This window comes from Engraulis encrasicolus, chromosome 18 (genome assembly GCF_034702125.1).
Source record: "Engraulis encrasicolus isolate BLACKSEA-1 chromosome 18, IST_EnEncr_1.0, whole genome shotgun sequence".
NCBI classification, from domain to species: Eukaryota; Metazoa; Chordata; class Actinopteri; order Clupeiformes; family Engraulidae; genus Engraulis; species Engraulis encrasicolus.
Window position 1 is genome coordinate 25119847 of NC_085874.1, and position 66037 is coordinate 25185883.

At 41.6% G+C, this 66037-nt stretch overlaps 5 protein-coding genes across 7 annotated transcripts; all 5 read right to left on the reverse strand.

Annotated features, from left to right (window-relative positions):
• Positions 1-13258: 13258 nt before the first annotated feature.
• On the reverse strand, positions 13259-21721 carry LOC134469195 (alpha-1-antitrypsin homolog). 2 transcript variants are annotated; one of them, XM_063223316.1, is made up of 6 exons: positions 21625-21721; positions 20395-20703; positions 18840-19182; positions 17468-17738; positions 15748-15895; positions 13259-13865 (listed from the first exon to the last, which is right to left on the reverse strand). In XM_063223316.1, the coding sequence occupies exons 2-6, from the start codon at positions 20689-20691 to the stop codon at positions 13677-13679; spliced, it is 1248 nt and encodes a 415-aa protein (XP_063079386.1). In that variant the 5' UTR covers positions 20692-20703; positions 21625-21721; the 3' UTR covers positions 13259-13676. The 2 variants fall into 2 exon arrangements, with proteins under 2 accessions (XP_063079386.1, XP_063079387.1); XM_063223317.1 differs by lacking the exons at positions 20395-20703; positions 21625-21721 and adding an exon at positions 20238-20318.
• A 6195-nt stretch (positions 21722-27916) lies between these two features.
• LOC134469194 (alpha-1-antitrypsin homolog) lies at positions 27917-33940 on the reverse strand. The gene is made up of 5 exons (XM_063223315.1): positions 33876-33940; positions 31014-31703; positions 29878-30148; positions 29298-29442; positions 27917-28642 (listed from the first exon to the last, which is right to left on the reverse strand). Exons 2-5 carry the CDS (start codon positions 31693-31695, stop codon positions 28442-28444), a joined length of 1299 nt encoding a protein of 432 aa, XP_063079385.1. The 5' UTR covers positions 31696-31703; positions 33876-33940; the 3' UTR covers positions 27917-28441.
• Positions 33941-41225: 7285 nt separating this feature from the next.
• On the reverse strand, positions 41226-45595 carry LOC134469197 (alpha-1-antitrypsin homolog). Of its 2 annotated transcripts, none has more exons than XM_063223320.1 (5): positions 45521-45595; positions 43827-44468; positions 43432-43702; positions 41968-42112; positions 41226-41511 (listed from the first exon to the last, which is right to left on the reverse strand). In XM_063223320.1, exons 2-5 carry the CDS (start codon positions 44458-44460, stop codon positions 41314-41316), a joined length of 1248 nt encoding a protein of 415 aa, XP_063079390.1. In that variant the 5' UTR covers positions 44461-44468; positions 45521-45595; the 3' UTR covers positions 41226-41313. The 2 variants fall into 2 exon arrangements, with proteins under 2 accessions (XP_063079390.1, XP_063079389.1); XM_063223319.1 differs by lacking the exon at positions 45521-45595 and adding an exon at positions 44623-44689.
• Positions 45596-52312: 6717 nt separating this feature from the next.
• Positions 52313-57492, reverse strand: LOC134469196 (alpha-1-antitrypsin homolog). The gene is made up of 5 exons (XM_063223318.1): positions 57391-57492; positions 54905-55594; positions 54530-54794; positions 54180-54324; positions 52313-52653 (listed from the first exon to the last, which is right to left on the reverse strand). Exons 2-5 carry the CDS (start codon positions 55584-55586, stop codon positions 52450-52452), a joined length of 1296 nt encoding a protein of 431 aa, XP_063079388.1. The 5' UTR covers positions 55587-55594; positions 57391-57492; the 3' UTR covers positions 52313-52449.
• A 4076-nt stretch (positions 57493-61568) lies between these two features.
• On the reverse strand, positions 61569-66030 carry LOC134468524 (uncharacterized). The gene is made up of 3 exons (XM_063222442.1): positions 66009-66030; positions 62917-65492; positions 61569-62466 (listed from the first exon to the last, which is right to left on the reverse strand). The coding sequence occupies exons 2-3, from the start codon at positions 65271-65273 to the stop codon at positions 62316-62318; spliced, it is 2508 nt and encodes an 835-aa protein (XP_063078512.1). The 5' UTR covers positions 65274-65492; positions 66009-66030; the 3' UTR covers positions 61569-62315.
• Between the last annotated feature and the right edge of the window lie 7 nt (positions 66031-66037).

The following is a 66037-nucleotide window of genomic DNA, read 5'->3' on the forward strand; positions in this document are numbered from 1 at the left end:
CTCTCTCTTTCTCTCTCTTTTCTATCTACGCTCTCTCAACCCTCTCACGGTCAAAATTGATTTGTCTGGAGCAAAATTATGACATTATGATATATCACTTCATAAACTCATTTAAGAGCCAGCTGCGTTGACCTCGTGTATTGCCGGCGTCGCTCTGAAAGCCTGATTACCGGGGAAGTGTGTACGAATGTTAATAAATGTGCGCGGGACCCGGGAATGTCAACTGATCGAGTGAAGGAAAGCTCGTGATTTCCATTACGCCCGCCACAGAAGGTCAAAGCGCCACTGTGGTGATTGATCACCTTCTTGAATGTAATGTGGGGGCCTCTTTAACAAGGGGGGAGATGATGAATGCAGAATGCCGACTGCGGATCAGATGAAGGCAGAAAGGACTGCAGATGGAAACTGGATTGCTTCATAATAAAGGCGTGTGTGTGAAGCGATATTCAAACATTTTTTTTTTAAGGAAAAAATAAACAGTGGATATTATAGAGAAAATCACAAAAACTAAAAAAATTAAGATTTTTGTCTGTGTGTGGGGTGCCGCTGACAGCTTTTGCTGGGCCCAGGACAAAGTCATCTGAAAGGGCCCCCCACCCAATACATACAGTGTATTCTGGGCCCCCTGTCTCCCTGGGCCCGTTACAACATACCCCTTTGTCCCCCCCTGTCGGCGGGCCTGTGTGTGTGTTTGCCTTCCATTTCTTCTCCCATTGGAATATTACAGCAACAATAAGCATTCACTGACTGCCACTGGAAACTGCCTTCATTTTTTCTTTTTTTTTAATTAACCTGAGGGACTTCTACAATGCACAATAATTAGAACTACTTTGACTCTTTTATGTGTACTGAACACGTTTATCTTGACTTTTTGTGTGTACACAGTAAAAAATTACAAGGATTTCAGAGTAATTTACTGTGAAATCTCACAGTTAATTACTCTGATGTTCTGGTACACTATGCTACTGTGATGGTCACACGGCACACAGCAAATTACTCTGAAATCATTGTATCACTTGCCATTTCTCACCTAACTTGCATATCACAGTATTTTACTGTGATCTTCAAAGATTACCAAAGTGCCAAAGTGATGAACTAGGAAACATCACAGTAAACTACTGTGTGGGCGGAGTATCTATTGAATTATTAGTGCATCGGGGCACAACTTCAGTCATAGACAGTTTGGGCTCTTCATTACAATCACACCTTTCATTGACATTTTCAGCAAATTATTTAATTCTTAATGTCTTGTGGTATACATGTATACCCATCATTAGTTATCTACTTTTTCCCCACTCTCTGTCAAGTAATAGAAGAATGAGCTTATATATATTGGGAGATATACATGACCATCTTAATGACGGTGGGAATATGGTCATTTTTCTTGTGTACCACTTTAAATAGTACAACCCCTACAATAAACACAGAATATAACAAGGAGTAATATTTTGAAGCACACTTAAGATATTCCTTCTAGATAAATGGCTCTCCATAAGTGCATTGCATGATGGGACACGATCTGAAGCCCGTATGTCCTAAGCCCCTCCCCCTCAGGTTGTACATATTGACATGAGGAAGTGAGAAAAAAGGAGATGACCAAGCATGGGAAGACATGTAGCAAACAAGAAGTTGATGACTAAATAGTTTGCTGTAAATGTCGATGAACTGTCTGAAGGCCCAGGTTGTGCTATGTGGCAGCCTTGGCCTAATGGTTAGGGAGGTGGACTTAAGTTCAGTGAGTTGCAGGTTCAAATCCCTCCAAACCCTACATTGCCCTAGGGACAGCAACCAATATTGTATATTTGTGTATCACTTTGAGTAAAGGCGTCAGCCCTCAACCCAACTGACATGCCTTCCCATTGAACTTTCGCCCACTTCAAGTGTGTAACAATATCTTACTGTGAACTCACAGGGAATTACTGGCTACTAATTGCATTCATTTCACAGTAACATACTGTGAATTCGTCGTATCACAGTTAACTACTGTAAAGGCGTCAGCCTTCAACCCAACTGACATGCCTTCCCATTGAACTTTCGCCCACTTCAAGTGTGTAACAATATCTTACTGTGGGTTCAGTAGAAAATACTGTGAACTCACAATGAGTTACTGGCTACTAATTGCATTCATTTCACAGTAACATACTGTGACATTCTGCCATAATTTGTTACTGTGAAATCCAGAGAGACTTTTCGTCATATCACAGTTAACTACTGTGCTGTTATAAGAAGGTGTTTCGTGGCTCTAGGCCATGATTGGGTGCACTATGTGGCTGCCTTGGCCTAATGGTTAGGGAGGTGGACTTAGGTTCAGAGACTTGCAGGTTCTAATCCCTCCTAACCCGGCATTACCCTAGGGACAGTAACCAATGTTGCATATCTGTATGTCACTTTGGGTTGCTCCTGGCCATGATTGATTGTAATTACTAATTGTCAGGCCTAATTAGAAGAAGGTCTATGATTGGAAATGTTGCTGGTTCTGCTTCCAATAAATTAAGTTGCAACCAATGTGCTACACAAACACTTTCTTAAGTTGGCACCTGCTAATGCCTTTGTCTTGGATGTGCACGCCAAAACTCCAGCATCCAATTTTAAATCAGAATATTGCCACCTAGTAAAACAAATTAGGCTATCTTGTGAAGTGCCATTGCACAATTGAAAGTCAAATGCTGCATGACATGATTGGCATTGCCTACCATCAACCAGGAACAATATTAGTGCCCAATCAATCTGTCAATTAGTACCTGACCTCACTTGAGTACATAGGACTGTTACAAGTTCATTGAATTACTACCTGCAGCTGCCACATGCCTGATTACTCTGGTCACATGGTTAACTTTCACCTCTATATAAACTCAGACTGTCACAATGCTTGAGTTGCTTGCCTAAATGACTGGTTCGCTGGCTCTCTGTCCGGCTTGTTGGTTAGTGAGCTAACTGACCGACCAACTGACTGTTTGTTGGCCAGCTGGTTGGCTGGCTAACTGACTCTTTTGGTTGACTGGATGGCTGTTTTTTTTAGCTGGCTAGCCATACAACTGACTTGTTTGTTGGTTAGCTGGCTGACTACAGAGTGTTAGTTGGTTAGCCGGCTCTTTGGCTGGCTAGCTGACAACTGACTCTTTTGGTTGGCTGGTGGACTGGTTTGTTGGCTGGCTAGCTATTTAGTTGGTAGTGAGTATTATGGTAGCAGGTATCCTTTTTGGTGTGTTGCTTACTTGATTAAGAAATTTCAGGTTTGTCTAATTATGCTCAACCAGAGTATTCTATGCACACTGGTTAATGTACTATCATCCAGGAGACTATAATTATCAAATGGTAATATTGCACATATTGCAGATACTTGAGTTTCTCTATGATTATGGATATTTCTGTTTATCAATTCATTAGAGCAGTGTGATGGACTGGTTCCATGCCACAGTTGTCTCAGTCATGGTGGGGAATGGGAGGTGCCACAATAACATGGTAGCTACCTCTTTTGTGGTGATGAATGGAGGGGCGGGATCATGGTAGTGTGGGTAGGGTGACAGTAACTTACTGTGGTGTGGCCACAGTAAACTACTGTGAGAAGATCACAGTAAACTGTGAGGATGGCCACGGTAAACTACTGTGAAATGAATGCAATTAGTAGCCAGTAAGTTCCTGTGACATCACGGGAATATTTTTTACTGTGTATGTATTCAACATGATGCCTTACAAGGACCTTGTGTGTGTGTGTGTGCGTGTGCGTGTGTGTGTGTGTGTGTGTGTGTGTGTGTGTGTGTGTGTGTGTGTGTGTGTGTGTGTGTGTGTGTGTGTGTGTGTGTGTGTGTGTGTGTGGTGTGTGTGAGACAATATGTGTGTTTTGGGGGGGAAGGGGTGAGAGAGAGAGAGAGAGAGAGAGAGAGAGAGAGAGAGAGAGAGAGAGAGAGAGAGAGAGAGAGGATGTGTGTATGTGAGAGAGAGAGAGAGAGAGAGAGAGAGAGAGAGAGAGAGAGAGAGAGAGAGAGAGAGAGAGAGAGAGAGAGAGAGAGAGAGAGAGCGTGTGTGGCGATATACTTTTACTGTAATGTGCATTTATGTGTATAAGTTCTTTGTGTATGTTTGGATTTGTGTATTTATGTAAGCTGACAGACACCTTAATTTCCTTCGGGATTAATAAAAGTACTCTACTCTACTCTACTACTCTACTCTACTCTACTCTACTACTCTACTGGACCTGTGCAAGTCTATAACGTCATCTCTATAACTTTTTCTATAGCAACCTCAAAGACGGTCTGTTCTCTTCAATCTGGACTTTCTTTATTCTTTACGGGGCATCTGCTTCGCAAAGCACTTACTTACAGTACCTACACCATGGCCCCTCCATCATTATTCCCCCCACATTCCTTTATACCACTGGCTGCAACTCAGGTGTCACGCACACACTGCTCTGCTGAGTGCAATAATACGTCTCCGTTGCCGGGATCTCGGATATGCACCTTTTGCCTTTTTGGATTCCGTTGTGATGTGTGGGTGTGCATTAAGGCAGAGTACATTAAGGGGGTGTATTTTTCACTTTGTCAACTTTTATTTTGGAGGGGTGGGGGGGTGGGGGGGGGGTCTTGGACGTTGATGCGGACACACTTGAAAGTACTGCAGCAGAAGTGGCACCCGGCTTTGGCTGGGCCCGGGAAAAAGTCATCTGAAAGCCCCCCACTCCTCTCAATAGCCTGCATCTATTGTAATAAGGACTCAGTTCTTGGGACCTCCACCCACCCCCTCCCCTATCTCCCTGGGCCCGGGGCAACTGACCCCATCCCCACCACACCCCCCTGTCAGTTTCCCTGAGCAGGAGCAGGAGGAAGAGAGGGAGATGGATGGTGCCATTACTGGAACAGGCATAGGGGCCGCTCGCTGGCACACCGCCGTGTGTGTGTGTCTCTCTCTCTCTGTGTGTGTGTGTGTGTGTGTGTGTGTGTGTGTGTGTGTGTGTGTGTGTGTGTGTGTGTGTGTGTGTGTGTGTGTGTGTGTGTGTGTGTGTGTGTGTGTGTGTGTGTGTGTGTGTGTGTGTGTGTGTGTGTGTGTGTGTGTGTGAGTGTGTGAATCCATCATGTCAGGATTAGAGCAGCTGAAGGGGGGGAGGGGGGGGGGGGGGGGGTGGATTTACAGGAAGTGTCATGGCTAGTGTTCTCTGTTTGGCTTGAGGTGCGCAAGCAAGGAATCTGACAGGGTTGGGGACAAAGGGATCAGTTGTCCTGGGCCCAGGAAGAGGGGGGGGGGAGCAGATGGGTCCTTTTTACATTGTATTGGGTGGGGTGAGGCTTTCAGATGACTTTGTCCCAGGCCCACCCAAAGCTGTCAGCTGCCCTGTATGCAAGCTTACTTACATCAACGTCGCTCGAAGCCACTAGAGCTCATTTTAGAAGAAACCCCTCTTCCCTCCACGAATTTGTACTTTATTCGTTGGCATAATAATAATAATATTTTAAGGTTTAAAAATACACATTTTCAACTCATGAAAGTATTTCGAACAATAACAAAGAAACTAGTTTTGTCCACTGTTTTCCCTCCCAAATGCCCACTTGTCCCTCTCAAATGCCACATCCCTTTAAAAGAAAAAAAAGGAAAAAAAAACATGAATTTATGACCGTTACCAAATATAATTAGATCCAATGCACTGGTCTGGGAACAGGCTGAGCCGATGATTTCCAGAGTGCTTTTAAGAATAAAGGGCTGGGGAACACGATAAATAACGTATCGATCGGCCATAGGGAAGCATGCTACTCTTCCCAGCAAAGGGGCTCTCTGTGTAATTGGTCTGAGAGCCAGCATTTGTCTTGATTACAGTCTATTTAAACCCATAAAGATGATCACCGCATTGTCTCTTGGCTGTCCATGCCTGTGCCATTCAGAATCTCCGTAAAGACAGATCCGACTGTGAAGCGTCACTCACTATAATTTAGACCCAGCTGGTGCCCTTTCTAGCACGGGGTGTATTTTTCCATTGACAAAGCAATGCATTATTCAAATCAAATAACAAACAATAGTGAGAGAGCCATTTTGGAAATTAGATGTCGGCGCGCTGTGAGTGAGAGAGAGAGGCTGAGGCAGACACTGAGGTTTTGAAAGAGCACTCAAAACACTTTATTTACAAAATGTGTGTTGCTGGGTGAGAGCTAGAGAGATGTCAATCTCTGGCCCATATCCAGATTTGTTTTCTCCCCCCCACCCCCATTTAGTAGGCTCAACTATGTAGGCCTTTCTATCAGTAAATAACTCAAATTGCGCAACCGTAAAATGTGTTGAGTGTCATAATATTGTCTTAGTCATCAGTGCTTCAATTCACAAAATATTTGCTTTTCCCACCCGTGTGAGTAAATAGCAGCCATTACTAATGGACTCATATTTGGCCTCACAATACAGGATTCACATGCTGTTTAATGCCCAAAGACTATAAATGTAATGTTGGTTATTATCGGTTATAAATGAACAGAGCACCTGGTAATGGATTCACCTGGCAATGTCACAGTCCACAGTGACCTTTCCTTTGTCAAAATGTACTGCCAATATGAAACGGAAGTTTGACTGCACATACTGTACACCTGAACTCTGAGATATGTGTACTGTATACACCAGAACAGATGAAGCAATATCCATCACTTCGCTTGTTATTTCAGACTGTTTTTCAGGCTTCAGTTATGTAAAACGCGGCACAACAGTGAACAGCCAATGCTCAATTCTTGGTTGGGTTTCTTATAAGCCTCCCCCAATGGGCCAGGATCAAGTGTCCATTACCAAATGTTGATTTGACGAGACGTGTCAGCACAGGCCAATTTGGACCCAGCACAGGCCAATTTGCAAGAGGGATTTTTCTCCATCCCTCCCGAATGTCCATTAATTTGCACTGTAATTAATAATTTAATCTACTTAGGGGGGAAAAAACATTATTTTTTCCCTTTTGAAAAGCTTCACATTGTTCCTTGAAAGAGGGGAGACAGACTAGTGTCCTAAACAGGCCGAATTAACAAACAAGCTAGATATGGCTGCAGCCTTGGGGGGGCCCATCTGCCAAGGGGCCCCCAGTTGGCCAAGGGGGACAAAATCAACATACTTGGACAAATGACAAGGTGTGGTTTTAATGATAACGTAGTCTGCCGTGTCAGGTACAGTTTTCAATCTTATAAATACTCCTCTTGACTCAACACTTTAGATTTTCTTTTGCCTTAAGACATGTAAAAGTTTTGACATGTTTCGACGATATTATTTCCGTCTATGTCTATACCAAAAATATGTCTGTCTGCATGGGAAAATAAGACACGTAATTTCAATTCTTTGTACGACCAGTGCATGTAAGAAGAAATTGACAATAAAGCCGACTTGAAAAGAAAAAAAGAAAAAGTTAGCACAGTAACCCTGAATTTGCTAACACGTTTTTAGATGCGTCCTAGCATCTCTACAAGAGGTTATGTCCGTCGGTCGGTTGGTCCGTTGGTCAGTCCGTCTGAAACGCATTCTTTCAATTGTCATCCCCGCCTGTGTCCACAAGGCGGCAGTGCATAGACAGACGCATCTTTGTTCGCCTGTCGGACTTGTTTCTGCATAGCCTATTGTACGACATGTGCAACAAGCAGACGCACACATGTACCAAGAGGGGTAGGCAGGCACACTGCTGGGGGTGTGTGGTGAAATGTAAGAATAATAACAAATGTATGGGCCATAGGCACTTTGGGACAGAGGAGGTGTAGGAGCCAAAATGTATGGTGTCTTTTGGGTGTTATGTTTTTTGTTTTCCACTGGGTGGCGCATGTTCATTACTTTCTGTCAGGTATACAGGTAGGAACTGTTGTGTTGTTGGTCAGGTGTCCTACCTGGAAGGGCAAAGGGTTTTGACCGCTAAGGCAACGCTAGCGGCCTCTGACTTCTGTACCTGCTGCTGTATTGGACTCGTTGAAATGAATGGATCACCTTGATTCAACTTGAAGACCGTTTACAGGCGTTTTGTTTAGGTTCACAGTAAGTCAACAGTGCAGCTTAGCCACAAACCTTTGGTAACATCTAGCGCGTCAGCCATAGCCACCACCAGCGTTTGGGCATCTCAGTAGTTCCGTATCAGTACGGAACTCCTTTAACAGGAGGAGATATAGGGCATGAGTGAGGAGGCACTCATGGTGTGACAAAATGGCTAAGGGGGTATGCAAAGCATACAGTTTGGGAGACACTGTTTTACATTAGCCTATAGGGAGATTTGTATTGCTTTCCACTGCATAGGAAGATTCCTTTAATCTCACTTACAGAAAGTAGACCTACTCATGAAGCCTATATTGCCGTAAATACACAACTAACAATGCATTTGTTGTCTTTTTTCTTCAAAACTCTGTGCATATTAGCATATGTCATAAACATTAACCTCCCAGACTTTTGAAGTGTTCTTTGTCAGTTAACTTTTGAAATATGTACACAAGCAGCATCTGCTGAGGGTAGATCTACTGGTTAAATATAGAAATAGCTAAATAAATGTTTGAAGTACAAAAAAAATCAAAGAGTACAATGAAAACATGTTAGCGTAGAAATTGCACTCTGTGCTGATGTGTTTAATTTTGCAGCTCCTCTGAAAAATATTTTTTTTTTGCTACTATGGCCGACACTAAATATCAGAGTTAAGTCTAATGTAATTAAGAGCCTTAAGCACTTCAGATAATTATTTTGTTGGCTTTTGAGGCTGATGTGTAATTATTGGAAGAGCACGGTTAGGGTGTTAAGATACAGTGAGTATGTTATCCACATCCCAAGCTCAAGTTCAAGTCTACAGGGTCCATTTTGACGCATGCCTCAAAGATCCTTTTTCAATTTTCATAAACTTCATACTTAACTTTGGCTGAGCACGGACAACTGAAAATGCGAAAATCCAATAAAAATAAAGAGGTTTCCTTGAAGATGAAGGGTGTGTGTGTGTGTGTGTGTGTGTGTGTGTGTGTGTGTGTGTGTGTGTGTGTGTGTGTGTGTGTGTGTGTGTGTGTGTGTGTGTGGAGTGGGGGTGGAGCTGGGGTTGCTGTACGGTTAATTAAGTAAGTGAAGCGAATCATATTAACATAACCCACCTACAACCTACGGCTCATCCCCAAATTACTGCTGAGTCTAATGCCCCTCTCATTGTTTCCTGATTCAAGGACCCATTATTACCATTATTCTGGAGGGCAATGAGAGGCCCCTTCTCTGTCAGAGCTCAAAGTCTGTCCTCTCTGTGCCTGCACAAAAATGACTCGCTGCATTTCCTCCCCTTTTCTCTGGCAGCTTGAAATGTATGCTAATGTTATGGCCACTCTGCGGTCATCAGATTACTTGCGTATTCACTGTGAGGGTAGACGTGAATGTGTGTGTGTGTGTGTGTGTGTGTGTGTGTGTGTGTGTGTGTGTGTGTGTGTGTGTGTGTGTGTGTGTGTGTGTGTGTGTGTGTGTGTGTGTGTGTGTGTGTGTGTGTGTGTGTGTGTGTGTGTGTGTGTGTGTGTACCATGCAAGCATCTAATTAAAAATGAATGCCTGGAGCCACCTTTCCTACTACAGGCATGCTGTACTCATGCCCTGTCACTCTACGCAACCTCACAAGCCCAACGCCTCGCAATAGGCTAGTCCCTGGGATCGCACACACACACACACACACACACACACACACACACACACACACACACACACACACACACACACACACACACACACACACACACACACACACACAGACACGCACACACACACACACACACACACACACACACACACACACACACACACACACACACACACACACACACACACACACACACACACACACACACACACACAAACACATTCAAAGACAGACAACCTTACATATTTTTTTTCCTCGCTCATCAGTCTGTGCTATACCTGGCTTTTTACCGCAGCGTGATACCTAATAGCTGGAGAGGTGTTGATGAGACGGGCTATGGTATTAGATGTTAACTGTCTGGCTGAGGTGGAGGCAAGTGGGATTATTTCACCGACTTCGGTGGAGAGAAATGAAGAGAACAGCTGCTGCATCAGGACAGAAGTTGTGTGTGTGTGTGTGTTCAGGGTGAGGTCTCTGTGTGTGTGTGTGTGTGTGTGTGTGTGTGTGTGTGTGTGTGTGTGTGTGTGTGTGTGTGTGTGTGTGTGTGTGTGTGTGTGTGTGTGTGTGTGTGTGTGTGTGTGTGTGTGTGTGTGTGTGTGTGTGTGTGTGTGTGCACGTGTGTGTGTGCATGAGTGTGTGTGTGTTGGTTGCTGGGAAGGTTGTGGTGAGCGGTCCAGTGGAGATTCATGGCTCAACAGTGCCACCTTATGGAGGCAGGCAAGGGAAGCTCAGAATACAGATTCAGAGTTTTCAATTTGCCTGAATTTAATATCACACGGAACTTTTCCACACTGTTTTTATGAGTAGAGCTTTTCCCATATGAAGGTTTTTTAGTTAGTTGTTTTTTTTTTTCAAATTTGTGCTACAATTAAAAAAATAATTAATGAGGGGGTAGAAAAAAAACAATGATTTCATAACACACTTCACAGCCCAGTAGGCCTAATACTGGACTTTTCCTTGGTCTAGACATTCTCTAATTTAATGAAAGGCACTGTCCAAATATGGATGTCCCCTATTTTATACAGTCATTGTGTTGACATGTCGTCATTACCCTAAAGAAAGTAAGATTACACATGCTGAATCTCACCTCTGGACAGGGCCGTAACCAAACATTTTCAAATACCAAGTTCCAATACTGCGTACATTTACTGTACTGTACTTTACTGTACACTTAGAATGCTTCATACACTTCAGTCAAGCTCTTAAGTTTGTTTTCATTCATCACTGCCTTAAAGATAAATGGGGGTGGCGTACGCAGACTGAATGTATCATTGTTATCGATCGATTTTCATCATTAATACATTTTACATTACTGGAAAAGAAAATGCAGAGGACATGACCTCTGTATCCTCAATGGTAGTTACGGCCATTCCTCTGAGGTCTTGTCCCCTTAGCCGAAAAGTAATGAGGTTGTTGTTGTGCAAGAGCTAAGCAGAGGTCGAGGTTTTCAGTTCTTAGGAAAGCCGTGAACTTTAACCTTTGACTGCCATAGGTCAGATTCCTGTAAACATGGTCTCCCGAGGAGGACACTTTAAAAATCAATCAAACATACAAAAAGGACACTAGTGTGTGTGTGTGTGGGTGGGTGTGTGGGGGGGGGGGGGATGTTATGTTTGTGTGGGTGGGGGTCTTACAATACAGTGCAAAAAGCAAGGTTGTATGTACTTTGTACATATGTGCTTTCCAAATGTTATGACCTACAAGAAAATAGTCTTTGTTCATCTGTTGTGCAACGCCACAAGGAAATATTGAGTGAAATAAGTGAAATGACAATGTGTTTTCAAGCTCAACTAAGAATAAAATAGATCCTGATGTATTGTCATGCACATGATGAGCTTAGTTGTGGGATTGTTGCTTGCACAAATACAGTTAAGATTCAATAACTTTATTTCCATGTCAACATTACATTACATTACATTATGTTACATTACATTACATTACACTTAGCAGACTCTTTTATCCAAAGTGACAAACAGTTATTTAGGTAAAGAGTATTAGTTACATAGTTGATAGGAGTTTGTTTTGGAACATTTCCAACATCAAAGGTGAGGTTTTCAAGCTCTATATATCTCCTACCTGATGGGAGGAGATTAAAAATATGGTGTGTGGGGTAGGAGGGTTCGCCAATGATTTTTTTAGCCTTTCAAATAATTTATGATGAAAACAGAGAAGAAAGTGAGGGGAGGTTGGCGCCTATGATTTTAGATGCTTTGCATACAACCCTTTTCAGTTATTTCCCTGACAACGCGCACACACGCGCGCGCAGGGACAGACACACATCCACACACACACGCGCACGCACGCACGCACGCACGCACACACACACACACACACACACACACACGCACACACGCACGCAGGGACACACACACACACACACACACGCACACACGCACGCAGGCACACACACACACTGGGAATACTGTAGAATAATAATATTAATAATAATAATAATGACAATAATAATAATAATAATACAATTTAATAAAAATATAATTTCATTTTTATGGTACTTTTTTGCCAAGAAGCAAATGCAAGATTAGCAATGCAAAGTTCTGTGGATTAAAATTTTTATGAATAAAATGAGGTGTGTGTGTGTGTGTGTGTGTGTGTGTGTGTGTGTGTGTGTGTGTGTGTGTGTGTGTGTGTGTGTGTGTGTGTGTGTGTGTGTGTGTGTGTGTGTGTGTGTGTGTGTGTGTGTGTGTGCGTGCGTGCGTGCGTGCGTGCGTGCGTGTGTGTGAGTGTGTGTGTCCNATATCTTCACCTGGCCATGTTTCTGGAGAGCAGGTTTAAGCGCATGACCTTCTAGTATGGTGGGCACTGTCTGTGAGTACAAATGTATTGATCGCGGCAGGGCAGCCGTGCTAAACCAGTGTCTATTGACCAAGCAAAGGTCATAGTGGAATGGACTCCAGGTTAGCTCCTGACCTCTGGGATACATTAACCCGGGAGCACTGTTTGCTCATCTTCACTAGACATGGAACTCTGTTTTCAGATTGCCTGATGAAGTTGGAATTAACTTCATTAAAACCCTTTGAGGGTTTTCCCCCAGGTTCTTCTGAAATTTTACTCGAACACTCCACAGCTCCCATAAAAGTCTGTGTTAAAAATCTCGGAAACTCCTTATGACATCATAATGAGAACTCAAAGTTTTGGCAGAATTCTATTCACATATTTGTAATTGTTCTCCTCAAAGGGTTAAATTTATACATCTATCTGGCACCCTTCGAAATATTGTATAATGAAAGGAGGTGAATCACCGTGGGAGCTAAAATCATTTCCGAATGTCAGCCATGAGCATATAACCGTTGTCGCCAAACCAGTGCCTTACGCTGCCTTATCAAGAACTGTCATTTATACATAAAATTACATCATATACACAAAAAAGGTATGAATTGGCTGCAACAACTCCTTTACACTAATTCCATCAAACTGGTCATTGGTCAATTAATTGCCTTTCACTGCCGCTACAGAAATAGGTCTTGGTCCATAGCCAATTTACCAGTTTGCCATAGTGACACAACAAATTTTGAACTGGGTAGATTTTTATGTGCATGTGTTTTTATGTAGTTATTCTTTTCTTTGTTAGCTTGTGATCATGTGTACATTAGGCTTTAAAACTGTTGTTTGGGGTTAAAACTGATGATTTTGATTATATACACCTCTACACACAAATGGTATTGTAAACATCTTGGCATTCTTTATTTTATTCGCAAAAACACTGGTCAAGAAAGATTACATCAACCAAGAGGGAGAAACACTGCATCAGTAGCTTATGAACAAGAACATGAAAACTGAAGGAAACCACAGAAGTAGATCTATATACACACAGACCTACTCTCTCACACACAAACACATACACAAAACAAATATACACTCACAACACACACACACACACAGACATACACACACGGACACACATCCACTCGTTTGACACTTTTTGTGACTTCTGCACGACACGGCTAGTTGTCAGCAGAGTTGGACAGGGGGAGAAATAGGGTCCGGGGCACTTCTGAAAATAGGGGCCAATGAGGGCGCGGGGCCCACCGGGAAATGCCCGCTAAGCCAGATGGTCAGTCCAGCCCTGGTTGTCAGTCTAGGCGGTTGGGTTGGTAATTTTGCCCATGAAGAGGATGCTCTTTGTGCTGTCCTCCACGATGAAGAGCAGGAAGGGGCGGTCCATCCTGATGCTGCTCGGCAGAGACATGGGCATCAGCTCAATGGTGGTGGCTGCAGCCGCCTCAGTGCCTTTCTCGTCAACACTCAACACTGCCTTGTGAGACACCTGATGGGAGAGACAAGCATAACTCGTTAACCCCTTTGTGCAGAGCCTATGTTATAACCGCCCTTACTGACAGCAACATTGTACCCACCAAAGTCTTAATCTGTTACTTAACACTCTCTGTAATGTCATATCTATGTTGTTATGATGTAGTTCAGTAGTTTTTATCAATGAGTGAATGGGCAGCTGCACAAAGAAGCTGCATAATGGCTTAATAAGGAAGCCGTGGCCTAACGATTGGAAAAGAATAGAAATTAGAAAAGAATAAGAATCTTTTATTTGTCATTTTAGCACGTACAACAAAATTGAGCATTCATGGTTGATTGAAGCAATAAATATTTTTTTTTAAATGATGCAAAAAGATTGAAAAAGAGTACCTTATAGATATAAAAACTATGCTTTGGTATCAGGATTTAGTGCTGTAATGGCCGCTGGGTAGGTTAGTGAGGTCAGGTGGTCTAAGGATCAGAAGGTTGCAGCCAAGATCTTTAATATGTAGGTAGACCAAGATAAGTCATGTAACGAAGTGGGATCAACTCTGCTCTCCTAAACGGCTATGACTTCCCCATTGAACTCTGATGATCCTCCTAGTCTCCTCCTGGAATACACTCCTTATGACTTGGCTCTCAACCATCTCAATTATCTCTGGTTGCAGTTTCAAATAACCACCGTTACCTGTCCCTACACCTCCATCCATGGCTGAAGAGCACTTGAGCAATCTGACAACATTTCAAGTGTTTGGTATCAAACAGTGGTCTAATTCAAATGTACAGATTTACATAAAAGGTGTCCAGTTACGAGATGAGAATTATGTGCACATACTCAAAAACAATCAGGAATTAGCAACCTAGTTTGAGATGTGTACATTGAATTACATGATTAGCATGAAGATTTCAAGATTTCATTAGACTTTTTTATTCTCCGACATCCAGAGGTCTACCGTGTTTGGTAATTGATCATTGGACAAGGCTTTTGGTAATGACACATACTGCCACATACACTCTTTTGGCTCTTACTTTCTGCTAGATGCTACAAAGTAAAATGTGGTGTCAGTATTTCATAGCACGCTTATACAAATCCAGACAGATTATTCAAAACATTGTGGAGAGTCAAATTAATCAATCAAAAGTCAGTGTAAAACTTTGCAGGTGACCAGTGTAATTTCAAATCTACAGCTCTTCAGAGTTTTAACACTGGTATCTTGTGTAGCAACATGATCTCCAAAAATTCCGTGCTCCTGGACACGGATGTTAAGGACACAAAATCTGTGTCCAGGAGCACGGATTTTGCCAAAATTCTGTGCTCCTGGACACAGAATTATTTTCCGTGATGGACACACAGAAGTGCTCTCTCTATACTCCCACAGCTCTGTTTCCACAGTCTTGTGTTTTCTCAGGATTTTTCTAATTTCAAATATTTTTTTCTCAAAAAAACATTTCTTACTGACAGGTTAGGGTTAGGGATTGTTTTGGTCTGGGCACAGCTATTTTTTTTTTTCATTCATTATATGAATTTGATAGCCTAGCAACCAACTGGAAAAGGTATTTCTCAAAAATATGTCTTTAATGACAGGTTAAGGTTAGGGAATGTTTTGGTCAGGGCACAACTTAAATAACTATAGCATTATTTTGTTTAGGATTAGCATTTGGTATGTATTTTCTAATGACAGAGTTAACACAGTGTTGTGGTAATAGCCTTTAGAAAGCACTTCCGGGTGCCCATCACGGAAAACTATTCCGTGTCCAGGAGCACAGAACTTTGGCAAAATCCGTGCTCCTGGACACGGATTTCGTGTCCTTAACATCCGTGTCCAGGAGCACAGAATTTTTGGAGATCAGGCTGTGTGTACAGTAGGTGATCTTTCACCTCTTACTCACACTCTTACCTTTGATACTTTCATCTTGGCCTTCTCTGAAATGCCAGAAAAGTCTGCAGTATCTGAGAACGCTCTGGTCATTCCCATCTCAGTCAAGACGTCTTTGAGTGGATAGTTGGCCGAGATGGAGAACTTTGGCAGGAACACATCGACAGAGCTACGGCACAAAGAAAGACAGACAACAATGATTAGACTTTACATTTTCCTGACGGACATTTCTTTCAAGCTTTTATCTCATAATCACAATTATTGTCTAAAAGGAAAACAAAGACACCGGCAACTGTCAAGAAAGACATGGTGGTGCAAAAGCAAATGGACACATGTACAAAGAGTCCAAAGAGGCTGCATTAAAGGTAAATCATTTCTATCTGCTATATGAAAGCACTTTTCTTTGCTTACTAGGCAATAAAAAAGGTGTACATAGTGCATCAATAAAATAAAAAAAATAAAGCACGCAAAAGAAATTAGGGCACCTTGCCCCCACCCAAACATGCACACATGCACACACACACACACACACACACACACACACACACACACACACACACACACACACACACACACACACACACACACACACACACACACACACACACACACACACACACACACACACACACACACACACACACACACACACACACACACACACAAACAAATGAGTTCAGATGCAAAACCCCCTAAGTGCCTTTTCAGAAAATAATCTTAATACATTTTTATTCAATACAAAGCTATCCAAATTACATTTTTTTTTTTTATTTATTTATGTAATATAACCATTTATATGTATTATCAAGTACATGAATGTAAATCAAACCAACAATGGGGTTCTCTAAAAATATAGAAGTGGTCTTCAGAAATGGAGTTAGGGGGTTTTGCATTTGAACTCTTCAAATATTCTCCATAATATAATTCACGCCCTCACTCCTTCTTTGCCCCCGCTCAAACATTCACACACAAACACAACCACACAAACACAAACAGGAATGTGCGCGCACGCACACACACACACACACACACATGCACATACACCCACACACACACACAAATATTCTCTATAATATAATTCACGCCCTCACTCCTTCCCTAGCTATCGTACCTAGGGCCGCTGACAGTATCACTGGGCCCAGGGCAAAGTCACCTGAAAGGGCCCCCTATCCCAATACATACAATGTAATGGGGACCCAATTCTGGGCCCCTTATCTCCTTGGGCCTGGGACAACATTCCCCTTTCCCCCCCGCCCCCTGACAGCGGGCCTGACCGAACCTTCTAAAGAGGCTGTTGTGCCTGTGTACCAAGTGTACACAAACACACTCTCTATATAATATAATTCACGCCCTTGCCCCCATCTAACCATGCACACAAAAACACAAACACACACACACACACACACACACACACACACACACACACACACACACACACACACACACACACACACACACACACACACACACACACACACACACACACTCTCTCTCTCTCTCTCTCTCTCTCTCTCTCTCTCTCTCTCTCTCTCTCTCTCTCTCTCTCCAATATAATTCACGCCCTCCCTCCTTCCCTGGCTACCGTACCTTCTGAAGAGGCTGTTGTGCCAGTGCACCATGCCAGTGGACCACTCCCGCCCTCCCTCCTTCCCTGGCTACCGTACCTTCTGAAGAGGCTGTTGTGCCAGTGCACCATGCCAGTGGACCACTCCCGCCCTTCCTCCTTCCCCGGCCACCGTACCTTCTGAAGAGGCTGTTGTGCCAGTGTAGCAGGTGGTGCCTGCAGATGGCGCCCTCCACCTCCTTCATCTTGCCCTCGTCGGGCAGCACGATCATCATGGAGGCGTTGCCCCGGTAGGGCAGCATGAGCACGGTGGTGAAGTTGTCCGGGTCCTCGTACAGGTCGTAGCGGCCCGTCCTCTGCATCATGTCCACCGGCACCTTGGTGCTCTCGTCCACCTGGAAGTCGGCCTTGTGCGTCAGCTTGGCGTCAAAGTGCTTCTCCCATTTACCTGAGCGGTGCAGGAGCGGTTCAGAGAGTTTTAGGTGGTCAGCAGGCGTACATATCGTATAATCTTATATATATCATGTAATAATCAATATTTATATGAAGAATACATATCGTATAATAATGAAATACGATATATCCGCCAAATCTACACAGCACAGGAGGCTTTAGATAGAGGTGAGGCTTAAAACAAAAATGAAATTCAATATGTCCATCATTGGCCTGATGGGTCAGCATTACAGGTTATGTGATGCTTGGCTATCTGGCAGTATGATTAGAGGAGTACTGTATGCAAAGCTATGGTTACTGTTTCCATATCAGCTTCATCAAATCAGCTACATCAAATACTAGGGCTGCTTGATTATGGAATAATCATGATTATTTCGGTCATTATTGATATCTCGATTGCATATTTCTTTTAAAGACAAATAATTGTGCGAAACAATTCACTTTGTTCAGATCCCTTCAGCAGTGGGAGTGGAGGGGCATAGAGAAACACACAGGGGTGTTCTGCATGAGTTTTAGGTAGCAAGTTTGCTCTGTGCTCGCAATGGCGAGGGGGATGTATTGCAATTAGCATAACCTACCTTTTGGCAGTGAAGACAAATGGCAAAAATATTGTTTCAAATTGATATTACGAAATTTGATATTGTTTGACAGCAATATTGATATCATGATATAAATTTAATATATTGCACAGCCCTATGTAGGCCTATATTATATACAGTATACCTACAAAATGACCATATTATGACCTACCTACACATTTCTTGTATGGCAGACACTATAAAAGTTGCCCATTGCTCATTTTTTTTCTCATATATGAGTAAGGCACACATATACCGTACATATATAGGCCCTACTATACACATATTGCAACAGACTGTAAAAAAATGTAGCTCATATGGAATGTGTATGTACTACAAAAGTGGACCATTTCTTACGCAAGATTTTATCAAATGGGTACGGGCATGTTTTTTTTGTTGTTGTTTTTTCCCGCATTGAGATGTTGTTCTCATAACATTCATAGTCACAAGGTACAATTTGAGTGCATGTTGCATTGCGTAAAACAGTGAACTAAAACAGATGACACGCCCAAGCCTACCTCTGAAATGGACATAGCTGACCAGCATCATGAGAGTGTCAGGGTCCAGGCCGGAGAGCATGTCTATGATCTTATTGTTGGTCTTCTTGGCGATGAACTTGTTGATCTCCTGCACGGCCACCTCGGGCTTGGCGAAGTCCACGGTGAAGGCCTCGCTCTCAAAGTAGTGCTTGGCGTCCTCCAGGAACTTGTCTAGGATCTGGAATCCCTCGCGGATGGCCACAGCTCCCCCAAGGTCCATCTGCAGCTCTCCTTTGCCGTGGCCCAGCATGTGAAGCATGTGCTCGTAGCCCTCGTTGATCTCCGCTGGCGTCAGGCTGGTGTAGCCCAGTGTGGAGTAGACCTGCGGGGACAGCCGTGGTGGCCTAATGGTTTATAAGGTGGTCTGGTAACACTTTATTTTAGGGATACATCTATTAGCACTAATACATACAATGTTAATGCGTGCATAAGTAACTTGTAAGGCATGTACTAAGCAAACGCTAAGGTCTACTAGGTCCTTACTAAGGTTAAATTGGTAATAAATCTCTTATTGTGTATGAACAAGACATTTGCGAATACATGCCTAACAAATGTTTGATTTTGCTTTGTACATGCCTTACAAGTTACTTATACAGGAACATTGTATGTATTAGTCCTAATAGATGTATCCCTAAAATAAAGTGTTACTGTACCGGTTGTCTTAAGATCAGAAGGCTGCTGGTTCAAATCCCATCCTTACCTACACCTACCGGTACACCTCCATCTATGGCTGAAGTGCCCTTGAGCAAGGCACCTAACCCCACATTTCTCCAGAGACTATAACTAAAGGTCTGTTAAATAACTGTAAGTCACTTTGGATAAAAGCATCAGCTAAGTGTCATGTAACGACAGGGTCTTGCAGGGACAGGATGCCTACTATAGACTGTCTTGAGGGATGGACTATTTAATACAAGCTGTGCAAAGTTCCACCTCCTACCCAAATAAATAAATACACAGATAAATACATATGAAGAGATTCGTTGCAAAATGGTGTATCCACCATTTTTGAGTTTTGTATTTTATTATTGGAAATGACGGTTTAGAAGTCTTATCTATATGTGAATTCTTGCCATTCAAATATTTTGAAAACGTACTTTTTAAACCTATATAAAATGCATTTTGCAATGCAATGTAACGGACTGCCCAATACAAAAATGTAAATTTGTCAAAAATGTCAAAAATATCAAAAATTAATTCTTGCCATTAAATATTTTGAAAACATACTTTTTAAACCTATATAAAATGCATTTTGCAATGCAATGTAATGGACTGCCCAGTACAAAAATGTCAATTTCCCAAAATGTTCCAACATACTGTAGTTACACACCATTTTGCAATGAAACTCTTCATGACTAAAATGGGAATATTTGAGGTGACCTGCGACATGGTCTCATCCTTGGCTCCCAGGGCCTTCAGCCTGTCTTGAGGGATGGACCATTTCATACAAGTTGTGCAAAGTTTCACCTCCTACCCAAAGAAATAAATACACATATAAATACATCGGCCTATAAAATGGGAAAATTTGGGTTATAACCTGCGACATGGTCTCATCCTTGGCTCCCAGGGCCAGCATGGACAGGGCCATGGATATGCCGACAGGAGAGAAGAAGACGTTCTTGCCCTGAGCGTCGGGCATGGCACTCAGCTTCTTGTAGAGGGCGAAGGCAAAGTCTGCGTTGGGAGCCATCAGCTTGTGGCACTTGGGCTCCTCACCGTCATGCTGGGGATGCGCCTGGTCCTTGCCATGGTGGAGATGGTGGTGGTGGTGGTCGGCACAGACCATGGCAAGGAGCAGGCCAATGGCCACACAGAAACGGATAGCGCCCCACATCTTGTGTCCTACCTAGCCAGCAGAGGCAAAAGGAAGGAAGAAGAATATTGGCGCTAAGTGGTTCACTCGCTGTCATGTTGCACAACGTGTGAATGAAACTGGCAAACATATCCGGAATAGTAATAATGTCTGATTAAAACACACGTGACAAACGTGCACACTCACACACACACACACACACACACACACACACACACACACACACACACACACACACACACACACACACACACACACACACACACACACACACACACACACACACACACACTCACACACACAGAAAGCTGCATTATTTCAGTCAGTACTAGTCTATCTTTTTGAAAAGACTGATGGATGTTTACTCATATTGCACACCAAGCTGAACTAGTCAACAGTTCGTAGCCCCTTAATGCACGCCGTACCTCCTGTGGCACGCTGTAATAGACATTGAAAGTTAACTACTATAACACTGCACTACTATGACAACGCACAGGGCCTTTAGTAATACATTACGACTTGGTCATTGCCATTCTGGTAACAGCTAATTTATAATGCCGTGTCTTAAAGGGTTAAATAACTCAACAAATCTGCTGAATAAGAAAAAGGCAGAATGACGTAAAAAGCCCAATACAGGGGTCAGAATTAACTTTGATCACTCACATTTCTTGACAAACTTGCTGTTCGACACTTTTCAAGTGTTCTAAGTAGAAATGACATTTCACCTACCGCAATTGCATTTCATCAGCTTGCAATTTATTACCATTTTCATAATGGTTGACTAAACAATAACAAAGCAACAACAAAATTGTATCCCAGTAAGTACTGTATAAATGTAATTTCAAATTCTTTGTATGACCAGTGCATGTGAAGAAATTGACAATAAAACCTACTTGACTTGACTTGATACAGAGCACAACCAACACAATAATGTATATTTTTTATTTTACTTACCACTGTGTTTTCCCTGTGTAAGCGACTACTGTCACAGTGGTGAGACAATTTATAGAATGCTCTCTCCAATCAGCTGGGTAAAGCGAGTAAACATTAACACATCAAGCCAGCCTACCCTTTGGTCACACTTGAACACACAGCAGCCGTCCCACACTACTCAGTGTTGTGATGCAACTCGAGACTTGAGTCAGCAGCAGAAAGTGAGGTAATCTATATGTCAGCTGTTCAGGAATTTAGATGACCACTGAAACAGTACACAAAAAAAACAGTACAGAACTGTAGGAGTAAGATTGGACCCATTTAAAATCTCCTGGGATCAAACAGTCAAGGTGAAGGTATGAGGGAATATTGGATACTCATGAACGGCGTGACGTTTTCCATGTGCGTTACGCCCATTTATGGGGGAAAACAACTCATACAAGTCAATTGGTAATGTTGGGGTTCAATAAACGAAAGATACGGACCTGTAGACAAGCGTTGTTCACGCGCAACATGCCGAAAACGTGTTGTGTTGCCGGCTGTTCAAATAATATAGCCAAACAGCCGTGGCTGAAGCATGGAATCTGTTCATTTAGGTTAGCCGATGTAGCATGTAAGTCAATGAGACATTCGGTTTGTTTTCACCCATAAAGGGGCGTAACGCAAATTTAAGAGCAAAGTACCCGGATGGCCGTTCATGAGTATAGTGGTGCTGAGCGTGGCAAGGCCACCTTAGATCTCTAGCCTCTCCAGAGAAGACGCGTTACCTGTGTTTCTCCTTGGGTTTGCTACCACTAGCAATGCGTAAAATGGTGAGCCCCGTTTTATTCATGTGCTCAGACAGAGCTTGAATGTTTGGTTGCGCTGCTTGTCCCCCCTCTACTGCTTGTATTGACTATTGACTGCCATCCTATCGCCAAGGCTTGGCATTATATTGAACATGCCCTTGGTTAAACATTGCTCTGACAATGAATTAGAGGTGTGCCTCCCCTGCTCATTCAGGCACACCATACGAGAGCATTTCTCGTGTCCAGAGGCTTCTAGGCCTCATTGGTATCTGTCGTGTGTCAGGCTGCAAATTGCGCTGGCTCGGGCACTTCTTGCTGCCGTTTGGACGTTGCTGATCCACCTTAGAGCGCATGATTCTAGGCTCTGCCAGGCAGGGCCTGCACTTCGGTCAGGCTTTGCTTGCACGTTCTGCGTTGCATGTTGTAGGAGTTTTTGAATACCCATAGTGAGATGTTGAGTGATTCGACCGAAAGAGAACTATAGGTTACCAAGGGTAACACCGGTTCTCTGTGGGAGATGAACGAGACATCTTACCAGATTGCCCCGCTTACAGCCCCATGTGGCTGGTTATATCCTGAGGGAGTGGGATCCCCAGCCGTGAAGCTTATTGGCCTGATGGCAAATGGTCATGCAAAAGGGTGTTACCCATAGTGAGATGTCTCGTTCATCTCCCTCAGAGAACCGGGGTTACCCTCGATAACCTATAGTTTGCACCCCTCTAGACCCAAAAGGTAAAACAGTAGACTGCAAATGAAGGATATTCTGCCTCTCCTTGTTGTCTGTGAAATACAATATAATAATATATAACATGTATTCACATAGCACAAAGCATAATTAACTCTAGCCTCTCCAGAGAACACGTGCTACCCGCGTTTCTCCTGGGGTTGGCCACGCTTGGCCGTGCGTAAAACGACACGCCCCTCCCTTTGGTAAGCCCCATTTTATTCATATCCTCAGACTGAGCTTGAATGTTTGATTGCGCTGCTTAGCACCCCGCAGGCGCGCTCTTGGGCAGGGAGGTTCAGGAGCTGGCGTGGCCAGTACCATAACTGTGAAGTTGACTCAAAGCGCTTTCAAAATACACATAACCATTCCCACATCAGCTCTGGAGGGGTTCACATGAGAAAGTACACACACACACCCTAAAAAAAGAGTACTCTGTCAGCGATCGTAACATAGCCTAATTTCATAACATCAAGACATAGCCTACTACGAGGCCCTAGTAGCGCTGGACCATTGATGTTCTAATATACAATCAATGAGTTCTACTTATCTGAAAGGCGTTATCCAATCTTAAGGCTGATATCACTATCAGGGATAGGTCTATTGCCGGTATTGGATTCTGATTTCTGAAATGCACCCTTCAAAATGGTACCATATGCAACATATTAAGGGGGAAGTTCACAATTTAACACATGTCATTTAGCTCCTTTTCTGAGTTACGTATTCACAATGTATTAGAGTGGTCCAATTTTTCAGTTTTTAGTTAAAACCATGTAATATCATAGGCCTACTAGTATTGTATATCTCTTAGAGTACTTCTACTTCTGCTATAAGGCATATTGTGCATTGGGTATGTGGGTGTGTGTGTTTGTGTCTACTCTACTTAACCTTGTGCTGGGAAAAAAAAGCAAAACAAGCAAACAAACAAAATTACCCCCCTTTGCATTTTCACAAATTGTTCTGTGTATTTCCTGTGTCCTTTTTTTGCCAAACGTGATGTAATGTAATGAACATAGCACAGATAAGGCTCACTTGTCATTACCTCAGTGTCACCCAGGCATGGAAAACATCAACCTCCATTCCCCAGTCTCACTAGTCAAACATTTCCAGCGCAGCTCAAATGGCGCAAATGGGGCACTAGGCCTATGTTTAAGTGCGTAGGTTGCTCATGCTTTTACATTTTGATTTTACATAGGCCTACTTACATATTTAACATACTTTTTTACATAGTTTACATACAAAATTACATAGTTCACATATTTTGGCGAGCCTATGCTATGCTAGTCTGCCACTTTCAGTAAGGGCACAACGTTATCAGAACTCCAGTCCTTGACATGAGCTTATGGACTCGCATTTTACTGATGCCCTGCCTCCGTGGAGAAAACAATAAAGTTTCCCTGCTTTCAGGGACATTTCCCCATTCAACATCCTAATTGCAAATGAGAAAATTACCTTTGAATTGTGCTTATGCAAGATAATGAATTGAATTGATGTCATCACAAGGTCACAAGCACAAGGGAGGACAGGAGTTTGGGGCGCTGAAGATCAATATTGGAGCAAGTTTGTCTCCCTCCGTGTCTGGAGAGTGCTGTCAGATACACACACAACTTTCTTTCTCCCCCCCTGTCTTTGCTCATTAAGTTCTACTTGCGGGTTCCAAGACAGGGGTGAGTTTCTCAAAAGGGAAGTTGTTAGCCTGTTAGCAACTTCGGTAGTTGCCAATGGGAAAATGCATTGAAAGCAACGAAGTAGCTAATGTAGTAAGCAACTTTGGTTTTGAGAAATTCACCCCAGAGTTGTTAAGGGACAATCATATTGTTGAAGGGAAAATCATTCTCGACTCACATCGGGTAGCTGTAGTACTGCAAAACATTGGTGATGTTCGAAAAGCACATCTGCGTATGCGTGACTCATATCGGGTAGCAACTCCAATCAGGTTGCTACAGCCACCATGAGACGCATTCCCTGCCCAGTAGATGCTAGATCAGATCAACCGGATGGACAAAATGCACCTCCCAATTATTGAATTCAAATTGGTTACTCCACATTACCTTGTGATCCCTCGATGTTTGAAGCTAGCCATGTCAGCTAACGTTAGCATTGTAGCAAACAAAGACAGCCACAAGGGCACAATAAATCACTTTGTGGGTGTATATTGCACATAAAGGTCTGTGAACATAACAATAGATATTAAAACCCATTAGCACACTGTGTTATAAATTTGCTGTTACCAGAATGGCAATGACGAAGTTGTAGTGCATTACAAAAGGCCCCCCACTTAAGTAGTGTAGAACTGTACTTAACTTTTCAATGACTATTACAGCATTCCACTGGTGGAACAGTGTTCATTATGGAGCTACGCCATGTAGACATTGCAGTGTTAGCCAGACTGCACCCTTCTAGTGACACAATATCTTCGCCGTTGCTACTAGTCAGATCAAGAGCAACGCAAGTACTTTCTGAGCTCCGGAAAACTCAGGAACTCCACCCACTTTGTCGCGAAGCAATCAATTTTGAGCAGCTCCAACGGCCCTGGGTAGAGGCGTGTTCAAAGCAGTGTTGTGGTTTTAGCCTTGCTAGGATGTGAAACGCCCAGTGATTGGATACTCTTTGGTGAACTCCGCAGAGTATCCAATCACCAGACGTTTCACGTTCTAGCAAGGCTAGAACACTTGACATTTAGATGGCCCCAATATTTGGTTTAAACTTGGGCACAGCCTTTTCTGGCCTCGACCAGTTTCAACGAAGGGAGGTGGGTAAACCATGTCGTTTGAGAAACGTTAATTGTTATGCCCTAGGTCAGACTAAAAGAGATTAAAGTCGATAATAATCTTGCTAGTGCAGTGTGGTATTTTGAATGAGGTATAAGAACCAAGACACGTTTGTTGTATGCTAGCTTGAAGGGATCACAGTGCCTTTAGTGCAGCTGGTCTGCCCCGGCAAAGTGACGCCTCATTCGGCTGAAAATCTGAACCGACTCGCTAGATAGCATCCTCCTGGAACGAATCTCGGAGTGGCTGTAACAATGCAACAATATGCAGCCAAGTCGGACGTTAACGCTTCCTGTCTGTCCGACTGATACCTCTACCTTTTTCATTGGGTGGATTCCAATATGCGGACACCCCTCCCTTGCCTCCATGTGGCCTCGCAATGTGGACAACAGAATTGTATTTCAATATTTTTCAAAAGCTCAATTGCAATGTCATTTGTCATCCAATGACCATCATTTGCAAAACGGGGTGGTGAATGAAGAATAGCCCCCAAAAAGTTGTGGCTAGGCTGACTGCAGGGAAACTTTATTGTTGGGGGTGGGGCGTCAGCGAAACGTGAGGCCAAAAGCGCAGACAGAGGACGAGAGTCCGCATTTTGGAATGCACCCATCCATTCGCGTCCTCAGGCCATGCCTCTGTGGCATTTGGCAGAGGCGGTACAATTATAAACAGGGCCCCAGCAGGGCAAAACACTGATAGGGCCCCCCATATGGCTTGTCAGTCATAATAGGGCCCCCACCACTGATTTCCCCTTAATTGCGCCCCATCCTTTCTATACACTTCTGCTCTACATTTTGGTTAATGTCAGTTATTGACAATAACATGCAACTTTCAATGCTGTAAAATCCCTTCGCACAGCACTATGGCTCTCTGTGATGTCATAGCAATGTTGTTATGATGTAGTTCAGCATTTTCAGCAAGTGAATAGGGTCGCCAGCGACCCCTGCTGCAGTAAGAGGCTACGGGGTAGGCATACAGTAGGAAGAACTACATTGGATTTTGTGACTTGTGTTAGCTGTTCTGTATAACTAAGTGCATTGGAGTACACTATTTTTGCACAATTAACAGCCCTGGTCATTTCCCACCTGGATTATTGCAACTCCCATCGTGGCAGGTATACCTAATAGTACGATAAAGCCACTACAGTTGGTCCAGAATCCGTTGTATTGTATTCGCTGAACTCAAGAAAGTGCCTGTTGTTACTGTTTTTAGTGTTGCACTTGCTGCTGGCGACTGTAGATTAAGTGTAAAAAAAACCCACCTCACCCCTCTTGGCCTGGCTACTTGATGTCCTCACCTGTACTCCTACTACAATAATAATAATGCTGTAATAAACATGCTGTAGTATGCATCAATTTAAGAAAATGTTTAAAAGAACAATTTTTCAGAGCTATGAAAATGAAAATATGTTGTGATCTGTTTTTTATTTGTTTTTTGTTTTGTTTTGTTTTTTGTTTCGCTGTGTTTCTTTTGATTAGTTTATTCTATTGGCAACTATAAATGGACATTAGTAACATATATGGCATAGTCTGAAATTATGGTGTGTAGTGCACATTTTGAGTTATATTTTTGATTGTATGGGGGTAGGAGTTAACAAGCAAGGCTTCATCCCACTCCTTTTCAGATGCACATAATGATGGTATTTGTATTTATTTAATGTTCTGCTTATTGTTCTTGTGTTACATCTAAAATAAATCAAATCAAATCAAAAAATCAAATCAAAAATCAATAATAATAATAATAATAATAATAATAATAATAATAATAATAACAATAATAATGACAATAATAATAATAATAATAATAGTACTACTACTACTTATAATAATAATAATAATAATAATAATAATACTAATAATAATAATAATAATAATACTACTACTACTACTAATAATAATAATAATCAAATAATAATAATAATAATAATACTACTACTAATAATAATAATAATAATCAAATAATAATAATCTTTCACAGCTTGGAAGGAACACAGAGAACGAAGAAGTGAAGAGGCATTGAGAAGACATAACAAGATTTTACAAAATTCTGTTTAATCGGTAAATATTTTTTTAATAGATCACTTTCATAAACTGATTGAAATCAAATATGTGTATCAAATGTTAAATTCATTCTAACCAAACCTGGATTCTGCACAGTAACATGGTCTTGCAAGGACAGTCAACCCCTATCCATTTGACATTGAAACCGATACATTTGCAAACCGTCCTGAATGAGAAAATAATTTTATTGATACAGTATACAGTACTGTACGTACATAGGATATATAAAATGATTATTTATTGTATAACTTAAAAATGATCATCATAAAAAGTAACACTGTGGTAATATCAGTTCATGCGATTGCACATCCACATCCAAGTGCACAGCACTTTGGTTGTTCCTCAGACGTGTCTTTGTCTTCACCAGTGTTGCCAGATTGGGCTGTTTCTCTCCCAATTTGGCTGCTTAGGATGGCCGTGTGCGGGTAAGAATGGCATTTAGCAGAGAATTTTGTGCTTCTAGACGGGTTTTGCCTCATCTGGCAAACCTGGTCTTCACTTTGAGGTGGGGTTAGAGATCTTTCCCATGAAGAGAATGGTTTGGGTGTGGCGGTCTGTGATGAAGAGGAAGAAGGGCCTGTTGAGTTCTATGGTAGTAAACGAAGGCATTGCGACCCGTAGTATGATCTCCACTGTGGTGGCCGCGGCTGCCTCCGATCCCCTCTCGTTGACCTTCAGCACGGCCTGATGCTCCACCTACAGGACAACAAGGGCCAGTGCAGTCAAGTCAAGGCAAGGCAAGGCAAGGTAAAGCACACACACAGACACACAGACACACACACACACACACACACACACACACACACACTGTGCAGTAGAAAAACTAACATATGGATACAAGACAAAATGTCAAGTAAATATTAAATTTAAAAAAGTTAAGTATAAGTACACTGTAAAAAAAGTACAAGTCATAATAACTTAAATCAATTGATTTGTTATACACTGCAATTGCAACAGCATGGTTTAACTTGAAATCACAAGTTGATCAGCTGCCTCAGATTTCAAAGTTACATTATTGTAAGTTGTGTGGAGTCGTGTGTGTTGTTTGAACACAAATTGGCAAGTCAAAGCTTCACACAACTTACAATAAAGATGTCAATTAACTGAGGTAGAACGTAATTCTGAGGCAGCTGGTATTTTTTACAGTGTATGTGCTCATCCAAAAAAAAGGGGGGGGGGGTCGGGTTGAAATAGCTTTAAAGAGATGAAAAAACCTTTGAAGAAATCCTTACTAAATTTGAAAAAAAAATAATGCTCGCAAGGTTGAAGTTGTTTGGGTTTTAAGAATGCTCACAAGGTTGAAGTTGTTGTTCGGGTAACAGAGACAGACAGACAGACAGGTGCAGCCTACCTTTGATACTTTCACTGCCTCTGATGTCATCCCAGAGAAGTCTGCCTCATCTGAGAAAGCATTGTTGACACCCATTGCTTGAAGAGTGTCTTTGAGTGAATAGGTTCCAGAAATATTGTATTTTGGCATGCGAAGTGTCAAAGGCCTGAAAGAACACACACACACACACACACACACACACACACACACACACACACACACACACACACACACACACACACACACACACACACACACACACACACACACACTTCACTTGTGATATACATAATTCCAGATCCAAAACCGAGAAAGTTTCTAAAGAGCTGCGCCTTTGTTCAGCAAATGCCTAAGAACATTTATTACAAAAATATTACATGGCGATTAGACTGTGTCAATCCCACATTCCCTTTTATATTTTTGTAGTTACCAAAATGGCAATGACCAACTTGTAACCTGTCAGGAATACTGTCTACAATGCTGTAGCTTGTGAAGCTACAATCAGGCAATACGCTCAGTCAAAAGCAAAAACAAAAGACAAAAAAAATTCAGGTACGACAATGTACATTAAATTATTGGAACCATTACAGGTCTTACTTACGTGTTTTTCATTGCTCCAACCCAGTGGAGGAGATGGTGCGCGCTCATGCTGTCCTCCACTTCCTTCATCTTTCCTTCGTCAGGTAAGACAACGATCATAGATGCACTGCCCTTATACGGAATCCTCAGCACAGTGGTGAAGTTCTCCGCGTCTTTATAGAGCTGGTACACGCCCTCTGACTGCATCATGTCCACTGTCACCTTCCTGTCTTGGGCCACATGAAAGTCGGCTGCCTTTGTGTGTTTCGCCGTGAATAACTTTTCCCATTCCCCTGTATGGTGCGACAAAGATATGCTTTACTGACCTGAACTGAACTGAACTGTGCTGTACTGTAAAAATATGACGGTTCCTCCAAAAACGCTCAGCTGGTATGAGGGGGAACTCAATGGTTCCCTGAGGAACCTAAAGGTTCTTGGAGCACTGTGGAGCACTTTCGCTTCCGACACAACTCAGACCCCCGCACACAATTTCACCACAGCAGAAAACGGATAGTCAATGGGCGGCTCTGACAAAATAGAACTCGTCTGTAATCGCAAGTCACAGACATCGGCTTAATTGTGCGGGGTTCTATTGAAAACAATGGAATCAAACTTTTGCTGAGCAGTACTCAGTACGCAGTACTACATTTTGTCGGAGACGTGTGCTGAGGCCCTTAGGGGTTCTTCTAAAGGCTCTTTTCCACGGCCGGTTATCTGGTAGGCCGACAGCTCGACACAGTGCGACTCGGTTGCCACTTTTTGCTTTTCGATTGGGCACGACACAGCTCAATCGTAAAGCAAAAAGGGGCGGCTGAGTCACGCTGTGTTGAGCTGTAGACCTACCAGAAAACAAGCAGTGGAAAAGAGCCATAAGGGTTCTACTTCCATTCAAAAAACATTTAGGGTTCCTTCAGTTTGCCACTGTGGAGGAACTCCTAAAGGTTTCTGAGGAACCTTTAAAAAATATATACAATACATAAAGTGTGTGTGTGTGTGTGTGTGTGTGTGTGTGTGTGTGTGTGTGTGTGTGTGTGTGTGTGTGTGTGTGTGTGTGTGTGTGTGTGTGTGTGTGGTACCACTCCAGCCATCATTAAGCAATCATTCATTGCAAATGTTTCAGTAACAACACAACTGATTTGCAGGACCAACATACTGTACCTCTGAAGTAAATGCAATTGATAAGCATCATTAATGTGTCTGGATCTACTTCCTTCACCATGTCAGTGATGGTGTTGTTGGTCTGTTGAGCAATGTGCTTGTTGATCTCCTCCCTGGCAGACTCGGGTTTAGTGAAGTCGACGGTGAAAGGTTCACTCTCAAAGTAATGTTTAGCATCCGCTAAAAACTTGTCTACGACCTTAGCCCCGTCGCGAAGGGCAACAGCGTTGCTAACATCAAGAGTCATGTCTTGTTTCTCATGGTCCAGCATGTGTGCGATGTGCTCGTAGGCCACGTTGACTGCCTCAGGGGTCATTTCACCATAGCCAAGAGCCTGGTAGAGCTGTGAGAAGGTGTCGGCCTTCGCTCCCAAAGCCAGCATGGACAGAGCCATGGAAATGCTCAGTGGAGAAAAGAAGACGTTGGCTTGAGGTTCGGTTACAGAAGAGCTCAGTTTCTTGAAGAGAGCAAAAGAGAACTCAGCATTGGAATCTCTGAGAATGTTGCTCTCTGGCCCCTCGTGCGGTGGGTGAGGCTCGTCCGGTCCGTGATGGTAGTGGTGGTGGTGGTCGGCTGTGTGGGGCCCATGGTCGTGGCCCTCGTGTTCATCACCCTGTGGAGCAGCCCAGGCCACAGACAGCAGCAGGGTCGCAATCACACCACTGTGAACGATGGCTCTCATGTTCTGATCTGTAAAGTACACACGCAGAGCAATACATTTAAAAGCAGAAGTGAAAACTTTCTTAGGGGTGTGGGACAAGGCACTTACACACACGTGAGTGAACTGTTGGTCAACCAGTTCATGGGTGTGTCCCCTCGCTTTTATGCAGACGAGCAACTGTGGGTATTGCAAGGTCCGTCTGCAGTCAAACTGATCCCACGATGGTTTGACACCATGTAACATGTCACCTCGTCGTCGCAACTTGACAGAAGTTTGGTAAGTTGAACAAAAAATCTAACCATCATGCAACATTTTCATCCAGAATGCATTGGTGTCTGCATGCGCATGCAGACATTGCAGAATCTCGAATAAGCCTAATTACTACCTGCAAATGCCAAATATACGATCACTGTGGTCACATGGTTAATTTGCACCAGTATTTAAACCAGCATTCTCACACTGTGTTTGTATGTCATGCTACACGGATCCATTGACTTTCACTAGCTTAGCAACATATTCCCTCTTTTAACTTGTCTTAAAGCAAGACAACGCTCAATATGAAAAATAAGACACTTTACCACCTTTATAAACCCTGGCCAACGATTTTAACTGTATTAAGCCCCACAATAGTGGCATACCCCTTTAAAGTAAGATACTTCAGGCTTGTACTTTTCCGGGATACATGTGGTGTCGGGTGAAAGCCCCTTTAGGAGACCTTTTGTAGACTAAATCGACTTCCCTACCACAGTGAATGGCGGTAGCGAGCATTTTATGCAAGCCACCACCAAACACCACAGAAAGAGAAGAAGAAGGTTGGGACAAGCCCCCCATTGGAGACCAAACTCAAGCATACTCCTTAGCTTTGAGTGGGTGGAGTAAGACTTCTCTTACCCTAATAGACGCTCTTTGGTGCTGGCTTTTGCCATTCCTACCTGCCAGCGGCAATGCTGTCAGCAATGCTTGCATGGAGTGGCTGCATTATTTATTGCAGTTTTGTTTGTACTTTCTTATGTCTTCATAGTGGTAGACACTTCAATTTTTTTTAGATAAGTATTAAATTAATAGCTTCAAACACTTAGTTGACACAGCCTTGTAAGGTTAGTTGAAAAGATCCACTAACTTGAATCGCTTAGTGTATGTAACCTTGTAAGGTTAGTTGAATAATCTAACTTCAAACACTTAGTTGGCACAACCTTGTAAGGTTAGTTGAATAGATAATAACTTAAATGGCTTAGTTGGTGTAACCTTGTAAGTTTGGTTGGATAACCTAACTTCGAACACTTATAGTGTTATAGTATAGTATAGTATATAGTCTTAGTTAGTTGACTCTACTTAAGAGTAGCAGTACTCCAAAACCTAAAGCTACAAGTTGAAACGTATAACTAATAAATGGTTTGCAGTAGGTTGGCTTGACAATTTCAGTTGAAGGCAACTTTTATTTTTTCACAGTGTAAAATATCCAACCTAATACCAAAACTTTGAACCCGTTTCTACATGTTAATGTTGGCATACTATACTTTGCCTTTGTATGGGCAGTATACAAATGATATACACAAACTATGTTCTGTATAAAATGATTTTAAAATGGTTATTGTTTTGGACAAAAGTAGGCTACTGTATATGACATTAAACCAGTTCCTTTGTAATTTTTTAATTGCAACCAAGTAATATCAAGATGTGTCTATACCCTAGTGAGAATGTTGACCTAAACTATATGCAGGTAAACAGCGGATAAAACAATACACTCTTTCAGAGAGTGTTTTGTATGAACACTGTTTAATCACTGCACGACACCCTTATTCAACCAAGTGCATTTCTAGTAAACAATATTAGACTGCTTAAAAATCACATGACACCAACCAAATAGAAAAATGGTTGAAGGTTTTTTTTTTTTTTTTAGAATAAAAATTTGAAATCACTCGAAGACTGCTGCTCAACAAGGGGACCGTTGTCCATATGTACTGTAAAGGAAAGTCAAACTTCAATCACATTGTCCTTTTCTCTAAGCATTCCTATGTGATTCATATAATGAATAGCCTATTGTTTTTTATTGAGTTACGGTATGCAGGGTTTCATTGAAGTACTCAACACTCGATACCCATAGCGTATTACTACTCCAACCTACAGACATGTAAGACTCTGTAATCACGTTACATATTGTTGATCATTTGGCACGAGTGTTAAATTTGAGTTTGACTCACCTTAGTAGACTCTTTTGCCACTGATAAGAACTTGGACACATCCAGCAATTTATAGGAATTTTTGGATTAGCAATGGGATTTCCTGTAAATATTAACAAATGGCAAAATTACGAGTCACACAAGTGAGGGTTAACTCTTTTGCAGCCAACTCACATGGATGCAACACACACGGCCTTCAACCCCACAGGTTTGGAAGTTTCACAACCTATTGATATTTTTAAGTTCACTGTAGATAACGTTTGGCAACATTTCTAGAGGCCTCAACAAGCACATCGAGACATAACCAAAAAATGTAGCACATAAAATGACTAAACAACCTTTTCAGTTACACAAACAAATGTTCAAATGTGCAGCATATTATCTGTCATTATATAGCATAAAGTTATCTTCTTTTGAGTGAGAGAGTAAACCCATTGGCTATTCAATACATAGTGGTAGACATAACCACTTTATCAATTATTATTAGTTGCGTTGGATAAAAGTGTCAGCTAAGCGTAATATAATATTTGAATTAACTTTTTTTGTGAGCATCATTTTTCATTTTATTGAAATGTTTGACAGGACAAAGAGACATCAATTTTCCTGCTGAAATAAAAACAACACAGTACGTCATATGAGAATTATATTGAAGTACTGCAGCACGACAACTGGCCAGAGTTGCATGCTGTTAGATGAGACAATTTTCTCAACAGAAAAAAAGGTATACACCGGCAACTATTTATCAGTATCACTGTTCCGTGAGCCATATTGAAGCCACTACCTGAGAGACGTGTGAGAGAGATGTGTCTATGTAGTTCAGAGATAGGAATAAAGTAGTTACTCAACAGTTACAGTTAATACAATACCAACGGCCTTTTCTAATCATTTTCTTACTGAAAAATGTGGGGGGAAAATATTGATTGTACAGGTTTGAGTCACCGACCTCCTGACAGAAACAAACAAATGGCCCGCCTACGCTGTACTCCTGACACTAAACCTGCATGATAACAAATGAAAAGGAATGTCATTTCTCTTACTGTCATTTGCCTATATAGCAATAAGGCATAGCCCACCTTCCTTTTTTATTTTCCAGTAGAATTTATTGCATGCATATTTTGTGCTATCATGGCTAATGATAAGCAGTTTTTTGTAGTTATCAAATAACTTTTTTGTTTTTAATAATTGTTTCATATTGTTTTATTACACTATTTATTATTGTTTTATATTGCAACTCTACCTTCTAATGCTGTATAAGGCAATGAAAAGATGGCTAATGCAAACGGCAAAAGCAGAGAATTAGTAGAATAGTGCGGCCGGTAACACTTTATTTTAGTGTTACATCTATGTGTAATGCATACAATGATAATGCCTGTATTGTATAAGTAACTTGTAAGGCATGTTTTAAGCAAAATCAAACATGTGTTAGGCATGCATTGTATTCACAAATGTCTTGTTCATAGACAATTAGGGATTTATTACCAATATAACCTTAGTAAGGACCTAACAAATGCTTGATTTTGGTTAGTACATGCCTTAAGTTACTTATGCACACATTAACTTTTTAGTTTTTAATAATTGTTTCATATTGTTTTATTAGTCTATTTATTATTGTTTTATATTACAACTCTACCTTCTAATGCTGTATAAGGCAATGGAAAGATGGCTAGGCTAATGAAATTTCCAAAAGCAGGGAACTAGAAGAGTGCCTGTATAGACCTCTGCTTTGCTGAGTAGTACCGCATGGAGGCGCTGTAGCCTAATGCGTAATGTGCACCCTTCTGACAGTGGTATGCTGCAGTAGTCAGCTTAGCGCAGTAACAGTACTACTTGTAGTCTAGCATTAGGTCTTAACAACACTTTGCATTCACCATTCATGACAGCAAATGTATAACAGGCGCCTTGTCCTAATGCATTACAAAGCACAATCTTTCATGCAGAATGTGATGTGCTGCTGGTTTACAGTGATAGAAATTAGATCTACTTGACTTGCATTGTGTCATTATTTCTGACACCAGTTCATGGAAAAGGTGTCTGCCAGTGGTAGAGAATCATCTTTTAAGCAGAAGCCCTTAAAAACTGAATGTGCAACAAGCCATCCAGCTGTAAACATACGCATTTATATAACTTGGGGACTAATTTCAAAGTAACATATTGATTAGACTACAGGCCAAAGATACATTTTAGTATGTGCATTTTAGTGTGAATAAAAAAGAAACTGGCGACTGCCTATGTTTAATCAGTCAGTTTAGACAGCAAGACAAAGACAGGTTGTACAGTATATTGGGTCAACATTTCAGAGGAAGCTTTTATAACTCCGGAAACAGTGTTGACAACATTGTGGAGAGGGGAGTCAAATGTCAGCGTACAATTCTGTAAGTAGCCAGTGTAAATTGCAAATCTATAGAAAAATGATATTATTTGATATTCATACAACACTAACTAGAATTTACTCATGTAGAATTGGCCCATGTACATTATGAAAAAAAAAGGGGGGGGGGCATTATTTTCGAGAAAATGGGGAAAAGTATTTTCAACGCTGTGGAGAGACAAATAACTACATGACTGAAGTCAGTGCAAGTTAAGTTTAGTTTAGTTTAGTTTAATTTAGTTTATTTAGTTTAGTTCAGCAGGGACCATCCACAATAGACATTGTTTACAGAAGTAAAAAGATGGCTTGTGCCAGATTATAGCTATATAGCTAATTTCCATCTGCAGTCCCTGGACAGGTAAAACAAAAATTAAAATACATTACATGAACAAATAAGCACATCCATAGGCCATGGGTTCATAGCCCTAAACAACACACACATACACCCACACACACATTAAAATGGCATACAGTTATGAGACATATGTTGAATTAAAAACCATATGATTAGTGTTGACAAGACTGGTTGGTTAATATCCATTTTATCACACCCCTTGAGAAGACCTGATAATCAGTAATACTTTTTAGGTCACTGGGTAGGCTATTCCATGTTTTGGATGCCCTGAAAGAGATGGCTGATTGAGCAAAATCAGTTCGTCTGATTGGGAGACTACAATCACCCCTAATGGTGGATCTTGACGTTCTGCTCATATGTTCAGAGCAGGGTTGAACAAATGTTCTTAGAGGTGGGAGTGCTGCATTGTGAATTATTTTATGAATTAGCCGCAGATCAGAAAATTGTATGATGTTTTCAAAGCTGAGCATGTTATACTTGCCCAGTATGGGACAATGGTGGTACTGAAAAGATCTTCTATCTAAGACCTTCAGGGCCTGCTTGTACAGTGAATCAATGGATTTGTTTCTTGTTGGCCTGGGACCAGCTTGATAAACAATAATTTAAGTGGGACATAATCATAGCATTGACATGGGTCACAGCAGCATCGATACTCAGTGAATTACGAATATGTCAAAAATTGGATGTGCTATACTTTACAGTATTACCAAGCTTTTTAATGTGTTTCTTAAAACTAAGAGTGGAGTCTAAGGTCACACCTAAATATTTAAACTCATCAACATTCTTCAGCTTTGTTCCATCAACATATATGTCTGGAACAACATTTAGTTTAAATCTATTGTTAAAATACATTGTAACAGTTTTGTTGGTATTTAGAGTGAGACAGGAGTTTTTTAACCACGTTGAGACCTTGGTTAGTGTTTGGGTCAGCTTATTGGCCACCTGTACAGGATATTTGACGTGTGTGTATAATACAGTGTCGTCAGCATACATCAGTATCTCCACACAATCACATACAGATGGTAGGTCATTTATGTAAGTGCTGAACAACAGAGGTCCTAATATGGAACCTTGTGGCACCCCCATAGAGCATGCTTTTAATGAAGATAATTTATCATTTATCTTAACACATTGGGCCCGATTTAATAGATAAGACTCAATCTGTCCGTTGCATTGTGCGGTGTTATTTCAACTCCACAGCTCTTAATATGAAGAGCTCAGATGCAAAACCGCCTAACTCCATTTCTGAAGACCTGCACTTCTATATTTTTAGAGAACCCAGTTGTTGGTTTGGTTTACATTCATGTACTTGATAATGCATATAAATAGATATATTACATAAATAAAATAAAAATGTGCAATTCTGATAGCTTTGTATTAAATAAAAATGAATTAAGATTATTTTCTGAAAAGTCACTTAGGGGGTTTTGCATCTGAACTCTTCATATGTACTTAATATTGAGTAAAATGAAGTCTATATTATACTGACCACTTTTTAGGATAACAACACTGGTATTATTTCCACTGTGTGCCGTGAGGTGATGAGCAAGGCAACTACTCTTTGCTCACAGTTTACACATAAACATATGTGGTTCTTAGTATAGCAGCATTTTTAGAATGTATAACTTAACATAGGCCTACTGTATACTAGCTTGCTTCATGGAAAATAGGTGAGTGCCAAAAAGTGACAAGGGTGACAGTTGTTTCAAAGCCATAGTTTTCTAGTGAACCTGCTGTGATGTAGGCTAATATAAAGGCCAGTCCCACACTGCGGTTAGCCCCTTCATGAACACCTTCTATTATGATTTTACCAGTATAGTTAAGTCATACTCTGTTATTTAATACACATGCTCTATTAAAGGTGCACTGTGTAGGATGTGGCCAGAGTAGGTATTGCAACTACCCTGCTCATTGACACTGTGATGCTTATTGCCAAATATTTTTCATGAATCTTTTCATGAATATTTACTTAATAATAAACCAACGTTTATTAGTATGACCAAAGTACAGCAATTTTTGCAGCTAAAACTGGCTATTTATTGAAATTCAATTCTACAATGCCTTGCAATGCATTACATTTCTACTGAAAGCACAGCAAATGTTTCATCAGTCATGATGAGGCAGTACAAGTAGTCAGACACTGAGCAACAATTTATTGGCTGTTTACTGTATCAGTCTGTATCAGTCTTGCAATGCTTTGAAGTGCTTTTATTTATGTAATAGGGTGAAGGTGTTCTGCTTCACCTAAAATGTTCCCCATGCAGGGTTAACCCAATCAATGATCCAAGAGGCATGTGATAGAGAAAATCAAAAATAGTTTTATTTTTTACAATAAATGTGACAAAAAAAGAAAGAAAAGAAAGAAAAAGGGGATTGAAACTGAGGCTGTATGGGCAGCAGGCTAGTACATACACAGTGGGCCCCTCTACTACTACCCTAGGTGACCCCAAACCCAGTTCTGGTAAATAGTGAAGGCACTGCACTCTTGTGAAAACCACACAACTCAGTAATCCACAGCAAACCACTTTACACACAATACTGTACTATTTTGTGCTGACACACAAGGACCCTTGCTATAGGTATGCTCAAAAGTGGAGCTAAACAGTTCTGCTACCCAGAGCCTCAGTTCAACAACAAAAAAAGGAACTAGAAAGATAAAAAAGTAAATCTCGCCATAGACACAGAAATACTATTTAAAAGCACCTGGCTTGGAGGTAATTTACGGAGGGGAGAAAGCGGCACAAACACTCAGGTAGCTGCACTGGTGCCGCTGTAACAACCCAAAAACACACACATCAGTATACACATACATACACAATGATTTTAGGGCATTCACATTTTTGTTATTCATTTGTACACACATTCACATTCATGGCATCCTATGATGGGTAAAACTGGTTAAGCGTGTGACGTTGGGCAAGCTAGAGGAGGTTACAAAGTTAAACACTAGATACCTGCGACCATGGGCTCCTAGGTGCATTTCTTTTGGTGGCGTGGGGGATGCAAGTCAAGCACACAAACACTTCCCCTGTTGCATTTAAACACAGACGTTCCGGTTTTATCACTTGGCATTTGTGACACTAATTGCAAACAATTACCATGGTTTTACATCAAAGGCGATAGAAAAACATCATGAACACAAGACAGTGCTTCTACCTGATGCTGACTTGTTTGTTCCACTGTGGGGTAGTGCTCAACCATTCAGCAGCAAGCGGTTAGCTTCCTCTAGAAGTAGCCTTAAGCTACAACTGTCCAAACGTGCATCCCAATATGTGTCCTTGCCTCCTCCACTTGTGCTTGTCTCCTCGTCCCGCCTCCTCGCCCCTCCTCCGTGGAGAAAACTATAAAGTTTCCCAGCTGTCAGCCTCGCCACAACAACTTTTGAGGGACTGTTTTTCATTCACCATCCCAATTGCAAATGAGAAAAAGACTTTACAATTGAGCTTTTGCAAGATATTGAAATATAATGCTGTTGTCAGTGATGTCATCATGACGAGAAGCAAGTGGAGGAGGCAAGTGGAGGAGGCAAGGTCACATATTGGGATGCACCCAATGTACACAGAGCAAGGAGACTTGGTGTGCATCCCAATATGTGACCTTGCCTCCTCCACTTGCCTCCTCCACTTGCTTCTCGTCACGATGACATCACTGACAACAGCATTATATTTCAATATCTTGCAAAAGCTCAATTGTAAAGTCTTTTTCTCATTTGCAATTGGGATGGTGAATGAAAAACAGTCCCTCAAAAGTTGTTGTGGCGAGGATGACAGCTGGGAAACTTTATAGTTTTCTCCACGGAGGAGGGGCGAGGAGGCGGGACGAGGAGACAAGCGCAAGTGGAGGAGGCAAGGACACATATTGGGATGCACCCATTGAGTGCAGCCTTAAGCTACACTGAAGCAGTCTCTACCTGCACTACTGTGCCACACTACTGTAGCCATAGACTACTAAAACAATGGCACCATGCAACATGCATGGCCTTGTAGCCTTAAGCTACAACCAGGGTAACTTCTCCCTGCTCTGTGCACAAAGACTTTACAAAACTTCTCTCCTCCCTTTATCCTCCCCATGTTTCAGGCTTCCTGTTTCAGAAGACTAGGGTCGGCTTCAAATCAGTGCTCCCTCCACTGGCAGGGAGTGTATGTGTGCGCGCTAATGAGTGCATGTGTGTGCATTAACGCATGTATATGTGTGCATAAAACAAATAAAAACAACAACAGGCGCTACACCTGGTTACATTTAATTTAACATTCATTTGCTCCTCAAATATCCACAGAAGTAATTGAAACGTAAAAAAAATGCTGCATCGATTCTGGAACTTGCCGCATTGTATTGTCCATGCCCCGCATTGCATTGCTGAATCGATTATTGTTGACACCACTAGAAAACAGTGATATTGTACGGCTAGAAATCATTGCACCATTAGGCCAAGCAGTTTGTAATGGGATTGAAAAATGTCAGTTAAGAATCCTGTTACAGTAGCATACTGAAAAAGCACCCTTGAACCAGGCACATAACCTATGCTAAATGCAATAATATTAAGAACAATCATAGATTCATCACAGGGCATAATTTTACACATATACCTTGCCCTTGAGGTTAACGCAATAATGCAAATAAAGGACAGCAAAAATGATATTGAGCAGAGTTCATGGTTGGTGATCAACGTGACTTTTATTACATACACATGTAAACCATCTAAAAATCGGGGTACATCAATTTATTTTCCTTCTTTATCAGGCTGTAGGATTTGTAATCTTGCCCATGAATAAAATAGATTTAGTGGTATATTCAACAATGAAAACTAAAAAGGGCCTGTTGATTTTGATGAGCTTGGGTTGGACAGGTGCAGACATCAGGACAATCTCTACTGTTGTGGCGGCGGCTGCTTCGGTTCCCTTCTCATTCACGTTGAGAACTGCTTGATGTTCCACCTGAAGGGATTGAAGACAGACTTGAGTTGGATGAAATCTTCTTGAATGAAGCTACAGTATGAGACTTACATTGGCATAAAGCATCTTTACATTTGCCAGACGCTTTATAACCAAAGCGACTTTCAAACGAGGACATAATCATGGCCAACTTCACTAGCAGATACAAAGTACACAGGAAATATGCAAGTGTAGATGCAAAGAAGGGTTAGGGTTTTTTAGTGAAGTAGAGTACACACACACACACATTATGTCAAGAGTCTGGCGTGGGGCTAGGACAGCTCAGACATTAGTCTAGTAGTCACGAAAGAGGAGTCTTTACTTTCTTCTTGAAGGCTGCAAGAGATGTGAAGCATCACTTGGCAATCTTGCGTCTTGCGCAATTTTACATTGCCCCAAGTGAACACAAATGTGAAAAGTCATCAAGTGCATCATGAACTTAAATGCATAAATACATACCTTCGATACTTTAACTTTTTCTCCCGTCATGCCAGAAAGATCTGCTGTGTCAGAGAAAGCACTGACAACTCCCATTGCCTCCAAGGTGTCTTTCAATGAAAATTTGCCTGAGGTAGAGTACTTTGGCATTTCAATTTTCACAGAGCTGAAAGGAAAAGAAACATTGTACGGCAATTAAAATATGCCTTTTATGAGGCGGCCAAAAGCATTTCATGAAAAGGCTAACTCAACACTCAGAAGTAGAGATGTCCGATATTGGCTTTCTTGCCGATATCCGATATGCCGATATTGTCCAACTCTCAATTTTCGATTCCAATATCGGCTGATATCGATGTCGATATATGTGGGTTATTTTTCCTCAAATCAAATTTTAGGTAAAATTACACATCTCCTGTTGTGGAACAAAATATGCTTCATTTTATTGTAGATGCATTCTCGAATGCAACAAAGCTTTCCAAATATTAACATCGTCTGTGCAAAATAGAAAAATAATTAAGGAGAAAAGTGTCCAGTAATTCAAGCATCATTATATCGGTTTTGATAGGTCAAAAATCTGATACCGATATTGACTGATATTACATTTTATGCTATTATCGGGCCGATAATATCGGTGGGTCGATATTATCGGACATCTCTACTCAGAAGTCCTACATATTTTCTTAAGCAGTATTTTTTGTCCCATATCCTAGATGTTGACTTCTCATCTATTATCCAACACTGTTTGATCCATTTGCCTGTTTTATTTTCTTGCGGTAGCACTTCAGTTACTACCTCAGCAGAAATTGAATTGGATTTAACCAGATGCATTTTACATGCTGTTATACAGTAAAATCCTATAATTTATGCACAACTAACAGCTGAAGTGATCTCGCCTCAAATTTGGCTCAAAAACTCGAATTCGGGAGTTAGAATGAGAGTCTAATTTCCTCAAAACATGACGTTCTAATTTAACCGGCACCATTGATATGCATTACTGAAGTAGTGAACAGACTGGGTCAAATCCGGCCTATTTGGCAAGACCAATCAAGATCCCCCCTCTGCTAATTTAACTCTTGGGGTCCAACTCAAAATCAAACCTCCCTTGTGGCCTGTGGCCTCGTGCTTTGGAAAGTACCCCTAGGCATAACGACATTTGGGGTTTTTTCACAAGCAAAAGGAGAGGAAGGGAGGTTCGGTATTGAGTTGGACACTTGTTTTATGACAGGTTTGTGAACTCCCTCACCAGTAGGTGGCAGCATGACATTTTAATATTGATTTGTCACTGAGTGACTTGAAAGTTTTGCATTAACAGATTCAAGAGGTAACGGCTGACTCATCTCTTCTATCAATTAAGAAATGCAAAAACTTCATCCAGCACCAGTGGTCAACCTCATCAGCCTGCAATCATCCATGAATCACTATATTATATCACTGTAAGGAATATTTGATGAGAATTTAAAAAAACACGATTGCATAAGACATTACCCTCCTCTCGCTGCTGACATCCAGTGCCTCAGATGGTGGCGGCAGATGCTGTCCTCCACCTCTTTCATCTTGCCCTCGTCGGGCAGCACGATGATCATGGAGGCGTCGCCCTTGTATGGAATCCTCAGCACAGTGGTGAAGTTGTCCTTGTCTTCGTAGTACTCATAGTAGCCCTGTTTGTGCATCATATCTACAGATACCTTCGTGTTTTCATCCACCAAGAAGTCGTCTTTTACCGTTGACCGCTCGTTAAACATTCTCTGCCATAGCCCTGAAAAGCAGAAACAAACAAACAGAAGCAACGGAAAACGAAGGATCAGCAATCTCTAAAAGAACAGGGGAAATGTTTCACCATACTTTCAATGTGACTATACTGTACCTTTAAGCAGACCTACCTTTGAAGTAGACACAGTTAATGAGCATGACAAGGGTGGCAGGATCGACCTCCTTCACCATGTCAGCGATCGTGTTGTTGGTGTGTTCTGCAATGTACTTGTTGATCTCCTCCTTGGCGACATCTGGTTTGGAGAAATCAACGGAGAGTGCCTCACTGTCAAAATAGTGCTTGGCATCCTCCAAGAACTTGTCGACGATCTTTGCCCCCTGCATAACGGCAACAGCATTGCTTGCATCCAGCGTAATTTCTTTCTGCTTGCCCAGCATGTGTGTGATGTGCTCGTAGGCCACGTTGACCGTCTCGGGGGTCATTTCTTCGTAGCCAAGAGCCTTGTAGATCTCGGAGAAGGTGTCACCCTTCGCCCCAAGGGCCAGCATGGACAGAGCCATGGAAATACTGAATGGCGAGAAGAAGATGTTCTTCGACTGGTACTCGGGCATGGCACTCAGTTTCTTGTACAGATTAAAGCCAAATTCTGCATTGGGTTCTTTAAGTACAAGTTTCTCCTCGTGCTGTGGATGAGGCTCGTCTGGTCCATGATGGAGATGGGCGTCGTGGTCGCCCTGTGGAGCAGCCCAGGTCACGGACAGCAGCAGGGCCGCAAACACACCACTGTGAACGATGGCTCTCATGTTCTGATCTATAAAGTACACAATGCAAAGCAATACATTAAAGACAGCAGGGCCGCAATCACACCACTGTGCACTAGCGCTCTCATGTTCTGATCTGTAAAGTAGGTAATGAAGAAAACCGCACACCGATGAACTCCCATTTAAGCCGTTTTTCTTCATTACCTATGGATTAACTTTTTTGAACCGACACCCGAAACCAGTTACCAGTGGATGTGCGTGAGAATCGATTCTGATCTGTAAAGTACACAATGCAGAGCAATACATTAAAAAGCAGAATGTGGGTGCATGATGGTTCAATGGAGTGAGACACGGGACCTAGGGTGAATTCCGACCTGAGGTCATTTCCCACTGTTTTGGTATCCATATGGGAGAGTACTTGAAAAGCTTTGATACGAAACACTTTGTAGAAATATCAGACATGCAGTATAGTGTAACAGATAACAGTAAGCACACACAAATCCACTTCTGAACATATGCAGCAACAGTACTGTTGTCTCTATCATTAGGTTTTGTTAAAAAAAAAAGCCGTACTCTCGGGTGTAATTCCTGCCGTTTGATCCAGGGACTGCAGGAATTACCACCGAGACTGCTGCAATTTTTTTTTTTTTTTTAAACTAAATATGAACTTTGCTGTTTGCTTGCACCCGAAGACCTTAGAAATAGTTGGGAGTTGAGCGCACTTTCTAAAAAAAGGCTGCAACAACATACTGTAGTCATGGTTGGCTTTTATATAGACAGTTCACATAAATAAAAAATAAATTGTAAATATATCAGGGTTCATAACCAGGGTGGCACACAACATGCAACATGAGCAAATGAGTCACTTCTATAAACTACATCTGTTACAAATATAACAATAATGGCAGTAATAACATGAATACTAATAACAAATATGGCCTATTCAATTATATATTCAATAATCTTAACGTCAATGTTTCAATGCAAGGAGATATTCCAATTTACATCGAAGAGGATCTTGACTATTGTTCAAATTATGACTGCAATTACAAACAGGACAGTTGGCTAAACTATTGAACATGATTAGATAATTTGGTCTTACCTTTAATGCCTGCCCTACCAGCACTAAGTTAAGGGAAAGTTTTACATTTATAGCAATCTTGAAAGTAGACTTTGCATTTCCAGTAAATATTAACTTGGTGACCCTGGGGTCATTTGTTGCAAGCATCGACCAAATTGATGCAACATGTCCTTCAAAACCAGCTGACCCGTTTGACAACAGAGAAAGATAGGCTACTGGTTGGTTGTACTATGATGGTAAACCCTACCTGTTGGATAAATAAGTAATAATAATGGACTGACACATAATTAACACAGAGAATTATTTTTTGCACAGTCTACGTGCAACATAACATGCAAACAAATATCACATTACATGATTTCCATGATCTTCGCCTCTTGGCTTAAAGCAGAGGTGGGCAAACTCAGGCCTGGGTGCCATATGCGGCCCGCTGAGTCATTTCATCCGGCCCACAGAGCCTTTACAAGAACAAGACAACTTTTCAATTATAAAAATGATACGGTCATCCATCATCCTTAAATTACTACTCAAGACAGTGGTGTTGCAGACTTGAGATTAACCAAGTACATGGGATACTATATTCATCTTAATACATGCCATTATACAGTATGTCAGCGCAAGCTTTCATTTTTCGAGTAATACACATCATCGTCTTTCCACCCCTCCACGCTATCGGATTGGCTCCCTACCTCCGGCAAGCACTTTGGGATGAGCATCCATTGCTGTCTTTCAGACCGGAACAATTGTGCAAAACATCATGGGATTTCCCAGTCTAGGAGTCTATGGGATTTTCAAACTTCCAGGCCCTGAAAGTCATATGCCAGCCTCAGCTGTGATGCAAAAGGTCCTGGTGCATTACTGTCCGAAATGTTAACACTTAAAATGGGGCATGTTTTAGGGGGCACTGGAACTGAGATCCTGTTGCACCTTTTGACTGCTTGCATAGTACTGGCTTCTTTGTGCTAAACTGTGTTCAAATTAGTTAACTAGATGGAAACAGATCTGTCCTTCTTCACTCAAGCGGACGGCAGCGGGCAGCGGTGTCCCATTAAAATAAATGGAAACATAGCGAACTAGCTTTGGCTGTGGGGAATTTTGAACAGGACTGGCCGAGCACGCCGATGCTGTCGGTGTGAAAGGCAGAGTAGAACACACCAGCCGAAACTAAACAGAAAGAGTCTCAGTCTTCTTGCTGCTGTTCCGCGACGCTCTAGTCTGAATCTAGCCTTATTTGAACAGCCGACAACACAACACGTCTTCAGCATATTGAGCGTGAACAATGCTAGTCTACAGGTCTTTGTCTTTCGTTCATTCTTTCCCAACACCACCAATTGACTTGTCTTGGCTTATCCCCCTATGTTTTCCCCCAAAAAGAGGCGTAATGCACATGGCACACGTGAAGCCGGTTCCATGTATAGAGGTAGAGCATTTCACTAGGACTGGATTCGAAACGGAAGGCAGTGGCTCAATGACTCCCCCGACATAAACAGGTCTCTCATCAGATATGTGAAATTAGCTGATGAGGCGGTCATTACGAATAGCACTAACGAGTGCGCTGCCGTGCGCATTTGATGTTACAGCGATTCTATGGCGGGAGTTACGCTCATCACGTTAGCGCTTAGCTTACACAGGCTATATGAGTAGTGAATAGCCGGCAGACAGCAGAATCATAAAATAGGCTATACCGTAAATAGATCTAGCAACCACATATTTAGATACCACAATGTTGATTTATACCTTCGATTCTCAATATCTACGTACATAAGTGTGAGAATAAAGAGAGTTTTAAGGTAGGACCTCATGTGGCAGCCATGTTTGTTTTCAGATTCCCCGTTGAGAGGGAGCATGCACAGCATTTTGGATATAAGGCAGCACCAAGTCAGCATCTGATGTTGCCCTCAACATATCCCTGTTACGCCCACAAATGCAGTGAACTGCCAAAGGAGGAAATAAAGCAATTTTTCATTTCGAATCACACTTGATGGCTCGATGTCCAGTTAGCTCACTGGAAGGACAGCTACCTTTCCCAATTTCAATGTCAATGGGGCACCTAAGTCTTCACCCCTTCCGGGTGGCTCATGGGGCTGGGAAGGCAAAAACTTTTGACTGGGCTGTACTGGACTGATCAAAGCTATTTTCCGATCCACCTCGCATTTCCCTGTCGATCACACATATGCTGTGCCTCGGAATTAATAACAACCAATGGTGTGCTTGTTGACTTCACTTGGCAAGCAATTTTTAAGTTGTGTGCGTGCAAAAATATGTAATTATTTGGACTACACAACAGACGTCGCATGTCCGACGTGCAGCCACTTAAGCCGCGGTGCAGCGGTAGGGTTGGCTGTGCCTCGGTTCACGTCAAATATGCGAGGCGTACGTGTAGTCTCTAACACAGTTTTGCACAAAAAATAAGTTTCCTGCGTGTCGAAAATGAGTGGTCTTACGACGCAAATCGAAACCTTTCAAATTCACTGTCATCATATGTGAAATCCGGAGCACATGCCAAACGGGATGAGGATTTAGTTTGACTCGCTCCATTAACTCCAATTCAAAATTTTGAGAGATCCAGCCCCACGGATCGGAAATAGAAGGGCGTGACTTAGGTGCCCCATGCAAAATGGAGAACACGCCCACCTCTGTCACCTCTTTCTGACTGAAACTGTGCGAATATGAAGTGACACTTTACTCAAGGACCAGATTTGTTATGCCAGGCTAAATATCTACTTAAATCATGTGAGTTTATAAAATATTTTTTTTAAATCAAATCTTAATTATGCAGATATTTAGCAACACACTTCAACTATTGTCTTTGTATGATGTGTTGATGGTCATTTTCACATTATAAAGCCATGTTTTCACAGACGTGAGCCCCCCCCCCCAAAAAAAATTGCAGTGAAGAGGGGGCGGGGGCGGGGGCGGTCACCTCTAGTCTAATGAGTTACGGTACCTCTAGTAGGGTTGGAAAGGGGGGTCCACGGATTTTGTTATGGCACCTGATTTTTTCATATCTTTGAAGTATGTACTTTCTGAATTTGACAGGTACCAAGCTGAAATAAAGTCCCATGGCCTTCATTTTTAACCATTTAATGCACCTGACTGGAACCCAACAGATTGAAACAATGATACAGAATAGGTCATAACTTTTGAAGTAAACTACATACAGAGACAAATTAACACATTTTCAAATACAATAGTAATGAAATTAAGTTGTTGTTTTAGACTTCTAACAACTCTTAAACAGCATATTTGGTCATAAACAGCAATAAAATGGCCTAAAAGACACTCAACTATCTTTTCATTCTTTCAAGTTTTATTTTCTTTTGTCCACCACCTGCTCTTCCTTTATCATTTGCAGTGTAAATGTGACCATTATATCGGGTTTTAAGCTGACATAATGACCCTCAGTCTCCATTTTTCACCCTTTAATGCACCTGACTGGAACCTCACAGATTGAAACAATGATACAGAATGGGTCATATTTTGAAGTAAACTACGTACAGAGACACATTAATACATTTTTCCATACAATATTAACCTGCGGAATGGAATTAAGTTGTTGTCTTTAACATTTGGCAACATTTGAATTGCGCTTATTATTGCAGATTATTGCACTTGAAATGGCCTTTTATTGCGCCTGACTGGAACCCGACAGATTGAAACAATGATGCAGAATGGGTAATTGCCGTACAATATTGACCTGAAAAATGAAATTAAGTTGTTGGTTTGACATTTGACAACATTTTAACTTAGTATACATTATAAAAACGACAATGTGGGTTGACTTTTAAAGTACCGTAAACAACAAACAGTTGTATTAAGTGGAAGATGAATTTTTTAAGCGAGATACTGTTTCAACCTGAAACCCTATAGGGGTTAACTATCACCATCACCATTCAAAGGTTCAAGAAACACAGAAGGCTTTTTTATGATTCATTAGTAAAACCTTCAAAAAGTGTGAGGTAAAGGCACATCCCAAAAAGTAATTGCCGTGGGTGCAGGACATAAAAGAACACACAAGAAAAAAGGAAAGACTATCCGCACACCACAGCAGCTCCCTTGTCGTAATTTAATGTGTGAAAAGCTGACATGACGTCTCGACCTGTAAGGTCTTCATCAGGACCCAGCCAAAATCATCAACAGTTCACGAGGCAAATGCCATGTATGCCTTATGGCCATTCCAGCTATGGTGCTGACTGGCTAGTTATCTCATCTTATACAATAGTTAGATCCGGTCGACTTATTTCACAAATTGTGATTGGACAAGAGGCGTTCTACACGTCACTAGGAGTGAGAGTATCCTCCAACACTCTATGAATGACTCTTGACATCTAATAATCACTCCGCGACCAACGATACAAAGTAACCGTAACCAACGTGGTGCGCGTTGCGCAGCAACCAAAGACAATAACTGGAACTATTTTTCCGGAGCGGAGGAACAAGCCAGTGGTGGACAGTAACGAAGTAAATGTAATTCGTTACTGTACTTAAGTAACATTTCCATACTTTCATACTTTACTCAAGTATTTTTATTTGGTAAGACTTTATACTTTTACTTCACTACATTTCAAAGCGAAATTTAGTACTTTCACTCCGTTACATTTACAGAAACACTCGTTCCTTTTTTTTTTAAAGACGATACACGGCAGGTGAATTAATTCATTTTTAATGCCCTGGTCAAATGAAATCTGAGATTTCACGCTTGTGTGAAGAAAGTGAAACTGAATCCGATTGGCAGACTCAGAGATTCGGCATTGTGATTGGTTGTAATGTGTCACGTGACAACAAGCGCTACTGTAGGCCTACAGAATTAGTTTCAGAAGGAAAGCGAGCAGAGCAATACCACTGTCCACTGTTGCGCCTTGCGAGACGAATTGAAATAAGAAGAAACGGTACTTTGTAGTAACACGCGGAAAGCACAGCAAAACAATAAAGCAGGCGACAATAACGTTGTTAGAGTGTAGCGTCGTATTCGTTGTGTGAGGGGGGAGAGGTTTAGCTCGTAGGCTGCACTCGCCTGTCAAAGACGAAATGTGTCAGATAGGTTTCGCGTTTGAACTGAATAATCAGCGAATTGATACTTAATGTTGGCCCTACTGCTTATTTGACTTACTGTGCTATATCTGTGTTATGTCTTACAATAGAGTCACATAATTGCCGCGTTGCCGTGTTGATTTCTTGAGTCAAGTAGGCTACACAGGATGCCTAAACATGCTGCTTATTCCAAACCATGCAGGTCCAGGCGCACAACTCCGTGATAGCATTCTTTCCCCTCAATACATTGCAGTATTTTCTGAAGTAGTTTGGGATATCAATTACTTGTCTAATAGACTCCCCTGTCACCAAAAAAATGATTTGCTTCAACTTTATGGAAAAGAGGCTTGTGTAAAGGGTTTGTATCTTTACATGAGGATTGCCATGCCCACCATATGTTGCAAAGTGAGGCTACATGCAACATGTGTCCTTGCAACATGTATCCTTTCCCTTAAGTCAGGTCAGTAGGCTACAGTGGATATGAAAAGCACTGGCAATACCACCAAAGTGAGGTTGTAAAAAACAAGAGTAAGAAAGTGTTTTAAAAAAAGAGAAAAAAAGTGGACTTTGGCTAAATATTGGCCCAGTGATGTGCACAAGCACAAAAGGCTTTTTCATGATCAGACAGATAAGTGTTCCAACTAAGTATCAAGTAGGCTATTGCAAATCATTGGCATCTAGCAAATAGAGACCATTACAAGTGAAGATGTTCCTATCTTTAAAGGTAGCTTAGAATCGCAAGAAGTCTGTTTGTCCATACATAGGCCTAAGCCAACCTTAACATAACCAAACACTACATAATAATAATAATAAGAAGAAGAAGAAGAAGAAGAGGAAGAGGTCTACCAAAACCATAATTATAACAAAAATTAAACATAAAGCACTTTATTGGCTACTACTCTAACTCCTTGCTGTCACAAATAAGTAGGCCTATACTGGACTGTAGGCCTACGGCTGGGGTGGGGGTATTGTAGTAGTTGTTCTAATAGGCATATAATCAATTTCAGCCTAATCATTCTTAATATTAAAGACCCTTTCATGTGTTATTTTGGGCATGTTAGGGTCAGTAGTAAGTAAATGGTTAGAGAGGTGAAAATGAACTTCTGATGCTATAACATCCATGGACTTTCTCCACAGTGTTTCTGAGGCCTGTTATGGCCTAGTTCTAACATGTTGGTATAGCCTATGCAAATCAGGGGATATTTAATTAGATATGACCAAACTAGGCCTACAACACTTAAATATTAAAATTGCACCAAAGGCTTCATTTTTAAGTTTTTACTTTTTACTTTTAGTACTTAAGTATTTTTGACGGCAGATACTTTTGTACTTCTACTCAAGTAAAAAAGTGAGGTGAATACTTTCACTTTTACTTGAGTAGTTTTCAATGCAAGGTAACTGTACTTTTACTCAAGTACATAACTGGTGTACTTCGTCCACCACTGNAACAAGCAAATAAACAATCAAATAAAGTAATTAAAATAATTTAACATTTCTTTCAATGAACTAATTGTGTTAGCAAAGGAACTATTGTATAAAAGCAATATAACACTTGTGGTCGTGAGGTTGTTCTGGGACACCCTCACGGGTGTAATTACCTACGGCACTCAGCCTGCGGCTTCGTGCCTGCGGCGAATCACACCCGTGAGGGTGTCCCAGAACAACCTCACTCCCACTCGTGTCATATTGCTTAAATAACCTCTTCCCTTGTCAAACCAAAGCATGACTCCATATTGTACTGGATTGGGTATTGGGTAAATCATTTGGAAACAAACTAAGACATTTGTATTTCCATGTGCACCATGTAATGTTTATTGCCCAATATATTTTGAAAAAATATACATTTTATTTCTTTATTTCATGCAGCAAAGAACATCATACACATACGATATATATATATATTCTCAGGTAAAGTTTAGTTACAGCTCAGGGTTTACAATCTTGCCCATGAACAGAATAGTTTTGGTCGTATAATCTGCAATGAAGACGAAGAAAGGCCTGTCGATTTTAACCACCTTTGGCTCTGTAGGTAGCAGTACTGAGGTCAGCATAATCTCCACTGTGGTGGCGGCAGCAGCCTCTGTACCTCTCTCATCCACATTGAGGACAGCCTTATGCTCCACCTTAACAAACAGGGAATATGAAAGTCAGCGATTCAGATTTGTTATTGCGACTGCTCCCACAAACATATTAATGGCACAATTGACGTTTCGGACTCTCAGTCCTTCCTCAACACATCGAACAGTGTTGCGGACCGTCATCTTTTCCTTTCTGCACAGCACACCAGTCTGACTCTCACCAGACCTGTGTACACTGTACATTTTGTGGCGTTAATTCAACACCAAGGGAGTTGATTCCAACTCTCACAGTGTTGGGTCAACACTTTAAGTGTTGAATTGACAGTGCATATTTTACTGTGTACAGCTAGTCCTGCACAGGTTTGCGAGCTCCACACACTATGGTCTGGAAGAGTGCGCATTGGATTCGTTTTCAGAAGGCATGGATTTATCTACCATTTGTCCATTCCAGACGCCAACAAATACTTTCAAAACAGTCGCCTGTTCACCTTAAAAGAATCAATATGTGGTAAAGTCTACAGTATAGTTGTTGTGTGACTTCTCTTGCTAGCCACCATTGTTGTTGCATCCCAGAGCAGCCCAAAACACCAGACCGGTGTGTGTGTGTGTGTGTGTGTGTGTGTGTGTGTGTGTGTGTGTGTGTGTGTGTGTGTGTGTGTGTGTGTGTGTGTGTGTGTGTGTGTGTGTGTGTGTGTGTGTGTGTGTGTGTGTGTGTGTGTGTGTGTGTGTGTGGGTAGCTTGTGGAGCTCAGAAGCCCTTAATTGGGCCTTAAATGGGCTACTTGGTGACAGTTTTAAAACTGATATAACAACTTGTTCTTGTCTACAATGAAGTTGGATGAAAAAAATACCAGGAACTAGGGAAACACAGGGTTAAGGAGGAGAACTTTGCACAGAGGGAACATAACTGAAGGCCTACAGAGGTTTTTAAGTTCATGCTCAAAACTTGGCAAACACAATGTTGACAGATTACGTAATGTCAAAGGCTGCCTTTGACAACTAGTAGCTGTAGCATGACCGCTGACAGGGCCCCCCTTCTCCCTGGGCCAGGGGTATGTGGTGTAGTCTATGTAGAACGCGGGTATACGGAGTATACCCAGAGATTGTTTCTAAAGGCAACAGTATCTCTGGTATACCCACTTCTAAATTTCAGGGATTTCAGTATACCCACTTAAAATGGATTGATGCATTGTTTTGAATAGCACATGTATACAGTATACCCACTTCAAAAAAATCTCAAATATACAGTATACCCACCATAAAAAAGTAGACTACACCACTGGCCCGGGGTATGTAACTGACCCCTTCGTCCCCTCTCTGGGCTTGACTGACTAGCAGTATTACACTTTTTGAGGCTGAGTCACTTAACGGGGACTATATATGAATAAAACTTAAGCTGCATTTCTGCATTAGCAGTCACCCATGTAGACAGACACTGATGAGCAAGTGGGATTGAACCATGCTCCGGTATCTCTGGGAGGATGGAAGAGGCCCCCAGTGCTGGACTAGATATCTAAAAAAAAAATACTGTACTGTATACTGTTATATACAGAATAGCATGTCCAAGCATACCTTGGATACTCCCACTTTCTCATCTGTTATCCCAGACAAGTCTGCATTATCAGAGAAAGCACTGACAACACCCATCGCCTGCAATGTTTCCTTTAGGGAATACGTGCCAGAGATTTTGTATTTTGGCATCTCAACTTCCACAGATCTGAAAAGGAAGGAAACAATGCCGTTATTAATTGTGCATTCCTTGGTCCTAGGACCATTACAGCATTTACAACATTTCTAAAAGACATGACTTACTAACACATCACAACTTGATCATTCTACAGTATTCTGGATATAACAAAGTTTTTAGAGGAATAAACAGTTGATGGGTGTCAGTTGTCTGTTTAGAGTCAAAAAATGTTCACCTTGACTCCATTGTGTCTAGCCAGTGTTTGAAAAGATTTCTGGAGATTGTGTCCTCGACCTCTTTCATCTTGCCCTCATCAGGCAGCACGATGACCATGGACGCACTGCCCTTGTAGGGAAGCCTTAGCACTGTGGTGAAGTTCTCCTTGTCCTCATACAACCCGTAGAAACCCTTATTTTGCATCATGTCCACGCTCACTTTTGTGTTCTCGTCCACTTGGAAGTCACCCTTTTCAGTCTTGTCAAAATATTCCATCCATTCCCCTGAAACATAACATGAAATGTATTATTATGATGTCATTCATGGGCCAAGAATGCAATTTGCATGTAATGAACATTTTTTTCAGTTTTCCGGTGCTTTCAAGCAGACCCACCTTTAAAGTAAACACAGTTAATGAGCATGACAAGGGTGGCAGGATCGACCTCCTTCACCATGTCAGTGATGGTGTTGTTGGTGTGTTTCGCAATGTACTTGTTGATCTCTTCCTTGGCGACATCTGGTTTGGAGAAATCGACTGAGAAGGCCTCACTATCGTAATAGTGCTTGGCATCTGTCAGAAACTTATCGACAAGCTTGGCCCCATCCATCACTGCAAGACCATTGCTGACATCAAGCTGCATGAAATCTTCGTTGTGGTCCAGCATATGCAAGATATGCTCATAGACTCCGTTGACTGACTCAGGGGTCATACCAGCGTAGCCAAGCGCGTCATAGAGCTGGGAGAATGTTTCACCCTTAGCTCCAAGGGCCAGCATGGACAGAGCTGTGGAAATGCTGAATGGCGAGAAGAAGATGTTCTTGGACTGGTACTCGGGCATGGCACTCAGTTTCTTGTAGAGAGCAAAGGCGAACTCAGCGTTGGATCTGCTTAGGGTGTTAGGGTGTTCGCCCTCGTGCGGTGGATGAGGCTCGTCCGGTCCGTGATGGTAGTGGTGGTGGTGGTCGGCTGTGTGGGGCCCGTGGTCGTGGCCCTCGTGTCCATCACCCTGTGGAGCAGCCCAGGCGACAGACAGCAGCAGGGCCGCAATCACACCACTGTGAACGATGGCTCTCATGTTCTGATCTGTAAAGTACACACGCAGAGCAATACATTGAAAAGCAGAATGTGGGGGCTGGTGCTTTAATGGGCTGAGGCACCCTACCATTTCACCAGTAACCTGGTTGTACACCACTGTGCACAATCACTCTAATCGTCCGAACCTTTACTGGGGCAATCACTGTGTTAAAGGGACAGTTTGGTCAATTTCAACATGCAGTTGTAATGCTCACACTACCCTGGACTTGCCAGTGCCTGAGATTTTTTTTTCTTCTTCTTCAGCCGTTTCCGAGATCCTGGTCATTGTAATGGGGGCAGCTCTTTGTTTACATTTCAAAAAAACATTTTTATTTATTCCCAAAAACATCCAAAAGGTTATAAAACATCAGCAGACAACTAGCAAACAGCAGTACCTTTTGGGAAATATTTGGAGTTGGCCTATGTTTCATTTTTTAAAAATGTAAACAAACGCTGCCCCCATTAGAATTGCTCATATCTCGGAAAGGGCTGAGCCGAAAAATGTGGCATCACCAGGTACTGACAAGTCAAGGGTAGCGTGAGCAATACAACTGCATGTTGAAATTGACCAAACTGTCCCTTTAAATGTGCACTGTGTAGGATGGTGGCCAGAGTAGGTATTGCAACTATGCTGATCATGGAAACTGTGCTGCCTATTGCCATATTTCATCTTTCCATTAATATTTACTAAATAGTAAACTAATATTTACAAATATGACCAATGTATAGCACATTCTGCAGCTAAAAAGGGCTATTTCTGGAAATGCATGTAGAAATACCATTTTCCCACTGAATACTCAGAATTTGATGACGGTTGTAAGTAGGCCCTATTCATGAAAAAGGTAACATTTGGGAATGGGAAAGATGACCTCTGGAAATAAACTACTAAACATTTTACACAGCGCACCTTTAAATTCTACATAAATTATGTCCATAATCTATAGTGAGAAAGGATCTGCACACTGCTTGCAAAAGACTTAATTTATTAGGAGCAACGTTTCGATCATAGACCTTCTTCAGGCATCTGCCTTCATGCCTGACAGTTACATGTGACGTTTTTTTGATTTGGCACCTGCTGATTCCTTTTTGCTGGATGTGCGCACTTTCCACTACACATAATTTATAGTGAACAATGGCTCTCATGTTCTTATCTGTGAAGAGCAAGAACGTGCATTACTCACACTCAAAAAAGTTGAGTAATGCCACTTCAATACATACAATGTTAAAAATGTATACAGTTGAATCACATTGCATGTATTAAGGCACAATATTGCTGAATATAATCAAACTTTAATAATTGATCATAAAAAACTTGTATTTGACATTTATCTAGAAATTCACATTTACTACCAATTTTAGTGGTATTCATACAGCTAATCACGATTCAGTTGAAAGAAATTAAATTCTTCCTCATCTTGTTTAAATATAACATTTATGACATACTGTACTGTGATTATATTCATATTAACTAAACTAAACTAAACTAAACTATTCATATTAACTAAACTAAACATTTTTTAAAGATCCCAGTAACAGGACATAATTTTGTAGTATGTCCTTACACTTAACACACCAAATACTACTTATAATAAAACTAACCCTAATGTATTAATAACTGAACTGATATAAATTCAATAATTAACTCAAATACTTTATAAGGAGGATAGCTGAACTTTTTTAATATAGAATAACAGACCCACTTGGTCACCCCTACAACTGAAATACAAGCACATTAAGACGTAAAAGAAAAAAAAATGAATGCACTAGATCGGCTGTCATAACCCGATTGGATTATTTGGTCCTACCTTTAGTGCCTCCCTGGTCAGTGACAACATAGGGCGAAAGGTGACATTTATAGCAATTTCAAAATTTGCCAATTCATGTCCTGTAAAGATTAACTAAGACTAAGAGTATAAGCACAGGCACTTTGTCTCATACCGGGCACACTGCTGCAGGTCGATGCAACATATCACTGCATTTGCTGATTCAACTATTTCACAACAGGGAGAAATCTTGCAGGAGGAATGAAAAAAAAAACCTATTAGGCATTTCAGCCACATGTTGCTAAAATACGTAGTGGCCTTGGATGACTTTTAGATTTTGGACTGCTGACTAGCCTCTGAGATAACCGATGAAAGCAGCATTGTGCACAAGGGAAACTGCATCTATCATTAAATGTCATTGCATGGCGCATGGTGCAATTAATGTTACACTTCGTTTAAAATGCCCTTGGGTCCTTGGTTGACTTTGACCACTGACTTGGGACACATAGGAAAGCTTAACTATCATTTGCATGTTATTGCATAGTGTTTTTATTCATTCTACATCATTACCAAATTTACACTATATTAAATGCCTTTGCTTTTATCTTAATCTATTTCAGGTGTAGGGTTGTTAACAGTACAGCCAAATGTAGGCTACTGTGCCAACCAAAGAATTAGTCTGTGGATATACACTACACTACGTACATGTTGTCTGATAATAGGCATCAGGCATGTCCTCACAAATCATTACTTTACCACACGGACACTTCCATTTCAAAATGGCAAAAAAGAAAAATCATGAATGGTGCCTAGCTGTCGACCTGGGTTGACTCCTTCTGTGCTAGACAGATATTGGCTGAAAAAGGTTTTGGTCACTGCCCTTGGAGGCTACTTGTTGAACTCGTATGCTGGATTGATCAGTAAATGAGATTGCATGTTGACCTAGAGGGTTCACCATGTTTTTTTCTCACTTTAGGGTACGTTGAAATAATGCCTTGATAGGAATCTAGACCAATGGAATCTTCCAGACTCACCGAATCATGTTATGTGTCACAATATGCATGCCTCATCCCCCAAAGAGGCACATATGCACAAACTCAGGCAAACACACGTGCACCCGCCCACACATTCAGGTGGGTAATCGCCTGATACAACAGGCAAATGCATGCTCATCCACCCACACAGAAGGGGGCATGGCCGCATTGAGGACACAGAGGTCATGTTCTCAGTATTTTTTTTCAGTAATGTAAAACGTATCTATGATGAAAATTGTTATATGATAAACATTGATAAATTCAGTCTGTATACACCAAAGGTCAAAGGTGGCCCGTTACAAGTTGGTGAGCTTGGCGGGTCTGATTCGCTTGTGGACGATTTTAGTACCAACAAAACCTTAAGTTTCACATCCTCAAAAGCGCCAACAATCGCACGAAAGTTAGGCAATTCTGTGGACGATTAGTGGCGTCCACATGGACACAAATCTCCCTTTTGGTGCGGTGGAGTTGGCTGTAATTTGTAATGACCAAGTTACCTAAGGCTTTCAGTAATGTCATAGCAACTCAGCAGTTACTATACTGTAAGCATCGGCTGACTCGTGCAAATAATCAAGGAAATGAGAATGAGAAATGAAAATGATGAGAATCCTACTTTCTGTCCCTTTAAAAACCCGTTTAAGTAGATGGACAGCCAGCACAGATCTGCATGGTACATGGTGTGTGTCACCACCAACCTGGCAGGCAGATAGAGGGGCGTGCTCAAATAAATGAAAATAAATAAATAAATGACACACACAAGCTGACTGTTCCAGGATCCGTCTCTGTGTTTACAAGGCAGCAGCTGAATAAGCAGGTTTGCAGGCAAATTAAACAACCTCTATGACTTGGCATTAATGAAATACATTTGTATGTGCCACGAAAGTTATTTGTCTTTTTTAATTTTCGGTGATGCACATCTAAGCATACAGTACATTTTCATAAATAGCTTACATTCTATTAAATGTCAAAATAAAATGTAAAGAGAAATTCCTATTTAGGTAGAATTAGGCTACAGTCCTTCTGTAGAAGTAAAGTCCAAACTTTGACCAAAATCGGAACACTGTTGACCAGGTATGTACTCCATGTTTGCACTGCAGCCATTAAAAGTAACCATCTGTGTCAATAAAATGTTAAAGTCAATATCGAGTATCCTTCCTTGCAATAATTTTAGCACTTTAGTCAACTCTCTCTCTCTCTCTCTGTGCACATGTCAAAAAATCATATTGAGTTTTACATCATCATTTGCCACCGATTTATGTAACTCCGATACAACCGTCACCCCTAATAAGGCTAACAGTGCTAAAGAGATAATAGGCCTGATGCAGTTGGCTACGCGTAAATAGCGTGCTAGGGCACAGTAAGAGTTAGGGCAGGGGTGGCCAACCAGTCGGAGACCAAGAGCCAAATTTTGTAATGTGTCACAGTAAAGAGCCACATCGGCACACAAACATCACGCGGGCATATAAACATGCGCACACCCACCAACATGGGCATCACCCATCCTTCTCGCACCACAGACCAGCATACACAACAACACATGGGTATGAACATCAACCATCTCTTCCTTTCACACACAGACACACACACACACACACAAAGTGTCAGATTGATGTTACACTTCAACTTAATGGCCTGACTACAAGACAATCCTGAATATAAGATGACCCCCCCCCCCACACACACACACACTTTTTTTTTTACTGCTTCAATTTTTTGTGGGAAAATGTTTTTTCAAGATAAAAATGTTGTTTTACATAAGAAGACAAGGGTACACACTCACAGGTCAATATTATTAAATATATTATTTCATATTTTAATAAAACACGTTTCACATCATAATTTCCATGAGCACTCTTTATAACAGAGCACGAAGTAACGCGGCCCAAAGATTCTCCGCCTCTTTTAGCTCATTCGGGGGTTAGGCGCACAGGCACCGCTTTCTTGCGCACAGATGAGATGATCATTGGATGCCTGACGACAACACCATCCGAAATTAACAAGGTGGTTCGTCAAATTGCTGCTCATTTTCCACATTAATGTTTCAGCTGGCGCTGAAGGGGAAAAGACCAAGTTTTCTTTTTGAGACTAAACTGAAATTGTTTCCCACCTGCACGCTGTCTGCCAGCGCCGCTTTGACAATGGCTGATAAACCAGGGTGGAACATTATTTTTGGCGCTATTTTGTCTATAGCCCGCGAAAATAACACGATTTTAAACCAAAAACATAATTTCACATTCGGGTCAATAGCCATGATGAACACTCCTCCTAACAGAGCGCAGAGATGGCTACGCAGGACAGAGATTCTCAGCGCATCTCTGCTCCAGACACCTTTCTCTTCATATCATTTGCACATTTATAACCGCCATATCCGAGCGATAGAATCTAATATGGACAGCACATTTTCTTGACCTTATTGAGGAGTGATGGCAAAATATTTCAGGTTAAAACATTTTTGCCGATATTTTGTTTAGTCAGCGAAAGACGCGGTCAGTTTTTGAAAGCGCTATTTTTAGAACATAGGCTTAAATCGCGTCTTGTAGGCTATTTGCAGTAACAAATGTCACACATCAACGTGATCATTCAGGACACATTTAGGCAAGGCCTACTACAGTACCAAGACCACAGGGCACTTATTTGCCATAGTTCTAATCAACTTTGTGTGCGCAATTCTAATGCATATTGCCTATGGGGGAAATAAACACAAACTTGGACATGAACGCAAGAGCCGCAAGACACCAGGCAAAGAGCCGCATGCGGCTCGAGAGCCGCGGGTTAGCCACCTATGAGTTAGGGTTACATATAGTACACCCTTAACCAATAAGGTAATGAATGAGAAAACACTGTATTTACGGTGTCCATTTGTTTAGTTGTGTGTATGTTGACATTTATCTAAGTGCAAGTCAGGACAGTGAGGTCAAAAGGAGACCTGAGAGTATCTGAAAAACATTACATAACAGTATAGTACAAAGGTACACATGCTATATGTGTTCCTCTCAGTTGAGAAGGTTTCTCAGAATAAAGCTTAAAAAATATCTTCATTGTGTGTTTGTGTGTGTGTGTTAGTTGTAATGTGTGTGTGTGTGTTTTAGTTGTAATGTGCTATATAAATACGTTTTGATTAGTTGATTAATGACATACAAATGAGTTGCATTCAAAGTAAAACTTTATAGAGAGGGGGGGGGGGTTCAGTGGGCGTATGGGTGATGGAAAGGTGGAAGAATTGACAAACAAATAATCGTCAACTTTTAAATATTTAAAAAAGTAAGAAATGACAACAAAGACACCACAGCAGCCAATGGTCCACCATGTCCACAGATGTGACAAAACAATATTTAGCCTGATGTAGGGTACATTTACATACACGTAGTCCCCTGCTCGTGTTCTGATACACTCTTCCCTACTACACAAAAGTACACAAAAGTTTCTATTTCTTTCCAGGATGCCTACTGGATACAATACTGCACATATGGGGCAACAACCTGAAAGGACCAGGCAGGGAAAAGAACTGCATGCATAGTTTCGTACACCAGGGGGAGTCGTCGCCTTTAATATCTGAATCACACACAGGCCGCTTCATTCAAAAGAGACATTTTAATCTAAAAACAATTACTCAAATATTCTGTACACAGGCACAAGCGTTTTTTTGTTCATGAAGTTGAAATGTAACTAAATTGCTGGAAAATATCCGTACATTTAATTATATTGCAATCATACAGTATGGACACATGCCGTAAAAATAACAAAAATAAACCTCTATCTCTATCTCCAACTATTTTACACACATATATTACAGGTATACAGATAGCTGTATGCTATGTGCTCCATTTTTTACATTTTTTATGACATGATCAGGAGTATTTTGTTCAAGACTGCTGCATCTTTAAGTGCATGATTGTTGCGTGAGTGTTTGAAAAGACTGGTGGTGTTTTTTTCCTATTTTAGGACGTCAGTGAAATATTTGCAGATGCCATGACGTATGACAAAGAAACAATATGTGAAAAGCCAAAGGTACAAGAGCAGATTCAACTCTTTAGCATCCAAAGCACCCCAAAGGTCCACACTTGCTGAAGACAACTCTCGCTCCCTGAAAGCGAAAGAGAACACATCAATTAAGATGCAGTTGGTAAATCGTTATATCACACATAATGCATTTGTAAACCATATTCCTTGAATTCTCAATGAAATCGACCAGGGCTGCGTTTCCCAAAAATTCTTAAGTAGTACTTAAGCCTAAAGTAGTACTTAAGTATGAGGGGCCACCTAGTCAATATACCAGAAATAGGTTTCACATCATCACTAAAAGTTTATAAATATACTATTTTACCTTGCACATGCACTTTAGCCAGCATTTTATTTGCACATACCAGAACAAAACATTGTATTTAGGCCAATACCATTATTTTATGCATAAACCTTAGGTTATATGATATATTTCCTAGGCTGCACCTCATACTTAAGTTCTACTTAGGCTTAAGTACTACTTAAGAGATTTTGGGAAACGCAGCCCAGATAGTATGTTACACATGAACTTTACCTTGTTGGATGGGCGTTCACTTGAGCTGTATCCTCATCAGGCAAAAGGCTGCGTTCATACCACCTGTCCGGCTCTTCCTGGTTTTCACCTCCCCGGCCCACCACTTCCCTCTGTAGGACTTGTCCATCAAGACAGGAGATGTCACATGCATCCTTTTCTCTCATAGTCTCTGCCTCTCTGTCTACAGAGAGGCCAATCTGCGTATGTGGCACATGGCCACTGTATTTGCCACACAAGTCCTTTTGCTTTAAAGATTCCTCTCCCTCCAAGGATGAGACACCCTGTGTTTGCGGAGATAGTTCAGTATTTTCTGTAGGCCTGCAGTCGTCAAGTGGACCATTGTCTGTTTGATATGACATCTGGCCTGTCGTTTGATCACCCTCCACATCATCTGCAGGGTCAGAATCAAGAGACAGGCTCTCTTCCACTTCACTGTCTGATGGGCTAGACACTATATGCTCTCTCCTCTGAGAGACGGCTTCTTCTATGTAACTGTGTGCCTCTGAACACAGGTCTGAGTTTGCGTTGCAGGTGGTTATAGCCTCTTCTTCTGATGATGAGTCTCTGTGTGTTTCTGCAGTGCCATTGAATCTAACAGTGGCTCTTGAGTGGGACTCATTCGAGTTTGCAGTTTGATCGTATTCCGTGTCATGTTTAGCGTTAATTGTGTCATAATGAGACACAACGTCAGGATCAAGACTGTCTGTAGCGGAGCCGTGAGGCTCTAAACCAGAGTCTGGGTCCAAAAATAGGCTCTCTTCCACTTTACTGTTTAATGGACTAGACGACACATCCTCTCTCACAGAGACCTCTTCCTCTTCATCAGTGTGCTCATTTGGAAACTCCTCTGTCTCTGACATGGTGTCTCTGGCCATAACCATTCCTCCTATATCCGCTTGTTCTGATGGCAAGTCGTCCCCCTGTGTTTGTGGATTGAGTTCAGTGTCTCCTTCAGTATTACAATTCAAACTACCCTTATATGTTGTAGGGTGAGACTCAATCAAGTTTACAGTTTGATCCTTCTCTACCTCATCTGTTGCCTCGACGACAACATTTTGAGAAATATCATCAGGATCAATAACGTCTAGAGTGAGGTCTTGTCGCTCAAAACCAGATTCTGAGTCAGGACACAAGCCCTCATCCAGTACACACTCCGACATATCCTCCTCATCTGCATTGGAGTGTATAGTATTTGGATACTCTGTTGTGCATCGGATTGTGTCTTTGGACATGTTCGTTCCCCTTAAAGACTCTACCTCTAACAATATGTCCACCTGCATATGTGGAGTAAGTTCATAATCTACATCACCTCTTCCATCGTTACATTTACTGTTGTCTACTGAATGGGACTCAATTGAGTTTGCAGGTTGATCCCTCTCTAGATCATATTTTGCCTTTATGGCACCACCATGAGAAACCTCTGCATGGTCAAGAATGACGTTATCTGATGTGATAGACGACGGTATATCCTCTCCTTCCGTCTCGGTTTGTACATGTGCATTTGAATATTCTTTTGTGTCTGAAGTTGTGTCTCTGCCGTGGACAGCCGTGACTGTTCCCCTTAGAGACTCCACTTCTATTGAAGAGCCCCCCTGTGCTTCAGGAGTGAGTTCTGATTCTCCTCCTATTTTGGCATTAACTCTACCTGTGTCTAATTGGTGGGGTGCCATACCGCCTGTAGTTTGATCCTCATCCTCAACTTCATCTGTTGCCCTGATGCCATTACTATGAGATGAACCTTGGCTATCAACAGTGTCTACAGTAGAGTCGGACTCGGGAAACAAGCGCTCCTCGATTTGACTGTCTGATGGGCAAGGCAGTGCATCCTCTCTCTTCAAAGACATGTCTTCCTCTCTGTCCGTTTTTTGCACGTTTGAACACTCATTGGTGTCCGCAGTTGTGTCTCTTGGCCTGGCTGGCTCCGCAGAGATGTTTTGACCACAATCATATTCCATTGAAAGTACTGAAGTGGATGAACCATGATGGGTGTCCTCATCCTGGTGGTCTCCTGTTGTAGTGTGACCATTGGCCTCTGGTAACGCAGTCTCTTCATGCCCACTTATACGTTTGTTACCATTCTTTGGGTTAGCCTGCTCACTGTGCTGGCATATACAGTGTGTGTGGTGTGGGGTGTGTGAGAGGTGTTCGATAGCAATCTTAACCGGCGGCAAAGCTGTAACATCTGGCCTGGGGATCCTGTTAGCTTCTTCTTCCAGTGCTAGAATGTATTTGTATGCTTCCTCCTCCTCGGAGTCCAGTGGTGATAGTGTGTACATTCCCTCCTCCGAGCTTAGGGACAGCGTCTCAATATCCGTTAAAATCTCAGCACAGGAGGCCTTCCCCCTTGTGTTGACCATCTCAGGAAAAGCGTTCCCAGCTACATTCTTCCCATTGGTGGAAGGAGTCCCGAAAACGTCATTGGCCAAAAGGGATTGGATGTCATCCTTCACAGGAGTGAATAATGTGGGCTCGATGACGCTTGAATGGTGGGCAGGGGCCGGTGAGGAAGAGCATCCAACATTAGGGGAAGTTTTGCTGGTTCCAGAACTTCTCGTGTGTAGGTCCTGACCATTAAACTGCAATTGAAAGAACGTTTTAGTACAGTATTTGCCAATACTGCATAGTCATTTACAGTTACAGAACAGCTTTTGACCTGAGGTACAGAGCTGCAATCACAGAGTTTCTTGACAGTTGTGGCTCAAAAAAGGCTCTTTTCCACGGCCTGTTTTCTGGTAGGCCTACAGCTCGACACAGCGTGACTCGGACCCCACTTTTTGCTTTTCGATTGGGCACGCTGCAGCTCAATTGTAAAGAAAAAAGTGGCGGCTGAGTCGCGCTGTGTCGAGCTGTAGGCCTACCAGAAAGCAGGCAGTGGAAAAGATCCCAGAGGGTACAGTATTAACTGTTAATGACCTTGTCTCCATAGTCTATTTGTTTACAGAATACCATTAACTTCATAATGTTAATCAAGTGAAATATCAAGTGAGATGTCCAATGTCTGTTGAGATGTCCAATGTCAAATGATGTTCCATTTTTGTAATGTACATGCATACAGGAGGAATTGCTCTCTTTACATTTGTAAGAAAATATACCTCATCAAGTCTTTGCTTGTACTCCAAGA

What these genes read in the sequence shown, in the direction of transcription:
- LOC134469195 (XM_063223316.1), bottom strand. Translation starts at nt 20,691, where the DNA reads ATGTGGGGCGCTATCCGTTTCTGTGTGGCCATTGGCCTGCTCCTTGCC. An exon ending in AGGATGAGACCATGTCGCAG is followed by an intron (nt 19,183 to 20,394) that starts GTTATAACCCAA and finishes CTGTCCCCGCAG; the next exon opens with GTCTACTCCACACTGGGCTA. An exon ending in CAGCTATGTCCATTTCAGAG is followed by an intron (nt 17,739 to 18,839) that starts GTAGGCTTGGGC and finishes TGCACCGCTCAG; the next exon opens with GTAAATGGGAGAAGCACTTT.
- LOC134469194 (XM_063223315.1), bottom strand. Translation starts at nt 31,695, where the DNA reads ATGAGAGCCATCGTTCACAGTGGTGTGATTGCGACCCTGCTGCTGTCT. An exon ending in CAATTGCATTTACTTCAGAG is followed by an intron (nt 30,149 to 31,013) that starts GTACAGTATGTT and finishes CGCACCATACAG; the next exon opens with GGGAATGGGAAAAGTTATTC. An exon ending in GTTGGAGCAATGAAAAACAC is followed by an intron (nt 29,443 to 29,877) that starts GTAAGTAAGACC and finishes GTGTTCTTTCAG; the next exon opens with GCCTTTGACACTTCGCATGC.
- LOC134469197 (XM_063223320.1), bottom strand. Translation starts at nt 44,460, where the DNA reads ATGAGAGCCATCGTTCACAGTGGTGTGTTTGCGGCCCTGCTGCTGTCC. An exon ending in TAACTGTGTCTACTTCAAAG is followed by an intron (nt 43,703 to 43,826) that starts GTAGGTCTGCTT and finishes TCTGCTTTTCAG; the next exon opens with GGCTATGGCAGAGAATGTTT. An exon ending in AAAAAGTTAAAGTATCGAAG is followed by an intron (nt 41,512 to 41,967) that starts GTATGTATTTAT and finishes CAATCCCTTCAG; the next exon opens with GTGGAACATCAAGCAGTTCT.
- LOC134469196 (XM_063223318.1), bottom strand. Translation starts at nt 55,586, where the DNA reads ATGAGAGCCATCGTTCACAGTGGTGTGATTGCGGCCCTGCTGCTGTCT. An exon ending in TAACTGTGTTTACTTTAAAG is followed by an intron (nt 54,795 to 54,904) that starts GTGGGTCTGCTT and finishes GTTATGTTTCAG; the next exon opens with GGGAATGGATGGAATATTTT. An exon ending in CTAGACACAATGGAGTCAAG is followed by an intron (nt 54,325 to 54,529) that starts GTGAACATTTTT and finishes CTTCCTTTTCAG; the next exon opens with ATCTGTGGAAGTTGAGATGC.
- LOC134468524 (XM_063222442.1), bottom strand. Translation starts at nt 65,273, where the DNA reads ATGGTCAACACAAGGGGGAAGGCCTCCTGTGCTGAGATTTTAACGGAT. An exon ending in GTGAACGCCCATCCAACAAG is followed by an intron (nt 62,467 to 62,916) that starts GTAAAGTTCATG and finishes TTTCGCTTTCAG; the next exon opens with GGAGCGAGAGTTGTCTTCAG.